The sequence below is a fragment of the Phyllostomus hastatus genome, unplaced genomic scaffold (genome assembly GCF_019186645.2).
Source record: "Phyllostomus hastatus isolate PE091 unplaced genomic scaffold, TTU_PhHast_1.1 phas_scaffold_21, whole genome shotgun sequence".
Classification (NCBI taxonomy): domain Eukaryota; kingdom Metazoa; phylum Chordata; class Mammalia; order Chiroptera; family Phyllostomidae; genus Phyllostomus; species Phyllostomus hastatus.
The window spans coordinates 20,351,040-20,411,987 of record NW_025334017.1 but is presented as its reverse complement, the minus strand read 5'-3'; the positions used below and the strand labels follow the sequence as shown (position 1 = coordinate 20,411,987).

General features: G+C 36.4%; 1 protein-coding gene across 2 annotated transcripts; it reads right to left on the bottom strand.

Moving 5' to 3' along the window:
* Positions 1 to 310: 310 nt before the first annotated feature.
* Positions 311 to 58,036, bottom strand: MTDH (metadherin). Of its 2 annotated transcripts, XM_045861032.1 has the most exons (13): positions 57,296 to 58,036; positions 44,432 to 44,533; positions 30,825 to 30,909; positions 29,874 to 30,050; positions 28,388 to 28,453; positions 26,158 to 26,394; positions 23,182 to 23,271; positions 20,432 to 20,530; positions 14,903 to 15,027; positions 8,879 to 8,983; positions 6,133 to 6,273; positions 4,057 to 4,213; positions 311 to 3,429 (listed from the first exon to the last, which is right to left on the bottom strand). In XM_045861032.1, the coding sequence occupies exons 1-13, from the start codon at positions 57,674 to 57,676 to the stop codon at positions 3,359 to 3,361; spliced, it is 1,836 nt and encodes a 611-aa protein (XP_045716988.1). In that variant the 5' UTR covers positions 57,677 to 58,036; the 3' UTR covers positions 311 to 3,358. The 2 variants fall into 2 exon arrangements, with proteins under 2 accessions (XP_045716988.1, XP_045716989.1); XM_045861033.1 differs by lacking the exon at positions 23,182 to 23,271 and having other exon boundaries at positions 57,296 to 58,035.
* Positions 58,037 to 60,948: the final 2,912 nt, after the last annotated feature.

Genomic DNA, 60,948 nt, shown 5'->3' with positions numbered 1-60,948 from the left:
GACATAGCCGAACCAATACACAAGGCCGAATCTGAGTCATTTCCGTAATCTAAAGGTTGGTACAACTGATACAATGTACCTGGTAGCAGTTACACCCACTGCTAACAAGATGTGAGACGAAGCTGTTTCCCAGTGTCACAGACGGACGTTCTAGGAGGTGTTCCACTCCAAACATTTGCCTGGTAAAGGCTGCAAGTGCTCCTTTGGTTTCAGACAGAAACATCGAGAACATTAAAAAGTAAATGACTGGACTGCCTTCAGATGCAAATGACTGAGAAGACCCTCCCCATAAGAGAACTATAATGAAAAATTTAAACAAAACAAAAATGGTTTGTTTTATTTACAATCTCAATGCATTTTACAAATAACATATTTGCATTCCCTAAGTCTTTTGGAAAGTAATTCCAGTTTGTGCAACGAGTTTACAGGAAAGACTTAAGACATCTATTAGACATCTTAAACCTAATTTCTAAGTTTTGAAAAATATTTCACACTATGTTAATAGAGGACTGTTTTTAATTAAGAAAAACTAAACTCTGTAGTTAAATATTGCCCTTTAATATTTTTAACTCAAATACAAACCAGATTAACCTATGAAATAATAACATTAGATTTGAATGAATTATTTCCACTGCCCACTCCGCACCCCAACAAAACGCATGCACAAAGTAGACATGGCAAATTACATTAATGACTTTTGATTTCAGTACTTTTGGACTCTCTCAACTCCTGTTTCACTTAGTTCAGAGTACAGATAGGTAGGATTCCTGCCTGGGGGAAATCCTAACACTACTCCCGGATCCAGAATACAGAAGAACCTTCGGTATGTGGAGACAGGAGGGTTTAGGAAGATTTTAAAGTAGTTTCTGTACGAGCCTTACTTGCTCATCAGAACAAGGTTCCCCTCCAGACCTGATAAAAGCTAAAGGAATCAATCATCTCCCTGCTAACAGTTTGGGGAGCATCTAATTCAAGCTCCCAGAGGACAATAATCCTGTCTCTCTCCCTCCTCCCTGATTCACTGTTTGATTCTAGTACCTTCTGAGTTGATGATGGGGAATAATTCCTGTGTTTAGGTTTGAGAAACTACTTTCAGATCACATCAAGACCTTAGGGACAGGTAAAGATCAATCAATAATACTGTAATTGTACAAGAGTTTGCACCTCACACATGAAAGAGAATTAACTTACTAATTTCATCACTCAGAGCCATCATATCATAAAATATAGTACCCATGTCCTAGCTTTTGAGCCAGAGAGAAAGGACAGAAGTATCTCCACAGTGGGTCCACCCCAAGTTAGCAGCGCACTTCTCATCCTGACACTTCATCTCTCCTTAAAAGACAGCCCCTCTAACATCTGGCATAAATGGTTGACTGGGAGATACTAAACTGGAGAAATGTCAAGTCCCGCCCTTGACACAGCCAACAAAATTCTAAGATAAAGAAATGGTGAGGTAGAGTTGAGAGAGTTCAATGAAAGTTTTTTGGGCACAGATCTTTTGGCACGTCCTAAAATTAGACTCCCCACCGAATTCTCCTGTGTCAGATCCTCACAAAGTGCTGGCAACTTAGGAATCCTCGGATCTGCTTAGGAATCATCTATGTAAGGTTAACAGAATAAAGTCATTTGAAGAAATCCATTCCTGGCACTGTAGCATATTTACCCCAATGTTGAAGCAAATAAAAACAATGCTATCCATTTGCTGAATTTATTTAAACAAATCAACTTAGAAATACCATAGAATTAAACAAAACTTCTGACATGTAAACATACGGCCATGTTCCTGAAACGGATGTTAACACCTGACAGAAGTTAATCATCGCTTGTTAGGAAAGCTGCACATTAATAAGGCCAGTCTTCAGCAAAACTAAAACCACTTTGTTTCTTTAGCCTTCCTGGACTGACAATGCAACACTATCAAACCACAGTCAAATGAAATGAAGACAACGGTGGGTGGATAGATCAGTACCATTGGTTACAGCTAAACAGTTTCATTCTTGGCGCCACGTAAAAACCATTAAGCCAACATCAAATAAATCATGGCTTTTTTAAAAATCACAATTCACTAAGTGATGTTAATTATGGTCCTTGTCAAACACGTTTGGTAAAGGCTATTTACAGTGTACATGGCTGAGCATGCACTATTTATAGTTACAAAGACACCTGCCAGTTTATTACAATAGAGTTACACAGTGCCTGAAAGTGGTGAAACAGCTCACACATCATTTAAATCAATACAGTTTCAAGCAGGAAACGTTCCTTATTTGACCATGATTGTAATAATTACATGAAAATTCTTATAAAAACACGAATCCCCTTCAAGAAATTGATGCATATTCTACGCACTACAGGTTAAGGCAGTAAAAAAATGTATTCCTGATAACTGGAGGTCTTGACAATGTCAATTAAAGCTGTCTGACTCTAGTTTTTCATTCTCCATCATATATTCAAAGTTCTGTCTATAGAACTAGTTTGTGAAAGATTTTACTTTTAAAGTCAAAAAAGTATTAGTAATGAAGAAGAGATGACATTGGAAAAAAGTAATTGCTAGGGAAAGAAAAAATATGAGCTGCATTTTGCCTGAAAGTTTTCAAATCATAAACAAGAGCATTATTTGTGAGTTTCATCCTTAAAGTATAAAACAAATACATATAGTTTACCTTTCTTAATTTAAAATATATTGTACTTTGAATAATTCAAGTAATGTAAGACTATCAAAAATAACTTCATAAGCCATAAGTGCCAACTGCATTTTCAATGTTTTAATTAAGAACTTTTTAAAAACTGTAAACTAAACCATGACAGTTTAGTTAAATAAATGATAAATGACTTTTTATTTGCACTTGTGATTCCTTTAATACAAACTGCTACCAACAAATATGTAAAGATATGGCAGATTATGCATCTGATCAAAGCACTTTGATTTAAGCATAAAACAGATTCAAATGGTATAAGTTCCGTGCATAAAATCCAAGAAGTCTCCTAGTTTGCAGGCAACCTCCTCTCTAATGAGAATCCTTACTCCTCAGTTGCAGATGAGACAGGGCACAATCTGTTGTAAACAGGGCACTGTTGTAAAACCAGGATGATATTCTTAAATTAAGATCGTTCTCATTAAATTGAAAAGACTTTCCCCAAGTGTCTTCCAGCACTGTAGTATATTCTGCTGACCTCTTAATTTTCATAAATTAACTTTCCTTTGATTCCATTTTTATGGTGGTTGTGTTCACAGTTTTGTTTTAAAAATTGGTTTAAATTTATATAAAACTCTGTACATGTTCACAAATTATTGCATAAACAGCATAATCTTCAAGACAGTGTTTGCAAACACATGTCCAATTCAGGAAAAGAAAATTCACGTTTCCCGCCTGGCTTTTTTCTTCTTTTTTATTTGTTTGGGAGATTCCCAGCTAGTTTCAGACTTGGCTAAAGGAGAAAAGAAGAGAAAAAAAGAGAAAAACATTAGGAGGATAGTAAGTACTGTTATGTCTCAAAAATAAAAGTAGTACCAATGAAAGCATGCTTTATAATCCACTAAGAATGCCTTAGATTTTATTTTTAAGTCTTTAAGTTCTAGTTACATGTTTTAAGTTATTTTATGTCTGCCTTCCTCTTTTTCCTTTCAATGCCAACGAATTATTTGGTTTAACCATATGGACGACCTTTTACCAGTTTTGACTTAGAGAAATGATCATTTATATAGCTCAATCTAGTAATAAAAGTGAAAATGGACACTAAAGGTAACTGAGGGAGAAAAGAAGGGGGCAAGGTACAAAACAATCTTCAGTTTCAAGAACTTGTGTACCTCAAAAGGGACGGACCAGGAGGACAAGGGCAGTTATCACGTCCTCCTCTGTGTATGTCCCTGGCCAGTATTCTCGCCTGGAGTGAGTTCAGCTCCTTGGCCCTCATAACTGAGTCTGCAAGTTTCCAAGGAATCGAGGCTTTGCAAAGGAAGGACAAGGCTGCTCTAAGATCAGACGACTTCTAAGATAGTGACACTTATAAACAGTACAGAGAGCACACAATAAGAACCAAAATGAGATTACTTACTTTGAGAAGGAGGCACACTATTTTGCTTAGTATTTGACTTAGATTTTTCTGACTCTTGCAGCATTGGTGGCACTTGGGAAGAGCTCTTGTCAGAATCACTTTTTGATAAAGTAACAGATGGCTCGGTTGAAACAGCAGGTGGAAGAGTCTTGATAGGCTATTTTGGAATGCGATTATTTTAGATTTTTTGTAAGAAATTTCAAACAAAATTAAATGTTATAGTAATACCTAGAGGCTGTTTTAGCAGCAAGTAAATACTAAGATGGTTTCCAGAAGCACAACTCATGCCTGCCCTCTAGTGACAGATCCAAGTATATCTTTACCTACAACATCCACAAATACAGGTTGAAGTAAAAATGTTTCAACTTACAAGATGTTTACTGAATCTCAAATAGAAGTAAGTAATTTTCACTAATTTTTATATCTTTCTTTTTAAGTAAATTACATGATTTTGTATTTGTTAGCAAGTCAGTGGTTCTACTTTCCACCAACTCTCAGCTTCTCAAAATGTTTTCATGTGAACGACAAAAAGAAAAAAGCCAACCCCTGGCTAGCGTAGCTCAGTGGACTGACCGCGGGGTGCAAACCAAAGCACATGCCTGGGTTGTGGGCCACGTCCCCAGTGGGGGCCACGTGAGAGGCAACCACACATTGATGTTTCTCTCTCTTTCTCCCTCCATTCCCCTCTCTAAAAATACACAAAATCTTAAAAAAAATTTGAGCTACTTAAAAAAAAAGAAAATAGCCAATTTCAGAACTGTCAGTAGGTGATACCCCCTTTTCTCCTTCTCAAGGGGTATGGGTATCTCAAACAGAAGAGGCAGTAACTTCAGTTTCCTACCCAAGGAAGAAGATGACCTCAGACAAAAGCTGACTATGGCTACTTGTACTGCCAATTAAAGCAACTTAAACTGAGGTCCAATTATTCAGTGTTCTCCAGTCTGGTGGTGAAATCATAACGCTTAGGGACTAGACTCTTGAGTCTTGCTTCTCTCTTCAATCTGGGTGCAGAAAGGAGGTAAGCAAACTGATTTGCCTCACTGAGATCTGTTAATGAACTGCCAGAACCAGGTAATAATAGAATCTTCAATATTGGGAGAACCTTGAGGCTTTAGTGGATAGGTAGGAGATCATCACACCCTTTAGCTTTACCTGTGATCACTATTTTGAATATAGAAATAAAGGTAAGTGATGCTTCTCCTGCCCTTTGTTCCTCCAGGCTCTATGGCTTCAAGAAAGCACAATGGGAAAGGAAACAGAGGAAGCCCAGGGAGTGCACCCAGGTAATTGCCGGGATTCTTCCTTCTTGCTTCAGGTATCTGGAGCAGCATTTTCATTGTTCAGTTCAGCTTCTTTGTGTTCCCTGTATTTATTTCATACCCCAAAGCTTTAGTACTTATTTTTAATCTCTTTTCCTCCTCTGTTTCTCACTTATCTATGTTAAATCACAAAAGGACTAAAATATTCTTTACAAGAGGGCCTTTGAAAATAATTTAAATAAAACATCAAAATGTCAAATGACCCTTTGTAGTCCAATTAAACCTATGAATGTAGTGAGATTGCATCCTTTTATCTATAAATATCTTTAGGGAAATAAAAGCATCAAATACAAATAGGAAGGATGGTTAAGACTTTGTTTTATACAAGACTGTTACAAATTCTTTCTCTTAGTGGTAATTCAGGCTCTTATCTAAAGTTGTTTCATTAAGTATGTAAGCTCTTCAATGAGAGAGATCTTTTTGTCTCCTTTGTTCTCTGATAATCTCCAAAATCTAAAAGTGTGTGGCACATAGTTCCCAATCAGTATTTTTTGAATGAGTACATAAACAGGCCATGCAACTCCAGTAGAATTTAATGTATTTCGATATGATGTAATTCACCTAAATAGCAACCATTGGCATAGGCCTTTTGTAAAATGGTGCCTTCAGACACGTACATGGCTCCTACCTTTCTCATAGCGGTTGTTGTGAGGAATAAATTATTTTGAGTACTTCAATGTTTCACATAATACTTCAATAAAGTATCAATGCAATTCTCAAGTCATCAAAATTTTATTCGTTAAATATAAAAAATCACCTGGCTATTTTTGACGAGTGCTTCTGCTGGATCACTAGTGCTTATGGTTTTCAAAGAAAAAGCTTTTTCCTGTTTTGGACGGACTTTAGAGGTATTCACTGGAAGCTCTTCTTTAATCTCTTTTTCTATTTCTTCTGGGTCCTACAGAGAAAAGTAGTCTATTAGATGATATAAATTACCCATTTTTACTAATTAATATCCATTTCATTTTTGTACTAATAATGTCCAGAAGGTATTCCAAAAAATAATTTTTTTTTAGTTCAGAAACTGCTCAAGCAGCCTAAAAGAGCATATAAAAGCAATTATCCAAAGATTTATAATACACAGACACATTTGGAACATATTATACATCCATAGGGATTTAAATTAATTATGAATTAAAAAACAATACTCACATCCTAAAATGGGAACCACTCTCATATACAAAACCAACTCAAACAGAATAAACTAAATCAGTATATTTTTCTTTGAAAAAAAGTACACAGTGAATTAGTTGATACTTGAACTTAAGACTCCAGAAATAGCATTTCACTTCATTAAGGAATGAAAAATTTATATACAAATGCATTTCTAGACAAATTAAGTTTACATAGCAGAAATCTGGACAGAGGAATTTCCATTTTGGCCACAACACAGTTTATTTGTATAATCTCAAGGGCAAGCCATTTCGTTTTCCTGACCCTTACTTCCCTCCACCATAAAATAAGATTTGCCATCCAGGCTGGTGTGGCTCAATAGACTGAGCACCAGACTGCGAAACAAAGGGTCACCAGTTGGATTCCCAGTCAGGGCACGTGCCTGGGTTGCTGGCTAGGTCCCCAGTATGGGGTGTGTGAGAAGCAACCACACAGTGATGTTTCTCTCCCTTTATTTCTCCCTCCTTCCCTTCTCTCTAAAAATAAATAAATAAAATCTTAAAAAAAAAATAAAATTGCCAAGATAATTTCTAAAGTCTTACCCAATTTTTAACATTTCCATTCATAGGCCTTCAGACTTTAAAAAAGTTTCAATGAAGTAATTCTAAAGCACATTACATGCTTAGGTATGTGAATTAAGTACGAACTAGAATATATTAAATAGAAGCATCAATGTGAATTGTATTGTTCTTTAGGAAGCTCATACATAAAGATGGCCATTTTAAAAAACAAATGGCTCAGATGATCTTGACAGTTTCCTTGCAACAATGATATTCTATAAAACTTGTTCAGAATGTAGTGGGTTTAGACAGTTACTCAAAATTTTGTTGTGAATTTAAGTTGAGCAAGCAGCTTTGGAATGTATGTAAGATTCTCAATCTGTATAAGTTAATGAGAAGACATCAGTTGGCTCTATGCTAAGTTGAACTCTAACGGTAAAAAATCCCCGCCAACCACATACCAAAAATTAAAGACAACTTTGCTGAAAAATGAACAAATTAAAAACTGTGGTCATTTATGGGTAGGACACTGTGTGCTACTTACTTCACACAGAACCTCAGGGACACGTCATTTAAACAATGGCGAAATTGAAATGTGAAGAAGGGCTATGATGCTAAAGCCTTTACACTTATTCCCTGTATTTTAAAAAACAGATCAAACATTTTTAAAATGAATATCAAAATACCACAGGAACTTTCACAATTTACTGACTTTTTCCGGCAAGTTGAAATTTATTAAATATGTCTATCTCTCAAATTTTCTTTTAAAAGGCACCCATCTAATCCACAAGCCAGAAAGGCCATAATTAAGTCACAGCAACACAGAAAAGGTTTGGCCAAATGGATTTCAGGTGGTACTGGCTAACACAAGAGAGCTGTCAATCACGTTTCTCATCAGTCCAGTTTTTATATGTCTGTTGATTTGAGTCACATTAGCCTCAATGCCCATCAACTCCCACTACAGGGAAAAAACAAATCATGATAACAAACTGGCATCATTTATAAAGGGTTGTGCTTCCCACAACAAAAAACCCTCTAAACACATATTTCCTTGAAAAGTCATGCATCAACGGTTTTCCAAAGTAGAACTAATAGGAAAATAATATGTAGGCTATCCTCTAGAAGTTTTGGCTATTTCCTACATTTAGAGAAATGAAAACAATTATCTAACATGGTTGTAAGAAATAAAATTTTAGTAAGTTGTAATGGAATGGTGATATAGTGCTTTCAAAGTAAATCCTATGCATATTTCCAGTAATCTAGTAAGGCAGAAATGAAAATGTTTGTTTTCACCTATATTATAATCTAAACAATGTTCCCTAAATAGGAAAGACCAAAGAAAATAAAAGGAAAATGGAGGAGCAATAAAAGGTTTCTGGTAGAAGCCAAAGAAGCAGGAAAGGATACTAAGTGGAACGGTCAACAAACTCAGCAAAGTGAAAGACTTCACTCATCATGCACATAGTTTTTCTAATTGTGCTAGAATTCTAATTTTCCACATTCCACTTACTCAAAGGGAATTTCTGCATGTGTAAAACACTGAACCTCCTTTTCCATTTCAGCACAATATAAACCAAAATGCATCTGGACTAATTTAGAATTTTATTTATTTACCCTTGGGCTTACAACTTTGATATGATATTTTTTAGAGCAACGTAGTTATTTTTATAGTATGATGTAAAAAATCTTTGAAACATTCTGTGAGTTTTCAAATACATTTGATGTCTCACACTGTCTCTCATCTCCACACAGTCTCAGCATCTGCATGTCTCCTTTGTACACACCAGCAGCAGGTGTTTAATGAGCGAATATTGTTGTTTTGATATCTACCTGTGCAGGAGAGTTATCACCTTGCTTCTTCTTTTTCTTCTTTTTCTTTTTAGATTTCCCAGTTGAAAGAGCACCCTCTCCCTTTTCTTTATCATCATCTGAAACCTAAAGTTAAAAGTAAAAGTGTTCAAGTGAACCAATTGGTTAAGTTTTCATTATTCAGAAAAGTATTATGAAATAGTTTTATTTATCAGGTTTAGCTTTTATCTCCTAAATACCAAATAAAAATTAGTAACAAGCAATAAAACTGATGTGAAATTACATACTTAAAAAAATAAAGTACATGGAACTTCATTCCCCTATTGTCTGCGATTGACTGCTTTTTCTTACGTCTTTCACCACTTCCTACCAGATCAGTTAAAGAGCTGTGCAAATCTTGGGTTTTAAAGACTTGTTGGGAAGGTAATTCTGTTTTATTTCAGAATTCAAATACAGAACTACTTGCATTAAAATTGAATTTGGGCCCTTGCTGGGTAGCTCGGTTGTTTAGAGCATTGTCCCTCTGTGGAAGGATTGTCTTCCACAAGACCAGTCCCTGGTGCCAAAAAGGTTGGGGACTGTTGTGATGCACCAAGGTTGCAGGTTCAATCCTAGGTCAGGGCACATACAAGAATCAGCCAATGAATGCATAAATAAGTGGACAACAAATTGATGTCTCTCTCTTTCTTCCTATATCTCTCTAAAATCAATAAAAATAAAACTTAAAAAAATTGAATTTGACTCTGTTAAGAGAATGAGAAGCTACAGAGAGGGAGAAAATATTTGCAAACCATATATAAATCAAGGACTTATATCTAGATTATATAAAGAACACCCCAAATTTAACAGTAAAAAATTAGAAAATGTGCAAAAGATATGAACAGACATTTCATGATAGACGATAGACAGATGGCAAAGAGGCACATGGAAAGAAGTTCAATGTTATTAGCCATTAGGGAAATGCAGACTAAAGTCATGAGTTATCACTATATACCTAACATAATAGCTACAATAAACAACAGTGACAACAGCAAGTGCTGGCAAGGATGCCCGGAAATTAGATCACTCATGCATTCCCAGTGGGCATATAAAGTGATACCAGTACTCTGGAAAACAGTCAGTTTCTTAAAATATTAAGTATACAACTACCACACAATGCAGGGACTGTACTCCTAGATATCTACCCCAAAGAAATGAAAACGTATGATCGCATAAAAATTTGTAAATAAATGTGTACAACAGCTCTATTCATAACAGCCCTAAACTGTCATTCTCCTCTTGAAGGACAACTCAAATATCCTTCAACAGAATGGGTAAATACAGGCATACCTCAGAGATACTGCAGATTCAGTTCCAGCCTACCAATATTAAGCAAGTACTGCAAAAAAGTGAGTTGCAATCTTTTTGCTGGTGAAGGGTCTTGCCTTCAATTTATAAAGAAATGAACATCTGTGGAGCACAATAAAGCAAAGTGCAATAAAACGAGGTATGCCTGTAAACTGAGGTATATCCAGACCATGGACTACTACTCAAAAGTGAAAAAGAACCAACCAATGACACATATAACCATCTGGATGACTCTAATTATGCTCAGTGAAAAAACAGTACCAAAAGGTCACATACTATATAATTCTATCCATAGAACATTCTTGAAATGACAAAGTTATAGAGACAGAGAACAGGTTACTTACTGGGTTGCTACGGGACAAAAAAGGAGGTAGGGATGGGAAGGAAAAGAAGATGACCACAACGAATGGCAACATGAGGGACCGCTGCAGTGATAGAAACGTTCTGTACCTTGACTGCACCAATGCCAATATCCTGGTGTGATACTGTAGCATAGCTTTCAAGATGTCACCCCTGAGGGATACTGGGTAAAGGGCACACGGGATCTCTCTGTATTGTTTCTTACAAGTGAATGTGACTTCCTAATCACCTCCAAATAAAAGGCTGAATTAAAAAATTGGATCTGAGAATGTCATTGAAAATAACATTCTGCGTGACAAAACCAGTGAATTAGGACTATTAAATTCGTATGATTAGTATTCATGATATCTCTTCACATATAACATGCAGCTGAATTTTTTATGGAAAAGTGCTTTTTATTTATTCTGCACAGAATAAACAAAGAATAGCCAAGATTCCTAGACTATCCTTATGGAAAGAGATGATGTGGGTAATCACGGTTTCTCTGCTCAGAACCATAGCCATTAGGATGATTTGGGAGGTTTCATGAACCACCAAATAGTTTACAAAAACTATTAACAGACAGAAAAACAAAACAAAATGCTGTACAACTTAGTTAACTATAATCCAACCATAAGAGAAATGTAGTTTTGCATGGCAAAACACTATTTTTGTTCATGGGGAAAAGGCAGAAATCAATTCCATACTACCTTTTAACTCAGATATTCTGAAAATCATAAAAATTCCTTTATATGCCTTCTCAATCCCATTCCCACTGCAGCTCCCTGGGGGTAGCCATTATCATGAACTTCTTCTGTGTCGATCTACTCAAGTTTTCTATAAATTTATGTTCCCCCCAAAATCTGCATAAATGGTATTATACCTTTCTGTAATTTGCTCTTCATCATTCATTGAGATTCTAGTCATATTGATATATTAACATAGCTTTATTTAATTCATTTAAAAAATCTATCTAGTATACATCTGTACAAACAGACCACTTAAAAAGAAAAAGAGAGAGAGAGAGGGGAAGGGAGAGAGAGAAACACTGATGTGTGAGAGAAACATCTACTGGTTGCCTACTTGTACACGCCCTGACCAGGACTGCACCTGCAACCTAGGCATGTGCCCTGATTGGGAATCAAACTGGTAACCTTTTGTTTTACGTTGTGATGCCCAAACAACTAAGCCACACCAGTCAGGGCCAAAGAGATCACAATTTATTTATCCATTCCCCAACTAAATGGCCATTTAGATGGTGTTGCGTTTTTGCTTAGAAATGTGGAAGACATCTCTGAATATACTCAGAAAAAAGAACTGCTATGATACGTGATAGTCTACTGTATTCAGTAGTTCCTCTGTTAAAATTCTGATGATCAGGCACTAGAAAGTTCCAGTTAGAGAAATAGTTTTTTAGTTGTACATTCACTAAACATTCAATAAATATCAGAATGATTTCTGTGTGCCAAGGTACTGCACTAAAAGCTTTTTTAAAAAAATAGACGTTTTTTAAAGAGCAGTTTTAAGTTCATAGCAAAACTGAGCAGAAGGTAGAGATTTCCATTCACCCCTGCCCTCACACATGCACAGACCTGCCCCCACCCCACCGTCATCAACATGCCCTTCAGAGTGGTGCGTCTGTCACTGATGAACCTACACTGATACATCCTTATCACTTGCACTCGAAGTCTGCGGTTTACCACAGGGTCCGAGCTCAGTGGTGGGCGTCCTATGGGTTTGGACAAATGCACCCATCACTACAACAACACACAGAGTAATTTCACTACCCTCTGTGCTCTGCCCATTCACCCCTCTTGCCTTCAGCTCTGGCTGACTCTAGGAAGCTTTTGTGGGGCCAACCAAAAACTCATTGTTTTTCCCCTCAGACTTTCCATTTTACCTAGTAACTGTCCTCCTCTACATTTATTTACACCCTTAGTAGTAACCCTATTAGGACCTCTCCCTTTCTTTGGTCTGTGAAGATGAGAGGTATTACTTCCAATTAAAGGTAAGTCCACAATCCACTTGTATCTTAAGTATTCCCCCACCCCGGCTGCTGGGATCTTATTCTATTAGTCAAATCTCTTTCATTTATATTTAACTTTTACTTTATTTGAGATCATTTCCCTTTTTGTCTACAGATATGTTGAAGCAGGTGCAGGCAAACTACAAATTTGGCCCAATGCCAGGTTTCGTAAACAAAGTTCACTTCTGTATTGCCTACGGTCATTTTGCACTACTGCACAGCCCTTCATTAAACAGTTTGCTGACCTCTGCCCTAAAATCTCTCCCGTCATTAAAATACAAAAGACATTCGAACAAAACCCTTCCTGATACCAGTTTGCTGTTATCTACTACCTCCCCTCCATACCTACCCACACTTACTGAAAAATCTTATACTTGTTAATACTATTTTTAACCTTCATTTATTCAACTTACTGAGTATGGCAACTATTTCAATAAACTGCTTTAAATTATCAGAAAGCAAATGTGTTAAGCTGCTGTGATCCAGAACTCTTCTTCCTCAGTCTCTTTCCTGGGCTTTTATTTCTCCTTAGAAATAGGGAAGCCCCAGACTCCTATGCTAATTCCACTTGTCTTTTCAATTTCTATTGATTTCCCCCAGATTCACCCACCCTCAAAGTTTTATTCACCATATACTAATAACTTCCAAATACAGGTCTTTTCCTGAAGCGTTAACCTGGTATGACCAACTTCTCTCAGGTGTAACTACAAAACACCGTATATATAACATCCGAAACTGAACCAACCATCTTCCCTCCATTAATTAGCTCTGCTATGTTCTCTGTTGGAAGTATCACTTCCACCCTCCCAGTTGTCCAAGCTACAATCCTGGAAGCATAGTTGATGACTTTCCATTCAGTTCTAATCACATGCCCTGCTGATTGTACTTCACATTATTTTCAAATGTGTCCTCTACTCCATACACCATTCTTACCGCTACTGTCCAAGACCACTAAACCGCCTCTACCTGCCTTTATTCACATTTGCCTCCACTCATTTTTTTCTATGTGGATTGTCACAGTAGCCAGACAAACCAAAAAAACCAACCAACAAAAACCACTTTAGCTTAAAATTCTTCCATCATTTATAGGATAAAATCCAAGGTTTAAAACATGGCATTCAAGGACTTCTAGAATCCAGCCCTGCCTCCCTCTCCTGTCTCATTTCTGCCCATGCTTTTCATCACATTCTGCTTTTATCTCCAGGACGCCTTTGCTAAAACTCCCAAATGCTTCCATAATACCCAACAAATACCATACATTACTTTTATCTATTGATGTGCCTGCCTCCTCCCCCTCCTCCCTAACTAGACTGCAGGCTCCTTGAAGGCAGTAATTGTGTCTTATTTATCTTTGTTTCTCCACTAGTACAGTACCTGACCCATGCCAGATGCTCAGTTAATGTTTGTTCAATATTGATGGTCCTTTTATCTCCACAGCCTCTTTGACTTTTCATCCTTATTCCTATAACCAACTAGTAGTAAAGTTTGATCAGTACCTTTATATCTCTTGTACGTACCACTTCCATTTATTTTTCAAAGCTATTGACTTAGTTCCTTATCTTTGGCCCCAATTCATGTAATGGTTTCTTTACTGCTTACCGTAAAAAGCACAAATAGCCTCTCAAACTGGTCTTGTCTCTCCACAACATCCAGCCTAATTTTTCCTTACCCTAGTGGTAATTACTTCTACTTTAAAAGCTGTCAAAAGGTTCTGATTACTTACAGAATTGCATAAAAATGTTGCAAGGTATATATATTTCCTTTCATTTTTTAATTCATTTACTGAATGCATGTTGCTAGAGCTACAAAAATAAAAACTTCATGGCCGCTTTCTTTAAGGAACGCAGTCTAGACAGGGAAGACAGACATGTAAATAATAGATCCTATCACCAGTTGATTCCATACATGTGTACTATTTACCCCCAAACATGTTACCTATCTCCCTGCCTGGGTGCCATTTTCATGATGTTCTCAGTCTTGTCTGTTGCTACAAAGCCTTCCTTAATCTTTACTGGAAACCAATTTACTCTTTCCTAAAACACAATTAAGAGCGGGTAGGCTATTATAATAATTCTGATAAGAGGACAGGAACTGTTGTTTGCTTTCTTATCCATGTCTAGTAGTAATTTCCACACAGAGTCCTCAACAATTTGTAGGGGGAAAGGTAATCTAGAGAAGGCATGCAGGCAAATGATGATGGAGTAAATATGATCAGAATGCCTCTCAAGCAATTCTAGCACTGGATATACCTAGAATACAGATTTATACCCACTAATAGTTTTAATATAGTTGGGTGTAAAGAAATAAACATACCCGCCAATCCCTTTACTCACTTTTTGATCATCAGGAATTGGCTCCTGGGACTTTAGAAGTGAAGCTCTTTCTTCATCTACCCAATTCCCCCACTCTTCTGCTGGTGCATTCCAATCAGAGCTGGGATCAGCAGAAGACAGACCATCTAAAATTTAACAGTGTGAATTAGGTATCTATCATTTCTGCCAAAAACTAAAATGCAAAAACTAAAATTCCTTATGATGAACTAAGCTGTAATCTTAACTACGGTTCTTTCTCCCAAGCACATTTTATAAGCTAAGAAAAAACCCAGTAACATGATAGTAAGAAAAACCCCCCAAAACCCTCCAAAACCCAAAATAAAACCTTTGCCCAACGCCTGGGCACATCATATGGTTAACTAAATAGAATTTCTAAGAAACTCCAGAAAACTAATGAGTTAATTATTTAATTCCATACCCTCTACTTCCTTTGTTATCATTCTCCTGAATTTGCTCTCTTTTCACTGTTTAGGTCTAACTTCATCTAAAACCTGGTCATTTCTTTGCTCTGATTATTACACTTTTGTAACTGATGGTTTTTCTAGGGCACAGAATGAACTAATCTTTAACAGCAGTACCAAAATTATGCTCACTACCTGTCATTTTCCCCCTATATTCCTCCCCTCCTTATGAGCTTTTCAAGATTAGGTTCTTCTTCAAATTCACTGTCACAACAGAATACTTAACCTCTTCTTTCCCCTCCTCCTTCAATACTTGTACCTTCATTCCAAAATAGCAGAGTCACTTTCAGGGCTTCTACCACCCTAATCTCAAGAATGAATTTTTATTCTAGACTTCTGAATTCCCTTCTTTCACTCTAGTAGGCACTGAATTTTACCTTCTTTGGGTGGGGGGCTATCACTGGCATATTCTAAAGGGGAAAAACCTTCTCTGGTTTTACACTGATTAAATAAGCAGCTCTCAAAGGTGATTCTTCCCTCCTCTTCCAGGACATCCCACACACTTGCTGCACATGCCTGCAATGACGACTCACGGTCAGGCTGCATTTACACTGGTTTAAGATGACAAATGTTAGGCTTCATTTCTAAATAGTTCACAAGTCTAGACACTAATACTGCTTTATTGAAAAATCTAACCTTTTCCCACTAATGCCAAATTCTACTTAAATCAAATACTAAATTCTTTTATATATGTTTCAGTATGCTTCTGGAATTTCTATTCTATTCCACTGATCTATTCCTGGGATAGTGCCATACATAATATAACTCTGTAATACATTTTATTACCTAGGAAAACAAATCTGCCAGCGTTACTCTTGTTTTCTTTACTATTCTTATTTTCCATGTGAACTGTATTATTTTTTTTTAAAGGGAGGTATTATGAGAACCTCAAGAAGGCTTTAAAACCTGTTTCGAAACAATATATAAAGATCTGGGAAAATTTTCACAGAAAAAAAATCAGACATAACTGTCCGTATAGTACAATCCCAAATTTATAGGAGGAAGAGATACAAGAAAATAACACATTAATAAGAGATGTATCTTTACAGTGGAATTACAGAAATTTCATTTTATTAAGCACTTACTATGTATAAGAACTTGAACTAGGTAGATACCAGAGATACAAAGATCAGTGTGACATAACTCTCCCCACCTCCATGGAGCTCATAGTCTGTCTGCCCAGGAATGGAAATAGGTAAGTACAACAGACAGAGTGACAGATTCTGTCACAGGGGCTATGGAAAGGGAGAAGAGGGCTAAATCAGTAGAGATGGCATGGAGAAACATGGAACAAATGATTACAAGTGTGAAATGTGTTTACAAAACAGAAAGTCCCTTCCTGTATTTGTGAATTCACTAATATAAGCAGGTATCCTGAGCCAGGATTGAAAAGCATTAACAGAGAGGTGAAGAACATGGACCTTAGAGTCAAATAGTTCCACATCTAAATATTGCTCTACCACTTAATAACTATGTGATTTTTGTTAAATTTCTTAACCGTAATGGGCTATGTATCTACATCACAGGACTGCTGAGAGGATGAGATGAGAATGCATGTAAAGAAGGTCACAGCAGTGCAGTAAGTGCTAAATTAATGGTAGCTATTGTTTTTATAATAGAAAACCTGTTTCTAAGCTATCAGGCATACACAATTAAGATTTTATTTTTCATAATCTTACTAAATTTCTCAATAAGTTACATTTGGTGTACCTTAATGTAGAAATCATTTTCAGAAGTATAAAGGAATCTAGTAAATGTCTAAAATCAATTGCTCATATTATACCAAGCATTCATTAACAACACTGTTAGATCTGAATGCCAAAGCTATCATTGGTTTTGCTTAAGCCTCACAGACGAAAAGCCTAGATTTGGAAAATTGCTATCCATAAGCCAGATCTCTAAGTCCTCTTGCCAGAAAAACAATTTTATTTTCTTTTATTAAGCAAACAAGTTTTGGCAAGTGGATGAGCAATATACTAACATATAAACTATTCTCTTAATAAATATGGGGAAGGGAATAAAAGGCTAGCGAAGTACTTAGTAAAATTATTTTTTTAAAGGTTTAGATGGCCATAAAGTTTGGAGATTAACTGTACTATGGTTTCACTTCTGTAAGAACATTAATTGAGAAGTATAATCTCAATTGGTTGTATAAAACTTTATTGGTAATTTTTCTATGTTTATTGATCTTGGGTTTTTTATATTAACGGTGATCAAATGAAACTATTTTAAAACAACAGATCAATCACCTAAACCTAAAAACTGTCACCAGGAGACTTCTCAACATACAATTTTTAACATTCATGGGCCTAATGTGCTAATAAACTTCTTAGACATAGTTTCCTTAAAACTGTATAGTGTAGTTTCATTCATAGCATAGGTCTCTCCATTTACAAATAACTTCTTATTTCTCAAAATTCCTCCATTAGTTTGCCAATGTCTTTTCAAAGAACCATATTAGCTGTCTTCAAAATGGTAATCAATTTGTCTCTCCATTTAATTTGCTCAAGGAATAATGTTTTAGATTTATGCACCTCATAGCTAATCTCTATTTTATCTCAGTAAGAAAATGGTTATCACCTGTTTCTTGTCAGAACTTAATTCAGTATTAACTTTAATAAAACAAAACAATTATGTTAGAAAGACTTTCTCCAGTGTAGCACGAACTAAACGTTTACTAAAATGTTACAACATTGGGCAGTGTTCTAAGTGCTTTATATCATTTAATCCTCTCAACAACTCTGTGAGGGCTTGAGAGCTGTGAAGAAAAGAACTACGAATTTTCCAGATGATGAAACTGAGGCACAGAACCATCATGTACCTGCCTAAAAGCAAAGGCAAAGAAGTAAGATTTAAGCCCAGGTAGTCCTCACACCTCATGCTCTTAACTCCTTCACTACGCAGTGCCAACAAAAACAAAGTTCTATTCAAAATCTAACTTTTAATAGGGGTGATGATGATGATGATGATGATGTTCTTTTATGGTCAAAATAATTGATAGATTAATATCTGTCCTTAAAAAAATAATATGCTCCACTTTAGCACGTTAACCTTTTGTTCAAGTGCCTGGGTAGAAGCAATGTTTTTCTGTAAGACATTGATGTCTCAGTATCTGTAAGATACTATGCCTCAAACCAGGGGGTCAATATATTAATCATATTACACTGTTAAATGAAAACCCTAGAGTGTGTGTGTTTTGGGATTACTAATGTCAAATACTAAATCATGCCCTCTACAAATTTAGGAGGAATAAATATTCCCTGAGTACCCAAATTAACCACATTAAAGACGTAACACAAAAAATGAAATTCACAGAGGAAATGAGGTTAAGGAGAAATTTTGGACTCAAAAGACTGCCAATTATAGCATAACAAACTTGAGAAATGTGGTGTTCCAGATACTTATTACTTTAAGTAGAGAATCATGAGGATACAGGTTTTTTCAGCCTTTCATTTTAGCAGCCAGTCACGTTTTTCATATTACAAGAATTCTTAGATGAAAATGGAGTTGTTCTCCCCAAGTTAAGAAGCCTAGAGACCTGTTTGCCCTGTTTTCCCTGGCCTCCGCCCACAGTTGCCTGAGATACCTCACTGCTATTTTCTTACAATAACTTTTCAGTTCTCTTTGGCATGTCCCTAATCATTCTTCCCAAAGTACAGATAGACTGGCTTTTCCAAAAAGAGTGCTTCCACGTCTTTGTAATACCTTGGATTTGTATGATATTTTATAATTTTCATTCAATAACTCATTAAAACCTTTCAATAATCTAGGGAAGTACAATAGGTAAGACAAATTATTTGTTCCATTTTTCAGCTCAGTTAATCTAGATTCTAAGATAAGCGACAAAAGTCCAAGCCACATGAGGTACTATATTTTAAAGTACTCGCTTTAGCCAGTAAATCAAGGCTTTTCACAATATGGTCCTACCTAATCTACCTTTCCAACTTCATCTCCCTTAGCCTGTAAGAACTGCACTTGGACTGATCCCTACAGAGACTCACCAGTGTACAGACGAACCCATGTGCTGTGCTTCGAGGTTACCCTCACGATTACCATCAGCACCCAGGCTATGCCGTGTAGTGGTTAAGAGCATGGACTCGGGAGCAAGACTACCGAAGTCTGACATCAGCTCCCCCACTTAACTAGCTGTGTGGCCTGGGGAAAGTTAGATAACTTTTCTCTGCCTCAGTTTATTAATATGGTAAATATGGAAAACACCTAACTCACAGAATTGGTGAGCATTAAATTAACAACATGTATTTGTAAGGCACAGACCAGCACCTGGCACAGAACCACGTGTTTACTCTTATCGCGGTCACTGCTGCGCAGCTGTGTGGGAAGTGCCGCAGGGGCACTGAGGACGTGAAAGTGTGAGCATTCCTATCTGCTGAGAGTTTCAACTCTACTTGAAGAAACAAAACATATTATGTAAAACATTTTTTATAAAAACCAAAATGGTGGAAAATTCCAAAAGGTAAATGCTAAATAAATAACAAAATAATGTGCCATGATAATTCTGAGGTTTAGAGTTGGACAGGAAAAAATCCATTAAAAAAAAAGATAGTATGAACTTTATGAACATAAAAAACCACAGTATTTTTCTCTTCTTTAAAAACAACAACAACAACAAAACTCTTGCCTTTAATCTTTGTATGCTTCCACTGGAAATTAGGCTGAACAAATGGTTTTCTACCAATAGAAAAACCTGCACACCCCACAAATTCAAAGCCACTCCTTTATATTCTCTTTACTCCTTATACTAAAACTAAGAAGAGAAACACAACGTTCATTTAAAACAAAATGTTAAAAACTAGAAAAACCATAAGAAAATTTCATGTTTAAATACCTCAATCATGAAAAATAAATTTAGTTTTAATTCTATAGGTATTCAATAATCAGTTTATAAGTAGTACACTTGGTATTAAATTATATTACTATGACCTAAAAGGTGAGAAAGTAGGATTGAAATTAAAATATAAAGCATGAACTCAGGATGCTAGAAAAAAAATTCTGAAAAAGAACCAAAAGCAAACAAAAAAGCAAAAACTGATAATTTAAAAGGACATACTTAACCCAGACCATTCATCATCGATATAGGGCTGATTACGGCTAACATCCCACTGATAATCAGAAGTGGCAGACTGAGAAACTGGCTCAGCAGTAGACCCTTAAATGAAAACGAATGCAATAAAATTAAAAATGGAATTTTCTAATGATGTTTCATAACAATAGTTCTATACTTTGCACATGGAAACTTAATTTTTTTTGGCTTTCTCCTAAAAGGAAAAATTCAGACATTGTAAGAGTTAAGATAAAGGAAAAGTAGAATTAAGGGTAGTTTTAGATTAAGCATGATAATCACTTGATCTAATTCACTGATCAGAAATATATTTTTCCGTAGTACCAATACATTAGATTGTCTTTTAAAATATATTCTTCAAACTAGTTGTCTACAGCTTTCAAAAGGTTAAAAGTTGTTTTGTTTTTCTTCTTAATTGAAAATAACAAAGCACAAAAGAAATCCTGGATGTTTCAGGGTAGCCTACACCCTTGGAGGGATAGAACTAGAAAATGAATTTGCTAGAAATTTCTGCCTAAGAAAAAGTTAAAAGAAGATATAGATGATTATTCCAGAGAATTGAGGCAGTGAGAAGCCAGAGGTAAGCGAGTTATGCTGGTAGTTTAGAGACCAAGTTAAACTCAGGTGCATTTACCATAATAGGAGAATACAGTTACTCCCAAGAAAAACAGGGGTCTGAATGGCGTGGGTCCAATTATTCATGAATTTTTTTCCAATAAATATTTTGTAAATATTTTCTTGACCTTATGATATTCTTAACTTATTTTACCGAAGAATACAGTATATAATGCATAGAACATACAATGTATTAAAAGACTGTTTACATTACCAGTAAGGCTTCCAGTCAAAAGTAGGCTAATTAGTAGGCAAGTTTTGGGGGAGTCAAAAGTTACATGCAATTTTCAACTGTGTCAGGATCAGTGTCCCTTACTCCTGCATTTTTCAAGGGTCAACTGTATTATCTTCTAACTTGTTTCTGTTTTTACTTTCTTTTTTTGGCTGGGGTAATAGAGTAGGTGAGAGGGAGCACACAGTCCTTTAGGAATATGATAAAAGCTGTGGCAGGCAACTGTCCAGAACTTACACACAAATTTGCATATAGTTTTGGGGACATATAAATTCATGGGTGCCAGGTCAAAAATCCTTGTTCTATAGCCATAAATTCATTTCAGAATGCAAATGTTCTCCATCAAGGATATATAGGGTCCGGCACAAATAACACCCCTTTTTTATTACAAAATCATAAGTATGTAATTCTGTAACATAACAATATGAGACTCAAACACACCATATGGCATTTTAGGTGATTTGTTCAAATTAAAACTATAAATTATTACACCCATATTAATACTCTACCAATCACACTCAAGCAGGTATTACTCCTGCCAGACCCTGTATATACCCCAGTCCTTCTGAATAAGAATTTTCATATGTACGAGAATCTTTAGGAGACTTTGATATTCACTTTGGATTCAGATACATTGATATAAAAATGGTTAAAAAACTACCTGTTAGTATAAAAGGCACAACCACTTCCTCTGAGCAGAGTTCTTACCTAACAAACTGTCACACTGTTACAGCTGATTTTGCTAGCATTCCACTAAATAGTTATATACATATTTTTAGGTACATTTTAACAGAGTAACACTATAAAATTCATATGTAATTAGCACATTAACTGCTTAGAGGCACTATGGCAACACTGTTGCTATTTCTTTAGCAGCATTCATGTTTTACAAAATCACCACATGAAGAAAGCAATTAACTTCAACCTTTGGAAGTGAAATGTGGCCTATGAGACCAAGGACTGGCAAATTATGACTCATAGACCAAATTCAGCCCTTCCTTCTTTGTATACCATATGAGCTAAAAATAGTATCACATTTTTAAATGGTTGCAAAAATCATAATAATAATATTTCAGAGCCAGATACACTCCTCTGTTTAGGTATCATTTCTGGCTGCTTTCATGTTACAATGGCAGAAAAAAGTAGTTGGAACAGAGGTAGTATGGCTCACAAAGCTTCAAATACCTATTATCGGGCCCTTTACAGAAAAAGTTTGCTGACCCCTGTTCTAGAGTAGTGACTTCACGCACTGTGGAACTACATGATTAGTACAATGGGGCCACACATTCCATCATCAACTAAGCGTTACAAACTAAACATCTCCTGTGTTTAAGTAGTATCTGTTAAGTACATATAGCTTCTGTATAATTATTAAAGGCATATCCATTTAGGTTATGCCAAATTTATAGAAGTTTATTAGTAATAAAGTAATAATGTACTTTCTAATCAACATATACTCAAAGTAGAGTTATTATGTGAGGATCTATATAACCTGAAAGGCTTCTCAATAAACTTACAATGAATAAGGGCAAATAAAAACAAAATGCCAAATTGTAAGTTGGGAGTATGGTAGGAGCACACTAGTAAAAACAGTAGAGAATCTTGACCCTGAAAAGCAGGCCTTCCATTTGCACTTGTCTGCGTGCCAAAGCACTTCATTATGTTAGGTCACGGAATCTTATCTCTAATACAGAAAGGAACTAAGTCACTTGTGGATTAAGAATTTAGGTCTTCCTTCCCCTTTTATTAAGGCCTCTGACATTTTATATTATATATCTATTATTTATGTGATAGCAGTACTTCACACTGATTATTTTTTCAAATAGCAAGAGCTAAAATTAATTTAAACAGAAATTTTTTGTTAACTAAATGAAAGACTGTTTTCACATACCAGGAACAGCAGAGTTAAGTGTGAGAGATGCAAAAGAAGCAGAATTCTGTTCAGAGGTATTCATTCCCCTATCCACACTAGACCAAGCAGCTGTTAAAATAAAGAACGTCACTTGGAACCTTTAATTTGCAATGAAACTTGAAAGATATGTACAGATTTAAAACTATGATAACAGTATTATATATATAACCTTAGAAATTAGAACCACTTAATATAGCAATAGTTACTATTTATTGAATGTCTACTATGTACTGGGCTCTTTACACCAACCACTTTTAATCCTTAGGGCAACCCTGCTAGACAAAGTTTCAGAGTAGTTAAGTAACTTGCTGACAGCTAGAAAACAGCTGAGACAAGACTGGAACTTAGGCTGTTTTCCAAAGCCTATTATGCTCTTTCTACCATCACAAGCTACCTTATTATCTGCCATAATTAAGCTACAACTTTGGGCCAGACACTGAACTTGGTACTTGACATTCTTTTAGCCAATCCTCATAAGTACTTAAATATGAGGTTTATACAGGAGGTTAAATAACTAGCCTAATTTCCATAAAAGCTAGTATGCGGAAGAATAGGGATTCATACCAAACTGATCCATTTGAATTGGTCCATGTTCACTCCACTACACCATGCTATCTCTGCAATATTTCCGAGAGATTTCTTACTCATATATGAATATTTTAAGCAAAGTATATATCTACGATGCCAGTCACACCTGACTCTTCTCAGTGACTCACAGGAAATCCAATTTTATAGTTCCTTTTGAATTTCAACAAAGGCCCTAGTCCATCTAGGCAGGAACTCTAATCTGTTGCTTAATTTTATCTGTAGCTACATTAAGCAAGTACCATCTACTTTATGTCCTAATTATGAAAATGCTACATAGCTTTTATAAGTTAAGTTGCAAATATCTCAAAAGGTCGCAGTTCTTAACCTGCTTTTACTGGATAAAAGTGGAGTATTTATTTTATTAAATGTGAAAGGATACTTTTCAGCACAGAAGTTTATGCTTTCTTCACTGTTGAAATGAGGCTGGGAACTTAGGGATTGTCTCTTCTTCCGAATTTTGGTATTTTTACACAATTTTTGGACATTGCAAGGGAAGGAGGGAAGAACAAGCTTAAGAAGAGTATTAGTAAATGATCTAAAGTTTGCTTCTTCGTGATATTAGTTAGCATGAGTCATTCTAAGCTTAAAGTGATGGGAAAAGCAAATAACATAGGAGGAAACAGTATTTTCTACTTAAACTAAAACAAATATATGAACAAAAATTATCTGCAGCAAGCGTGACAGAAAAAATTGTATCTTGATGTACAGGAATTACAACTTAATAAAAAAAAACACTAAGAAGCCATTAAATAAATGGGCAAAGAACACAAATAGATAATTCATAAAATATATAGACATGATCAAGAAAGTTGTGAAAGATATTCAATCTCATTAGTAATTTTAAAAACTTAACCAAAACCATTTATGCAGTTTTTTGCTTATCAATTAAGAAAGATTTTTTGCCTTGGCTGGTGTGGCTCAGTGGATTGAGTGCTGGCCTGCAAACCAAAGGGTTGAGGGTTCAAGTCCAAGTCAGGGCACATGCCTGGGTTGTGCGCCAGATCCCCAGTAGGGGGTGCAGGAAAGACAACCACACACTGATGTTTCTCTCCTCTTTCTCTCCATTCAATCAATCAATTAATCAATCAATCAATAAAAGATTTTTAAAAATGGGAGTACTCAACCCTGGTCAGCATGTGACAAAGGCACTCATAATGATGCTGATATATAAATTAAAACTCTTAGAAAATACATTGACAACTCTATTTTCTAAGTCATGTAGCACTGTAAACATTCATATTCCCTTTAACCCAATATCACTCATAGGAATCTATCCTGAAGAAACATGCCCCCCCAATATACTCAATGCAATGTTATTTATAATGGCTAAAAAAAAAGAAGACAAATTATTTCTCTGATAACATGGAAATAGTAACATGGAAATGCTATGCTTTTATTACAGGGACATTAAATAATAACACTTACAAAAAAGTAAGGAAAATGAGGCCCTGACCGGGTAGCTCAGTTGGTTAGAGCAATGTCCCCATACGCCAAGGTTGTAGGTCTGGTCCCAGTCAGGGCACGTACAACAATCGACCAATGAATGCATAAATCAGTGGAGCAAGAAATCAATGTTTCTCTCTTTCTCTCTAAAATAATAAATAAGAAGTAAGGAGAATGTTTATGTTACAATATTAGTGGGAAGTGGGAACATAAACATACATATCTGATTTGGATTATTAAAAAAAAAAACAACTGTGCACAGGGGAGGAAAAAGACCATAAAGAAATTAAAAAAACAACAACAACCCCCCAAAATAGAAAAACAACAAAAACTAGTCATTAGCACCGGATGGTACAGTAACAGTGCATTTTTCCTTCTTTTTCTGCCTTTTCCCACATTAAACATGGATTTCTTTTGTATAAAATACATACACACACCTGAAATTAAGGTGCTTTTGACTTGATAGCTCTCAACAGAAAAAAACTCCTCAAACTCATCTTTATCTTTAAGACCCAGGGGAGAAATTAATTACAAATAGGCATTTTACAAACAGTAAAACAGTATATAAATGGATACTATAAACTGTACTCCCATTTACTATTTTTATTTAAACTGCATAACCTATTGAAATTAATCACAAAGACTGCTCACATATTACAGTTATTACATCACTAAAAATATACCTGCTAGTTACATAGGTAATCAAATGGGATAAAGTATGTGAAAGCACCAAGATAAGAGCAAATAATAAATGCTATTGTTTATTTTGCTCCATATGAGGGACCTGAAATGAGTTAATTATTACTATTTCTGTATGACATTACTAATTTTTTACTGGTGGATCTTTTTTTTCATTCCTGAAACATTCACAATGTACCAGATAATCAATTTTAAATGAATTAAAAAATTTCTAACATTTCTTACCAATGCCAGAAAATATCGAACGGTCACTCCAACTCCTTCCCCAGTCTTTTCCATTCGCATTAGCATCTGCAGTGTCTTGACCCCAAGCAGACGGCTCAGTTTTCCTCTTGCCTGCAGAAGCGGGTGAGATAGAGTTCCACTGGTCCTCACCTGCACTGATCTGTGAGGAGGGTTTTATAGACTTTTCATTCCAGCCTCCTCCATTTACAGTGAGGTTTTCATTCAATCCTGAAGAAACTTAAAGAAAAGAAAAAAAGATTAAAAACTGGTACAGGATTCCTTGTCAAAACTGGGATATTTTCAAATTTCTAGGATTGCTCATTTTATACTTAATTATCAATCATTATTTCCCCATACTGTCCTCTAAATAACTTGAGCTTGAAAGATAAAAATGAAGAATTTTAAAAGTGACATGATCACCAGGGATGACTTTTTTTTAAAGATTTTATTCATTTATTTTTAGACAAGGGGGAAAGGAGGGAGAGAAGGAGAGAAACATCAATGTGTGGTTGTCTCTTGCCCACCCCAGGCATGAGCCCTGACTGGGAATCGAACCAGTGACCCTTTGGTTCGCAGGCTGGCGCTCAATCCACTGAGCCACACCAGCCAGGGCACCATGGATGACTTATAAATTAAAAACTAAATGGAGGTTTTATCTTAATTTATATTCCCTAATGTTTTCAAACCACAAAATGGCTTGTTCAAAGGAAGTGCAACAGAGCAAACAGGAAAACAACACACTCTGGGATATTCAGAATACTTACCCCCTAGAAATATAAAGACTTCTCCTTACATCAGGGGTGTCAAACTCATTTTCACCGGGGGCCACATCAGCCCTGTCGTTGCCTTCAAAGGGCTGAAATAATTTTAAGACTGTATAAATGTAACTACTCCTTAACTATTAAGGAGTTGAAATTACATTAGGCTCTTTGAAGGCAAATGCAAGGCTGATGTGGCCTCCAGTGAAAATGAGTTTGACACCCCTGCAACATGTTTACATATATATACATAAGACAGTTATTCTAAAACCTGGATCCACATTAAAATCAACTGAAAATTTTCTTTTTCCTTCATGCACGCAAGATGTTTACTGCAACGTTCCTTATTAGAAATGAAAAGTAACTTCATATTATATCCAGCCTGTTCCTAGTTTTTTTTTGTTATGCAAAAATTTTTCTTAAAAGTAGGCATTGGAGCCTCAGCCCAGACAAATTAAAATGAGAATCTCTAGGGAGCCCAGACATAGTGTGTGTGTGTGTGCATATATAAGTACACATTCTTTTTTATATAAGTATGCTGTTTTTCTATGCCTCCTAGATGACTGTAATTTGCAGCCAGAATTCAGAACCATGGAAATAAAGAAAGCTGACAGTGTTAACAACAAGCCTAAAATGAGAAGGTGCCTTTTCATTTCTGAATTTATGTTTTACTAAAACACTTTAGTTTTTAGGTAACATATATCATTCTATTTAATTCAATCTGTATCATAAACAAGTAAATAAAGTGTATCTTCTATATGTGAAGCACTATTTAATTTTAGACTATACTCCACCTATTGTGAAATACTTACTAGTATTAAATAAGCAGTTTAAAAGGTTATAGGTATAAAGGCTTTTTTTTTCTTAATAGTGGAAATGTATTATATCCCACATACACCTATATTACACCAAGTTTAAATGCCCAATCCCCTACCCAGTCCTTACCTCCATTGGCTAAAATGAGGCAAGCAACAATTAAAATTATGTATAAACTATTACTAAAAGAATGTTTTTACATATGGAGGAGAGGGGGAAACATCTAGAACATACCAAAGACTGTTAGAATTGGGGGTGATTTTGCCCTGGCTGGTGTGGCTCAGTGGACTGAGTGCTGGCCTGCAAACCAAAGGTTGCTGGTTCGATTTCCAGTCAGGGCACATGCCTGGGTTGCAGGCCAGGTCCCAGTAGAGGGGCATGCAAGAGGCAACCACACATTGGTATTTTTCTCCCTCTCTTCCCCTCTCTAATAAACAGAATAAATAAAATCTAAAAAAATAATAATTAAAAAAAATTGGGAGTAATTTTACTTTTTATCTATTTTCCAAAATTTCTAGACTGTGATTATGTTACTTTAGTAATTAAAAATCATTAAGCCTCCCCCCTGCCCGTGTCATTCATGTGAGGAAAGAGACATGTATATAAGTTCCTATTTTGATGGGCCTTCAATTTAGGTTACATGTAATTTCTCTCACCCTGAAGTGTAGAATCTCCTTTTCCAGACTTAAAGTTGCTAACTTGCACATTTAGATGAGAATCACCTGGTTGAAATAGAAATAAAATTTATTTAATACTAAACAGGTCACTATTCACCTTAAATTAGTAGTAACATACAAATTAATTTTCTTAGTAGTAACATACAAATTAATTTTCTTACTACAATACTTACAATAAATTGCTCCTTTATGCCGCTAAATTCTTATGCTGGAAAAGAGCCATTTTTACTCACAACATATTTCACATGGACTTGAGGAATTGAGTTCTTTAGGTTACCATATTCTTAGTCAACTAAAATGCAAACAAAGGACCTGGATATTGCCCAAGTAAATAAAGTCTGCTGTTCTATAATGGTTATCAAGATTCTTCTAAGTAGGAACTGGAGAAGTGGGCTCTGTAATTGGATTCAACTTTGCCACCTCATTTTGCCACCACAATACCAGCTGATGTTTCAACAATCCTGGGCGCAAACACATCATCTAAATAACTTTGCCAGTATTTGGGACCAGGACTTACGAAATACGGCAAGAGGTGAGAATATATGTATAAAAAAGATACTATTTTTCCGACACTAAAAGGCATAATGGTCACAATGTTTCAAAAAACCAGCACGACACTAGCAAGGAAGGCATGCACAAGACAACAGAAAAAAGTTACTAACAGAAACACTAAAGTATGGCCAGTATGTCACAGTGAAAATGGAGTCATTGCTGTACCAAAGCAATAAATTCCACCAAGTCAGTAAGCAAAAAAGTAAAAGGTAACAAAACAAGGCTAAGAAAGTGGTCTGGAGATAAGTGTAGGGTGGGGAGGTAACTAATAAAAAGGTAAAGGAAGATAATTTGTATCACTCTGCAGACTGAACAGTATCACTGCAGACTGATGTCCCCAGGGTAAAAACGATGGCAATGTAAAGAGCTACCAAGAAGCCATCAGTATCAGGTTATTTGAGCCTTGAAGGTACTTGGGAAGAATATTAGATCAATAACCTCTAAGTTTATTAATCACCTATGCCATTCTAAAAAAGTTAGAGTGGTAGGAAATCCAGATAGAATCTGTACTACCAGAACATGCTTGTTTCATCTTGGAGTGAAAGCACCCACGTGCAGAATGGCGACAAATAATTGCATTTAATGCATTGTCCACTATAAGAAATGGAGATGCAGGAGATGTGGGGCAAAGCAATACACATGAGAAAAAAGAGGCAACATCATTTTCTCATGTGACTCAAGGCACAAGGCAATTTTAATTTAATAAACCATCCACATTAGGCAGTATGTAAAAAGTAATCACTGCTGGTATCAGGTAAGCCAGTGTGTGGTCCACAATGCTCTCATGAAGAAGGGTATATCAGTACAATGATGTAGGCAGTTCAAAATATCAGATTTTAATGCAATGATATTTTGTATATCAGATTAAAAGGAGTTGGATTTGATGTATCATTCTTATGTCCCACTAATATACCTTTATTCTTCTTGGAACCAACAGGAAATGATGCAGTTGTAAGTTGCTCGGTGGTAACTGTGATGGTATTTTCTATCCCAGGGATAGTTGAATCCAATGAACCACAATCAGTCTGCACCTTATCACGTTTACGTTGTTGTCGTTTCTCTCTGTGACTAATTTTAGTTTCCCAGGCTCCTGACACAGCCCCAGAAAAAAAAAGTTATTCATTAAGGGGAACAAAGAAGTTGTAGTTTTTTGGGGGGTGGGGTGGGGATGGAATGGAGCAGTGCACACAAAATACCATGATAAATTTAGATATTAAACTAAAAACCAAGAGTACTGATTATATTAATTTATACTAAGATTTATTCTAATATCATTATATTGTTTTAGGCAGCTAACTGCTATTATTTATCCTCATAATTTTCTACCAAATCTGTCTTCTCTGGTTTAGGAAAAATGATATAGAAGTCACCCTGAATATATTTATTTTGCTCAACAAAATCAATAGGAGAATAGGAGAGTGTTATATATAACTACTAATAAATGTGTTTATTAGATGCTAACAATAAATGGCTTACTCAAAAATTTTGTACACAGCTTTCTAGGGATAGCATATTTAAGAACGCTGGGGAAAAACCCAAACCATATTTCTGGGGAACAAAGACAAAACAAATGACTTTGTTTCTCAGAAATATGGCTTGGGTTTTTCAGTTGCTCTATATACTGAGCTAGACCTTAAATTTCAAGGTGGTTCCTTTTCAGAAAAGCATTGTCATCAGATCCTTAAATAACTTAGATAAAAAAGCATTTCCTAAAAATTCCACAGATCTGTACATTAAGACTGATAGTTATTAAAAAGAAGACCTTGATAAAGATTAAAGAAAACAAATGCAGTTTTGATATAATAAACCTTGGTAAAAAAAGGATTAAATTTTTTTTCTATAGGCCTTTCACTTGCTCAAGTACCTTCATCAACTTCCTTTCCATCATGGCGTGAACTGTTTTGCATTGCTTTAGCATCTGACTTTGATTTCTTCTTGTTTTTCTTTGACTGAAAGTAAAATAAAATGTTACTTAATATTTCATGTGTTTGAAAAGGTAGGAGTCAGTGCAACACATAATGAAATGTATGACACTGACAACCAAAAAAAATTATGTTTGATTAGAAAACTTAACATACTAAAATGGCAGTAATACAAGGTTAGCATTTATTGAGTGGTTACTACATGTTAAGGACTTTATACTTGTTTTACTTATTCCTTAAAAACTCAATGGAGAAGGTATTACTCCTATTTCAGAAATAAGAAAATGAAGTCTTAGAGATGTGAATGTTAAGTGGGTTGTTCTGGGTCCCATTAAGTTAGTAAACGGTAGAGTCAAATCAGGAAATAGGTCTCTCTGGCTGTGAAGTCTGTGCCCTCAAACACCATGCTGTCCTAACTTAAATTGTAAATAAAGTCCTATAATACGGTGTTTTTAAAGCACTAAAATAAAAACCTACTGCCAATGTTCAGAAGAAAAATGATACATTGATTACTGATTTGGGATTTCATGAAGCAGATTTTTGGCATACCTTACATATAATGAATTAATGAGTCAACTGTAGAAAGTAGGTAATATTTTGTCAGTTTCAAAGCAATGTGAAAATATCTAGGATTTGTATATACTGGATGTTTAACAATTCGCTTAAGAAAAAATATACACACAAGATATGGACATTTTGGAACAGCCTGCCAATTCCCTTGTGCTAATATTATTTTCTCCTTTCAAAACCATGCTAACAAACTTCAGAAAGCCATGATTTCTATATTTAGATAAGTATTTACAGGAGATAATATTGATAAAATAGTGATTTTATTTATACTTTGTATTCATTCATTTAACTATTTATTGAGATTAGCTATGTAAATATTGTACACTATCTTAAAGTTAAGTTTACAACTAAAAATAAATTGTACCTTTGTAGTCTTATTAAGGGTAAGCAGTAAACAGTCCGAGTAAGCAATAAATGACAGCTAACTGCTTTTCCTGTCAATCAATTACTTGCAAATATTCTCAAGTGGCATGACTTCCCTAAAGGTGATTAAAAATTGTCTTTGACAATGGGAGTATATAAAAAAAATTAAATTTCTTTTTAAAAATTTCCCACAGCTGATTTGCATGTTTGTTTCATTGCATGTTCTTATGACCATTAACATGTATCATGTTTAATGTCCTGCTTTATTACATCTACCAAACCAGGCTCATAAAAATTAAGGCTCATATTTTAATTTTTAAGCTATCACCCACATACCATAATGTTTACCCTTTTAAAGTGTACAATTCTGTGGTTTTTAGTATACTTGAAGCTGCACAACTACTATCATTATCTTTTCAGCATCCCCAAAAAGAAACATAGTACCCATTAGTACCCCCTCCTTGCTACCTTTTTCTCACTGCCACCCACCATGCATCTCCTGTCTGTCTGTCTCTGACATCCATTCTTAACTGAAGATAACACATTGAGCATCTGTCAACACCCTGTCTACAGCACATGGCAAACTTTTTCTATAAAGGACCAAATAGTAAATATTTTAGACTTTGCAGGCCATGTGGTTCTACATGTGGCAACCACACAACTCCGCCACTATAGCATGAAAGTAGCCATATGCAGTATATAACTGAATAGGTATGACTGTGTGCCAGTAAGATTTTATTAACAAAAATAGACATGTGGCTGGATTTGGGCAGTTGGAGTTTATCAACACCTGATATGGAGCAGCACTGTCCAATGGAAATGTAATGCAAGCTACATATATAATTTAAAATTTTCTAGCAGACACACATGAAAAAGTTAAACAAAATAGGTAACATTAATTTTAATAATATATTTATATCAACACATCCAAAATACTATCATTTTTAAATATAATCAATAAAAAATGAGATAGCATGAAAAAGAGTTCTTTTAAGATTTTATTTATTTATTTTTAGAGAGGGAAGAGAGAGAGAGAGAGAGAGAGAGAGAAACATCAATGTGCAGTTGCTGGGGGCCATGGCCTGCAACCCAGGCATATGCCCTGACTAGGAATAGAACATGTGATGCCTGGTTCACAGCCCGTGCTCAATCCACTGAGCTACGCCAGCCAGGGCAAGTTCTTAAATAGCACTATATGGCAAGTAGTTACCATACTGGACAGTATAGACCTACAGGAACTAACTAAAAGTGGCAGTCCGTTTTGCAGATAAGGAAAGATCTGAGGCCATAATAAGATCACATACATTGCCTAAGATCATAGGGTTTATTAAGTGGCAAAACCAGAACTAAAATCCAGTTCTGACTCCAGAGCTTGCTCTCACAAATACTCTGCTATTGTCTTTCTACATTTATCTCCAAATACAAATTTAATCATGAATTAGCTAAGTTACCTGGGTCTAAATCACTCTAAACCCTTTTCCCAACTGTTATTTGGAACAAAAATTCCTACTAACCTCACATAATAAGCTTCTTTTAAGGAATAAATAAGTTGTGAAAGCAGATTGTTAACTACAAAGCAGTATACATAAGATTTTTAAAAGGAGGGAAACTATAAAAAAAGGATAGAAATTAGCCACATTAAAATATTCTGTGATTTGTCACTAAAATCTGCGGCAAAACAAGAACGATTATCTTGGTTTAGGCTTCAATCTTGTTTGATTTTACTATTACTTTTAAAAGCAGCTAACTAAAAATATTGCTCACTTAGATGGGACTTAATAACATACAATACTATTAAAAGCTTTAAATAAATATGTATATGTACTACTGATTTGTCTCAGCCATCCGACTGAGGTGAATGTCTTACTTCTGAGCAGCTCCACAACACCTAACAACTTTGAAGGAAAACTGGGAGAAAACTGGGAACACAGACATAGTTTTGGCCCTCTTGTTACCATAGTTCTCTCCTCTCCCCTCTGGCCCTCAATTTGCTGTCAGTTCCACTATGGATCCAGGTGGATTACCAAACTAACCTTCCTTGAATGGTCTTCAGGCAATCAAGATACATTAAATACCTACTATGTGCCAGACATTGTTCTAGAACCTTAGCATATAGAGCTAAATAAAAGCTTCTACTTATAGAAACTACTACAATCTAATAGGAGAAATAGCCATGTAAATGAGACGTTAGGAGAAATTCTTATCCTCAGGGCTTCCCTCACAATGCTCATCTCCCAACATATCTATACCAGTCCAATTAACTTACATTCCCATCAAAAAAATTAAAGATGTTTCCTACCATCCATATATGACAAATAAGGTGTTCCACAAATGAATCTCAACCTTGTATTCTTCTATTCACATATATAATCATTTGGTCCCAACAAGACCGTCACCTCAAAATATCCTGTCTTTGCCCAAGTTACACTCACGGCGGAATTTCTCTTTATAAAATAAACTGCTGCAGCCAGGGTATGCAGAGGGATTTTCTTTGTCCCCTGAACCACTACTGAGGTTCAGTACATGAGCTCATTGTTCTCTCTTTTCCTTTTTTTATTGTATTTTTTCCATCATTACTTTTTCTCAATCCAGCTCAAGTTCACCCCATTTGCTTTATCCCTGCCACATTCCCCCATTTCTCTTCCCCAAGTACACACTCTTGAATCACTAAACATTTAAAACTGCCATCAATTTCACCATTTGTCACAAACTTCCTTGTGACATTTCCAACACTGTGCAATATGCAAGTGTTCCGAGTTTTTCTAATGATAATATGAACTTCCTGAAGACAAGAGAATAAGACATTTCATTATATTTCCAACAGAAATCTTCAGTTCGCTTTATTTGAATGACTCATGACAGGTTCTGATGTACAAAGATAAAGAAGAAATCTGTTCTTGAGGAAGTCTGTACAGCATCAGTTATTAGCAGGGACACAAATGTAGCATGAAGCAGACTACCCTTAACCCCAAACCTCCAACAGTATCTGAAACAGGTATCACTTAAAACATTAGAAGTGTTCTAAGAAATCTGTTCCTACTGTACAAAATCCTGTAAATCTTTTCCTACTGGCTTCCATTATAATTTCACATTTGTCTCTTCTCCTCATACATACAATATTGATATTACAAAAAATTGAACCATAAGTCTCATTAGAAGAAATCTGTCAGCATTGCATGTTACATATATGTGTATATGTATGTATGCATAATATAAAATACTCCCGAGAAGAATGAGTATCCAAATGTAGATGTGAACAAAACCAACTCCCTATTTGTGTCTCCCAGATCTCACTTAATTTTTAAGTTTCATGCTGCGACCTTTGACCAACTTCATCATCCTCAGCAAGCATGTCAAAGCTTTCTAGTTGATGATTATCTGTGTTCCTTAAAATGTGGCCATAAATATTTTTGTTAGCAACAGCCAGAATGGCATGACAATTGAGATAAATATCAAACTGGTGATAGTATTGATTATAATCAACCATCTATCACAAGACCACCAGGAGGTATGGCCCCTTGTCCCTTTGTGTTTTCAACATGAGTATCCAAATTATACTATAAAAATAGTACCTCACAAGGGTTTGGTAGTGAAGATTATTTGTGCAAAACTCTGGCCCAATCTTCCAGTAAGTAAATTACCATTATAGTCTATGGAGTTACCGGATTGGTCTTTTGGTCTGAAGATATCTTCTTGTTTTGGTGGCCATAACACCTGTGCCCCACCATCAGACAAGTGAGTCAAATGGACAATGAATACATGACACAGTAGGTATTCAGTGAATTGGGGCTTAAAATAATATTTGCACCTTGAACAGCAAATGACTCCATTTTCAAAAATTTAGACAATGAAAAAGCTTTGACAAATAAGTCATCAGATCCACTATCACTAATTTTTAAATTGCCAAAGAATATATATCAAATAGGATGGACTGATAATTAATTCCTTAGGGAATTGTGATGTCTAGGAAATTAGTTTAAAAATTCTAAAATCTCATTAGAAAGAGTAATCCAAAGATGCAAATAAGCAGTGTCGATACCCAGAAGGCAATCCGCATGTGGAATATATGGTAACCACTTGGATAGAATACATCTGAGTAAGTACACCAAGCAGAGAGGTTTGCTGTTCACTTTTACAGCAGTGGGTTAAATAAGCCTGTTCTTATACTTCTATGAGAAAAAATTGAGCACACACTCCAAAATATTGACTTGTAAATTTTATATAGATCCTATATCTAACAGTGTACAGATTTGTAAAACAACTATTTTTTAGCAAAGGCAATATGATTGACTATGCTTTATCATTTTTGAATAATCTAATTTTTCAACCTTGTCCTCTAAGTATGTAAAAGTTTTCGTGGAAATTTAGTAAAATTTACTCTTCCTCAATATCAATCAGTTGTTCCTGCAATTTAATTGGAAGGTTCTACTTTTGGGGGGTATTGTTAACAAATAGATTCATTAAAAAGATTTAGAAAGTTAATAAACTGGTTGTATTGCTGCCACTTACACAGCTCTAATTATCCAACTGAGTCAAAATAATTCTGTGAGGCAGATGCTATTTTTCCACTTTATAGATGAGAAAAGGGCAGCACAGGGTGATTAGCCAACTCCAAGGTCATATAATAAGGAAAGTGCTGAAGCTGGAATGTGGTCTCATACAAGAGTGCTCCATACTATTTTGTTTTGTCAGAAAACAGCTCCCAAGCTGTTAAATTGTACAGTTATGAGAATTTTCACAAGTAACTGACAAATCTTTTTAAATAACAAAATCATATAATGATCCAAACTTTTCAGAATATACTCCTCATAGCATGAGTTTCTTTTTTAAAAAAGCTACTTTATGACACCTAGTAAAGCTTCACTGACACTGAAGGGACAGATTAAGTATAAATTTTCCCCCAAAGTATCTGCTAAGTAGACAACCATTTATCATTACAAAAAGACCAGCATACTTGAAACACTTGATTTTTTTTTAGTAAAAAAAAAATGCAAGGTTCACTTTTAAAGTTGTACCCTAAACTATCTTATAACCAAATAATCATCTTATAACCAAATATATAAATGTATTTTGCCATAATATAATTAAAAAATTTTCTTTATAATACAAAAGACGATGATCACCACCTTGTCCTTACTGTAATTTAAAAGTTTGGTCTTCCAACTTACAGTCTGGTTTTAACCTCTTTGGCCATAGTTTTCTAGAAATAATGTCATAAGTGAATTTCATACATGGTGCCATCTCTAGAACCTTATCTCCCTACCCTTCAAATTTTATTTTCCTGGTTTAATTCCAGTCCAGTGGCCCCTCTATCTGTGGTTTTTATACAGTTTTCCACACAAAAACTTTAAAGTAAGTGATCTACTGTTGAGAATGTATCTTTGTGGGTATCTCCTATCTATACTTGCTCACAAAAGTAGTTATTCATGCATTTCATTATTGAGATGAAATCTAGCAAATTCCCTAAGACTGTAATGTTAGAAACATCTGTACTTTCTCTCAATTTGCAATTTGCTCTGCTACTAATTTACTTAAATGTTTTGCGAAAAATTAAAAACATTACTTAGTCAGTGATGCTTTTATGCTGCACCCAACAGTATATGCTAAGGAAGGAATGTGTTCTGGTTGATTGTCATAATGTTTTGCTAATTTTACCACAGCAGAAAGAATGAGTGTTGCCTGTGGTATGTCTTTCTCTTTAAACAAGAAACCTCAAAAGAGGCTTCTAAACATTTATAATATAGTAAAATTCTGCCTTATTGAGTACTACATAAATAAACATCTCTAAAAAAATATAGAGGTTTGTCTTCACATTCTAAATGCTTTGATATCCTGCTAATTGGGTTAGTTTTAAAATATCTTCAGTTAAAGTCGCAAGACATAGTATATACATGAGTACAGTTTCTTACCAAAAGTAGAAATTATAGTTTCTTACCAAAAGTAGTTTCAATTTTTGGTGATCAATGTTTAAAATCAGTCTAACCTCATGATGATATGGCAGAATTTTTTGTAGGAACACTCTTTTTCTAGTTGTTCACTTACATGATTATCAGGTGCAATCTGTAGCTTTTTGGCAGTCTGTTTACTAAAAGTTAGTTTAGTTTAAACTCAGTAACACAATAAATTAACCCACAGAATTGAGCACACATGTTGCAATCTGTCAGGATTTGGTATAAGCCAGGGGTGTCAAACTCATTTTCACCAGGGGCCACATTAGCCTTGCAGTTGCCTTCAAAGGGCCGAATGTAATTTTAGGATTGTATAAGTGTAACTACTCCTTAACTAGGGGCAAGGAGCTTGGCACTGCTGCCAGGTAGAAACAAGGTGCCCGGCCAGATAAAACAAGGCGGAGGGCCGGATTTGGCCTGCAGGCCTTGTGTTTGCCACCTGTGGTATAAGCAAAGAACCACTGGAACTTTTTTCAATTGCAACTCCCCAATCTTCTCAAGATCCCTCCTATAAAGTTATCTTACTAAACCCTGTAACATCCCAAATGAGGGTGCCAATGACTAGCCATATATAAAATGAGGAAAGCTTAATTTGTTTTTTTAATAAAAAAAACTAAGTATTCAGAGACAGTCTAATATTTTCTTCCAACACCCCCATGGATCTTCTTGTATACTCCACCTTGGAGACTATGGTCCTAAAAGCACATGCTAAAGTATTTTCTAAGACTAAGAGTAATTTGTTCTCAAATTCATAGAAATTAAAATATCAAAAAATTATAAGCTGGTTATCAAATAAAACACACAAAAATGACTTTCAGAATTAAACTCATCCTTTACCTTTAACTTCTTAACATGAACAACTATTCCTAAGACTAGACAGTACTCAAAAAGAAAGAAAGTGTAACACTTCTTTAGAGTGCCAAAAAGGTAGAGTTGGCAGCAAAAGTAGATCTACTCAAATGGCTAACTGCTCTCTTAGCAAATTTTGCTCTTTTAAAGAATTGCAAAGTATAAAGAAAGGCAGGGCAGTACCCAATTCAGGCTAAACAGGTCAACTTAGGGAGTATGATCTAATATTTGTATAGCATCAAAACTATCACAAAAGGGATACTGTAACAAATTTTAAGCTAAGTGATACTTTATTTTGCAATTAGTTACTTAAACATGGTAAATAGTCAGTTACTTACATGGAATGTAACCATTATTCAATTTATTAATTCTTGATTCTGTAAAGTAGTGGTCCTTAAAATTTTGGTGAACAGACATTTGTAATATTTATAGCCCTATAATCATCTCCAGTCTCTGCTGGTAATGTCAGGAGTGATAAAGGAAATGGAGCATAAGAAACAGGAATGCTGAGTATTTTCTAAAGCTTAGAAGTAGATACGATGTTTTGGTCTGCAGACTAGTGGCAGCTGTATTAGGTTTTTCATTAACTCATGACAAAAACTGTTTTCTGAGATTTTTGTCCTATTTCAATTGTGTCAAAATCCTTTTTTTCCAAAACATTTTAGTGAGAAGTGTGGCATGTTTTACATTTGCAATTATCTTTAATATCTGGCTTCATAAAAGACAGCTGGATTTGCATATCTACTGTGCATTCAATTTAATGATATGTTATTTGATTGAAGTACATGAAGAAAATCTGACTACATAAGGTATGGAAGCAACCCAAATGCCCATCAATAGACAAGTAAATAAAAAGTTGTGATACATACACACAATGGAATATTGCTTGGCCATTAAAAAAATTTTACCATTTACAACAGCATGGGTGGACCTAGAGGGTATTATGCTAAGTGAACAAGTCAGAGAAAGACAAGTACCATATGATTTCACTTATCTGTGCAATCTAAAGAACAAAATACACAAACAAACAAAGTTAAAACAGACTCATAGATACAGAGAACAGACTGATGACTGCCAAAAGGAAGGGGGATGGGGACTTGGATGAAAAACATGAAAGGGTTAAGAAGTACAAATTGGTAGTTACAAAACAGTTACAAACTGGTAGTAACATCATGGGGATGTAAAGCACAGCATAGGGAATGTAGTCAATAACTATAATAACTATGTATGGTGCCAGGTGGACACTGGAAATATCAAGGGGAACACTTTGTAAAATATATGATTGTCTAACACTGGGCTGTACACCTGAAACTAATACAAAATAATACTGAATATAAACTGTAATTGATAAAACTTTAAAAAAAATCTGGCTATATATACACAGATATGTAATTTGAAAAGGAAAGAGTATTTTAAGGGTATTTTTTTTTAGATTTGTGATATTATTCAATATTACACCAAAGATTAGTGGTTGCCAGGAACTAGGGTTAAGGGGAGAAAAGGAGAAAATGGGGAGCAACAGCTAATGGACACAAGATTTCTTTCTGGCAAGAGGAAAATGTTCAAAAATTAGATTGTAGTGCTAGCTGTAAATACACTAAAATTATACACTTAAAAGTAAATTTTACACAAAATATCTCAAAGCTGCTTAACAAAAAAATTAAAAAAAAAACAAAAACCCAAAACAAAACACCAACAATGTATCTGTATCTGAGAGAGGATAAGATCTAAATAAAGAGATTTGAACCATGGGCAGGGTCTTTAGGTTATGGTCAAGATTGTGGAGTAAAAGGAATAGGAAGTCAATAAGGCTTTTAGGTTGAGAAAGAAAATAATATTACACCAAAACTTGTCAGTTGGTAGTTTCATAAAAATTGTTGCAATGTGGAAATTGCACCGGTGAACTTTTCATATTCCATTACATTAAAGACCATTGGTCTCTCTTGCACTTTGAATGACTTTTTTAGACTTGCCTGATTTTATAACATGCAAGCATTTGTCATTTGGAAAACACTGATTCACTGAGTTACATACATCTCCCAAAACATTAAAACATTCCATTATACACAAGGTTTCTAAAAAAACACATTTGTTCATATGACAACAGATCTCATCAGAAATTCCTGAGATACTGGGATGCTGTTGTTAAGCACATGGTGGCAGATATAAATTTTCCAAATTTCTAATGTTCACTTGGCAACATATCATTTTATCATTCGTAACAAATACTACCAGATGTTTTCCTTGAAGTAACAGGACTGTCTTATTTTTGAGAAAAATGTCTGCAAATAACTAAGTCCAAATATAACCCTTGCCTGTCCATCAGTTGTCCTTTCAAGTAAAACTGAAGTAACATAAAATAAGTGACTAGTCCAGCTTGCAACTTAATTGAACATGTGTTTTTTCTCAAGAATATCTTTAGCACATGACATACTTTATGCATACTCTCCATTTCATCATACAGAATAATTAAAAAGCATGTATTCAAAGGTCAAGATTTAACAAAATTAGTATTTTTTTTACTGCTTCATCTAGGACACTCAAGTAAAACTAGCACTTATTTTATGATTATTATTTTTTTTACTACGAGTGGAGTGTGGTAAAGGATACCACTGCTAGTAGTTTGGCATCACTGCCCTGATTTGTGCTAAGCAGTCAGCAATTTCACCCACTATTGCTTTTTCACCATTAGTGCAAATATCATGAAAAAGGCAAATAATGCCTTGGTTATTATAAATATAGTTTTATCTTCTGTGACCCCTTCTCAGGAGTCCACAGACCACACCTTTAGAACTGCTGCCTTGGGAAAATTGAGGGAGTATTGTTTACTAGCTTTGTGATCTTGGACAATTCACTAAATTTTTAATGAGCCGTATAAAAAAAAATAATAGCCCATCTTCCAAGTTGTTAATCAGGGTTAAGATAGATGAAAGCATTTTGTATACCATACATGGTGTATGATGCTAGACCATCATAAAAATGTAAGAGCTTATTAATATATATAATGAATGGTATCAGTATTTCAGTAGACATCACTAACATCATCCTGAACAACCTTATGGTGACCAAATTTTATACATTTTTGCTTCTGTTGTTTCTGTTACTAACAATCTTTACACTTTTATCTTAATTCAGACCCTTACAATCATAAATGCAAGAATGATTTGTTAATCACAAATGTTGCACCAGGTTTCACAACCTGATACATGCAATCTGTATCTAAGTTCGCATCTGTCCCCACACCACCCAAAGCAGTCAGACTTGCCTGGGGTTTCCCTTGAGTGTATCTGCACGTGTTCTCCTGCTTCAGCTGAACAATGTCTACTTGTGTTCATTTGTTTCTCTCCTGTCAAAACCAGTCTTCCCCTCTCTACTTCTTCTACTTAAGAGTACAATTAAGTCAACCTTCTGGCTACCTACATGGGGTAATCTATCTCTTCTGAATACTGGACACTCAGTGCCTTGCTACCTGATCTCTCCCTTGTGTCTGCCTTTCCTTAACTAGACCGTCATCTCTCTGAGGGTAAGCATATTTTACATTTCTCTTTATTCCCTCCAGCATCTAATAACACAATACATTCAGCCTGGATCATGGTCCTGTGTGTACTCTACTAGAGGCTAGCATCAAATAAAGACCTTCACAGACCCAAGATCTATATAACTCTTGTCATATATACTTACATATAGTTTTCAGACAACGTTTTATCTATTAGGTTTACTCAACTGACAGACGAAGGTATTCACTACCACAGCTCAGTGTGCCACAGGCAAACTGTACTTCTCAAAGTGCCCAATGTGTGGCTCAGAGAGAAAAACAAATGTATAATAATGTATATTAAAGTGAATAAGTAGATCTAAGACACTGTTTGTTTACAAAGAAAGATAATAAGTCTAGAAACATCACACATAAAAACACAATGCAATAGCATAAAAAACTACCTGAAATAAGAGTCACTTGGACCAAACCAAGTTAAAAAGCATAAATTCAAGATGTGGGATGGCAAACAGAAACACTAGCCATGTGTTGCAGGATTTATTATTAGGCAAAAAGTGAAATCAAATAGGTAGCAAACCAAAAATAGAAGCTTTGTACTGAAAAAGCAACAGTGATTGAGAGAAGGAGGTACTGTCAAGTGATTAACAATATGCATGGGCTTTAGTGTCACAGAGTGCGGAGTTCAGATCCTAGTTCAGAAGCTATGAAATTGGTGAAACCACAAAATCTTTCTATGCCTTAGAGCCCTTATCCATATAATGGGCTATCACTATCTGCCTGACAGGTTTTGAAAGGATCAGAAATAATATAGAGCAGTAAAAAGCACAGACTTTGAAGTCAGATGGGTCTGGGTTAGAACAAACTGTACTTTTAATAACTCAGATAACTTAGGTTTCAGGTTTCTTTGTAAGATATGTATAACACCACCTCCTCGGTGTTCTTGCGATGATAAAATATGTGTATAAATATTCTATAAAGTCTTAAAATACACCCAGTAAGTGCTCCCTACCGGATACATGTAAATACATTCATACATATACACATACTTTGCCTTACACAATGCCTGCCATATTATAGATACTTAACAATTGTCAACTATTATAATTATTTCCTACCATAAGAAATTTCAGAATTATAAACTTCAAACTGTGGTTCTACATCCTGATACACCTAAACTATATGTGATTAATCAATCAATCAGAGATATATGGTAGTTCATTCATTATTCCAACTACAAATTTTTCAGAATAATTCAGGGAGTGGAAGCAGGGTATAAAATGTTCACTCGTGGGGAGAGAAAGCCCAGAAAGAAGGAAATACTACATGGGAGAAGTAGAAGTCCATATTAAGCATATAAACTACTCATAGTATAAATTCATAATCCCTAAACTATATGCTTATTTGTTAACACTGTCATTTACTATTTATTTTTCTCCCGAAGCAAAGTCAGACATAAATTTAATTCTTTCCCACAACTATCTTTCATATTAAGTCATCCTACCTGCAGCTGTCTTAGCCCTAGACCAATTTCACTAGTTTACAAGGGGAGAATTGATTTCACCAGTTCTTTAGACATTTTGAAAATGTAAGCATTAAGAAACTGTAGCAACCATTTCATACCATTTATCCTACAGAGCTGGACCTGCTGCACCCTAGTTCCTAGAAGCCATTGACCTATTTGTGGTTGGATTTTGGTTGTTTTTCCTGTAAAAGAGTTTCCTGTATGCGCCCACAGGGTTAAAGAAAGAAAAAAGGAGGGAGTACCAAATGGAATTAAATGGAACTTCTCTCTTCTACAACAGAAACACTGTTAACAGTTTCTTGTATATTTTATTATTTACAAACCAGATTAAGTCAAATAAAATGGGTCAATTCTAACACTGGCAACTGGAAAATAAATAAATCCTAGGAATGTATCATTTATGGAATATGTTAGATTGTCTTACTTGAAAACTTATGAGTGCACATCCAAACCTTTTAATAATGACCTGAATACTAGAGGATTTTCTTTTGGGGGAAAAAAAAAAAAAAAGGAACTAAAAGTCAAACTATGTCACAACAGAATACTATATGACAATTTTACTAAGCTTTTTACACCAGAAATGCACTATTAACAAAGGTAATACAACTGTTTTCAAATAAGAGGTATATCACATGTCTGGAAACTTCACCACTCATCCATCTGCTACAATTAATTCAGATCTTCAGTTTTTCTTTAAGGGAGGTGGGAGTATATGTATAATTTTGTGAAAGAGAAAAGCATCATTTTTTATGTCACTCTATTAAGAGCCTTGCATCTAATTTTATATAATGCCAAACTTACCTTTTCATTTTTCTTATCCGTCTCTAATGGCTGCTTTGCTGTTACATTTCGAGGAGTTAGGGCAACTTCCTCCTCAGCCACTTCAATAGTCCGTCCATTTGGCTGTACAGGCAACAAAAAAGACTCTTGTTATCAGACTGCTTGGCAGATCAAACCGAAGATTCGTACTCAGGAAATAGTATATACTACAATCAAATTCTCCCCCCGGCCCAAATTAAAAAGGGCTTTGTTCAGACATGCTATCCAATATGTGATGGCATAACTTATTAACTGTGTTTTATAATGCAATAATGAAATTACAAACAAAATTCTGTACCAGAAATATATTTTCTGATCTCACCCAGGTATCAGTCCCATGAACAAAAAATAATGGCATGAAAGCAGGACAAGGAACTAAATTGTGTTTGTACTCTGACCACTAATTAACTGTGTAGTCTCAGAATATTTCACTCATTATCTTTTTTCTACATCTTATTTCTACATCTATAAAATGATGTAGAAATCATTTTATCTTATTTCTACATCTATTGAAAAATCAGCAAACTTTTTTCAGTAAAGGGCCAGATAGAGACATAGATGACACATAAATGAATGAGTGTGACTGTGTCCCAATAAAACACAGGTGGAGGGCCAAATCTGGTCCACGGGCCACAGTTTACTGGTGTCTGTATTAGGTAACCTCCAGTGATCCTTATAATTCTATAATCTAATGGCCCTACTGTTCTGAGATTAAGAAGCTTTACAAACCCACTGCCACAGCTTACAAAGGCTACCTCAGCTTTCCTAACATTCCTAAAATAAAATAACACTTCAAGGTGTTAATGAGTAGAATTAAGTCTGTGAATCCAAAATTTGGCTTTTAATCACAATCTCTAGTTTTTGTTTTGTTTTGAAAGAAGCATCTATGAGCCCCATCACTATTTAGATTCAGGAGTTTGAAGAATGGTGCCCAGGTATCTGTATTCTAACCTCTTCTTTCTGGATCCACTACTTCTTTCACTTATCCATAATTAACACAGTAAATTAGTAAATCAATATACTAGTTTCAATTGCTTTATTTCCAGCTGGCAGAATAGACTTCTATCAGACAACTCATTATAGCAGAGCTATACTCAAGAAAACAACATGACTGTTCAAAAGTTTCTATAATGTGACATTATCTGCATTTGTACAAAATTATCAGGGATGTGCAGTTGGAAAAAGAGACCATTATTACTCTAAAGCACAATTTGTAGGCTTCCAAAGATTTATGGCAGAAAAATCAAAACAAAAGCTGTTTTGTAGCTGATTAAATTCCTTATTAATCCAAATTTAATCTGCTGGGTCTTAGGCAACATTTAAAAAAAAAGAAAACTCATATTGTAGAGTCTTCTTTGGAGTAAAGCTGGCTCTTCAATTGTTTACAAAGTAATCTGAGTTGTAAAAAACCCCATGATTTTTTGTTTGTTTGTGTTTGCTTGTATTTCCCGTTCCTTGTTGGCTGCCACAATCAGACAGACAGAAAGCGTGAGAGAGGATTCTTTTCCCTGCATCTGTACTGGAACCTAAGCAGCAGGCAGTAAGTGATCCATGTATGTCAAACAAATGCATTTTAAATAACTTTTTAAAGTCAGACAGCTAATGTCAAAACCAGGTCTCCTCACTCTTTCTTCTGTACTGTTTTGCCATTTTAATGCTGCCTCTTCTAATAAGTATATGAAGGATGTCCGGAAAAAGTCCAGTCATTGTTAATATAACCAGAACAGTTTGCAGACATCATGTAACCTGGCAGCCAAGCAGAGTAGACTGGAATGTGCATATGTGAATAATGATGACTTTATTGTACTAGTCAGTGGGGGTGGTAGATACTGTTGAGTAAGCATATGTACTATGTGGCTGTTGCATTCAAATGGAGTGAGTGAGTAGAACAAATCTGAATCAAATTTTGCATTAAGCTTGGACATTCCTCTGCAAAAACTATTCGGATGATGCAGAAGGCTGCAGCTATGGGCAACTGGTGATTGGCAGCTTTGTCATGACAAAGCACCTGCTCATGCATCATGTTTCATGCAGAGCTTTTTGGTGAAACATCAAATCACCCAGGTAACTCAGCCCCTCTACAACCCATATTTGGTACCCTGTGACTTCTGGCTTCTCCCAAAACTAAAATCGCCTTTGAAAGGGAAGAAATTTCAGACCACTAATGAGATTCAGGAAAAAATACAATGGGGCAGCTGATGGTAGTTGGGAGAACTGTGTGAGGTCCCAAGGTGCGTCTAGTGAAGGGGACTTATGCATCATTGTCTTATGTACAATGTTTCTTGTACCTTTTTCAATAAATGCCTCTATTTTTCATAATAAAAGGCTGGATACTTTCTGGATAGGCCACACACACACGTATATGTATATGTATATGTGTATGTGTGTGGGGGTATATAGATATGGGAGATATATACATACATACATATACACACATACATACATATACATACATATATACATATATATACATGTGCGCGCACGCACACACACACACACACACACACACACATATGGGATACATATACATGGAAGGCATTTGTGGTGGGGCAGAGGGGTGCAGTGCAAAAAGAAAGATACTCCAAAAAGGATTTTGGACTTAGAGCCATATCTACACCAGGAATATAAAACTTTAAGTCTAGTTTCCAATATTACCATCTTGTCAATTCTCATGCAATTTCTTAGATCATACTATACTCTCTAGCCAAACTTGCCATTTCTAATTTCCTGCGGTCAGCCTCACTTTTCTAAGTAAGCCTTACCAACTGAATGATCTTGCAACTCCAATTCAAGTTTTCCATCTCTTTAACTGGCAGCTCAAAGCTTACATCGCAAAAACTTCATTTAAGTAATCCCTTCAGGAAACTCTTCATCATAGTTACTGATATAGCACCTACATTTTACTCACATAAATGACTACAATGAGTCATTTAAATTACTTACTAACTGCTGAAAGATGAGAAATTAAGTAGTTAAAAACTGTATCTTAACTTACTAAAATACTAAATGCGATTCCTTTGAGAAAAACTGCAAATGGTGTTTTTACAGCCTCCCAAGTGAAAGATGAAACAATCTTTCCTTTTACACAAAGTCCAGAGTCCTCAATCAGTGAGTGATCAGCAGTGGAAACAATCAGTTTCCATTTCATAGGCTCTGAACTGATCTTAGCAAGCAAGCCAGAAGCACTCCAACCTCTGCCAATTTTACTTCCTTTGCAAAACGAACTCATGTAAAGGCTCATGTAAAGTTTCTCTCTGGCTTATACACATTTCCCAATTTTTCACTAACCCTTGGGCTTTACATAGCTCTCATAATTACTGGGATTCCATAAGTCATCAACAACTCCCCACAAATGCCCGATACCATGAAACAATAGCCTCCTATCCTCAAAGTAAAGCCAACAGTATCCTTGTGTGCTAAGAAAAGAGGACACACCATGGCAGCTGAGCCTCTCCTACCCACCAGCAACACTAGTCTGTCCTCTTATTCTGCCACTAGCTGGTTAAGAGGGCCCTGTCCTGGAAATGTATTAACCATATTTAAGTTAGCAAATCCCTAAATAAAAGCATATTATGTAGACCTGCTCACATGAAAAGCAACTAAATTGCAAACCACTACTTCAAATCCAATGTGACTGCCAATCTGGGTTTTATACGAAAGTGTTATTTTCTCTAATCACAGAGCCATAAAATACACGGTGTTTGTACAGATTAATAATTACATGGGCCTCTAATTGTACCTAGTTTTAAATTTTCGGGAAAACTTTGAGGTGCTCCCTTACATAACAAAAGTTAATTTCATATACAGCATATAATCCATATTTTAAAATAGACCACTGAAGAATGTCCTTCAAATTTGGTAAAAATCAAACAGTAACAGAAAAATGTCATTCTCATGTGGATAAACTCCTTGTAGGCAATACCATGTCTGTCTTATTATATTTTTCCCCAAATCCTATGGCAGATCCTTTTAAAAAATACATTCACAAAAGAATACTGTGTGTGCATGTGCACGTTGAGAGGGGCAGTGATAAACCACAACAAAGACACCTGGCTGACAACAGGGAATATAAAATGGAGAAGGGGGGCCCATAGCAGGGGAGCATGGTCTTATTTAAATAACCCTTGACTTCAAGGAGAAAAGTTCATGTGAATCAGTCTTCAATTTATTAATTCCATAAACACTTATTAAGTATGTAAGTACCAGGCACTGAGGTAGGAACCTCAGGAACAAGGACATATGAAAGAAATTTGCCCTCCAGGAATTTGAAAGTTTAGAATAAGAAGATATTCTTAATAGACTTCTACTCCATTTGAGCAGCCTTTACATACTTGTTCAATTGGTTCTAAATTGCAAAAGACTCTATATCTGAGGTAAGCATACACAAGGTTTAACATTTGATGTCTAAAATTAAACCATTTAAATCCCATTTTCACTTAGTTGTGTAAATTTTATTTCTAGCTACAAAATGTAAAAACCACTGACTTCAAATTACTTAGAAACTTCTATGGTGGCCCATATCCTCACATTCCAGCATTCAGGTCATTTTTCATGCTAACAAGCTCAAAATAAATGTTAAGTCCTGATGGTCAAGAGGGCCAAAACCAGCACATGTATCCTTCAAGCCCAATCCTCCGGGCAAATTTATTTGGGAAATTAACGGAATACAAATGATAAGTAAATATAGCCTCTTAGAGGCTAGAAATAGTCCAGGCTTGCTTTAGAGGCATCTATAATGTCATCTTTCTTTTTAAAAGACTTTGTAGTTTCATCATTTTCTAAGAAAATTACACAATATTCACTTGTGTTCATTCAATTAATATCCAGTACGTGAACACAATAGAGTAATATGTAGAACCCTTGAAATAAAGACAAGTGAGGCACAATCCCTGCCCTCAAGAAGCTTAGAACCCAGCAAAGGAAAACATGTACAGAAAAGCACTTAGCACATACAAGACAAAATGTATACTCTGCTCCCTGCCCCCTTCTCACAAGAAATTCAAGAGGCATCATCTTTAGCTGATAGATCAGACTATCAAATAATGTGACAATAACTAATAATTTCCAAGTATTTGCCATGTGCCAAGAGCTTTACTAGATGCTTTATATGCATTATCTCTTTTAATGGACAAGACCTAGTCTTGGTCAGTTTCTTAGTTTTAATTGTAAAGAGTTCTGATACAAATTGTCACTTATCTGAAAGCACAAACTGTGTTTTTTGTCTGCCAAATGTTGTGTACATATCAATTACATAAGCTAAACATACACATAAACGGCGGATTTGGTCACAGTAATTTACTAACATTTTACAATTCAACCCCAAATTCCAAATTAAACTCTTAATAACTCAGAGCACCACCTTACAAATATGGTCTATAATTCAAATTTGCAAAATCTTGCTACATATCCTGAGGTATTTCCTTTAGTGGTAAAAAAAGATCCTTGAGCCTTCTACATAGCTAGCCAAAAACTCCACTCTTCAGGGATCCAAATAACTGCATCAGGGATGCTCAGGGCTACTTGTATAAGATAGAGAGATAATATTCTCTCCCTGTCACATGGCCAAATCATGCCACAGGGAACCTTTGAAAAACTAAATACGGCATTGGTTTTCAAGGTTTTCTATCTGCTGGGCACTGATATAAGGACTACAAGTCATAGAGCAGACATATATCCACATACTTCTTTCTTGGGCCCTAATGGATGCTGTCTGGGATACTGGCACTCTGTGAAACAATTTGAAAACTAGCATAATTGGAGAGAAAAGAGTAAACTTTAAAACTGGTCAAATAACACCAATCCCTCATTTAGGTCTCTTGATTGTGTTTGAATAATAATAGTAATTTGAAAATTCTTTCAAGGCTTTCACAACCTTGAGAAATAGTATGTGAAAATCAATAATGTGAAATCACAAAAGAAATAAGTATTCAGAGGGTTTATTGCTGCTCTTGGTATCTAAGATGAGTGCAACTAGTAAAGGTCTTTTCTCTCAGAACTATTAAAGGTGTTCCCTGCCAGGCCTCTGGCAGAATAAATGACAGATAAAAAATGTCATAAAACCAAATACATGGAGTCAAATTCTAGAGCTTTTGTAAAAGTCACTGTAATTTTTAACAGAAACTTCTGATTTTAAAAGTAAAATTTAAAAACAATAAAGAAAGTTGTAACTCACTAGGAAAACTGAATTTGTTCCCTGAATACAATGTATTATCCTGGAACAGGATACTGGAAACAGAGAAGTATAGTGGAAATAACAGAGAGTTTTTAAACTAGTACTTGGGCTATTGTTTTATCTTTGAAACTTTCTTACTCTATGACCTTGGATAAGTCACTTTAATCTCTCAGAACCTCAAGATTTTCTGTAAAATCAGGAGTATTTGTTTTACTCAGGATTTCTTAATCAAATGATATTCTTTTAAGACTTAAAACTAAGGGAAGTAATGACTTAAAGGTAAAAAGGAAACCCTGTACATGGCAAATGATATAATTTACCTTTTACTAATACCTGAGATAATACGGCAAGACCACAGTCTAAGAATAAAAGATATAATTCTACTGGAAATACATAAGAGACAAATTTATTAGCCCAATAACAGAGTATCCAATTAAACTAGATGTCATTTCAAGTACCCTGTTCAACAATTATCAAAGGCCTTTATATGCCAGGCACTGTTTGCCATTATATATCAAGGCTCACAAGCTAGTAGAGGAAAAGACCACTAAAAACTAAATGGATATATAAATAAATAACTTACAAACTGTAAATAACTATAATAAAGAAAACATACAAGGGACTGAGACCAAAAATAGAAGGGGATGCCTATTTCAATAGGGTGATCAGGGAAAGATTTTTCTAGGAAGGGGAGCTCTAAAGGCTGATTAAAACATGGGGATGAGTGTTAATAATAGCTCATGTAAAGGCACTGGTTTGTGAGAGTGTTTGAAGAACTGAAAACAGATCACTATAGTTGGGAGTAGCAAATGAGAGGAAACTAACTCAAAATCAGCTTAGAAAGAAAAGCAGGTGCTGTGCCATATAGGAAAATCTAGATTCAAAATGCAAAAGCTACTGAAAGGCTGGTTTTAGACAAGATCAGGTGATTCGTTTTTATTTAAAGACTCCTTACTAGGGTGTTGAGAAAGGACTGAAGGCAGTCAACAGAGGCTACTTGCTGTACAAGTGAGCTACAGTGACAGCAAAATAAGCAGTCAGATTGAATATATATTTTGGAGATAAAACTAATGGTACTTCCTGATTATAAGGTAAGGAGGACATAAGGATGTGAGAAAAAAGGAAGAATCAAGAATGATTCTTAGAGTTTTGGCATGAAAAACTGAAGGGATGGTAGATTCATTTACCACCTAGAAAAATAGGGAAGACCAGGAGAGGGCAGGAAATTATGAATTGTTTTGGAGATGTCAAAATTTGAGACAAATGGTGTAGTTCAATCCTGGCTGGATTGAACACAGGCCTGAGAACCAAAGGGTCGCTGGTCTGATTCCCAGTCAGGGCATATGCCTATGTTGTGGGCCAGATTTCCAGTAGGGGGCACTCAAGAGGCAACTGCACATTGCTGTTTCCCTCTCTCCCTCCCTTTCCCTCTCTCTAAAAAAATAAATAAAATCTTTAAAAAAGATTTTGAGACAAATGTCAGGTTTCCAATTGGCGATATCAAGTATATACCTGGACATGAGGTTTGAAAAGGAGAGGGATGGTCTAGTTACAAATACAGACCAATATACAGTCAATCCCCAGCATTTGGGATTTCCATGTTGGCCAGTTCACCTACTCACTAAAATTTATTTCTAACTTCCAAATCAATACTAGAGGTGCTTTCCCGATCATTTGTGGACAAGCACAGAGCTTCAAAAAAAAGTCTGAGTCACCCTACAGGCATGCTGCCAGCCAGGCAACGCTCTGCCTTCTGTTTTAGTTCTCATAAAACATATAAAATAAACATATAAAAAGAGTAACTCTGGGGAGGTAGGGAAGGCTTTATAGCAGAGGCCGCACTGTAGTTGTGCCTCACTGAAGGATAGGTAGAAATCTGTAGAGAGATAAAGAGAAGGACTTTTTAATAAAAGAAAATACTATGAATAAAGAAATACACAGTCTAGCTAACAGTAATGCCTCAGGGGTATAGTTAGAGATACACCTAAGATGAGGTCAGACCACGAATAAGTATGAATGCCATGTCATAGGCAAGGTTTTATTCAAAAGGTGATGGGGAAACTGATGATAAGATGTGAACACATGAAAGTCACCTGATTACAGTTAGGCTTCAAAAAATTTAACTGACATGAGTGGGTACAAAGGATTGGCAACAAAAAGAGGAAGCAGGAAAAACCAGTTAGGATGTCGTTAGGATAACCTAAGCAAAATGTACTAGAGCCCAAATGTAGGGCAGCAACAGTGCAACTGGAACAGAAGTACTGACTACAGAAAACACTGAATATTATTAGAATGACCTATTGGCTGTAGAAAAATGAACCTTACAAAATTTTAGCCAGAAGAAGCAAACACAGCCATCTTTCAATGTAAAAATAAAAAGGTGGCTCATAAGGCACGAAGAATAGACACAAGTTGTAGAACTATTTGGGTGGGACATCTTACTATGCATATATATAATGTATTCAATAATTATTTATTGAGTGCTAAGCACTGTGAAAAGTTATACAGCAGCAAATAAGACAAAAATACTACTCTTTCATTCATTGAGTTTAGAGACACTGCCAACTGTATTATGCCAAATCTTTACTAAAATTCCTACATTAATAGAAAAATAACTTGTTTACTAAACTGAAAATTTTTTGAAGTTGATCCTGGCTATATGCTTCCAAGTTGAAATCCAAAGTAATGATAGTTAAAGACCAGTTATCTGAGATCTCACGTCCATCTAAATCATTGCTCAGATTAAGTCAAGTGAAAATTTTTTACTGAATGCCTGTTTAATACTCATATTCAAGTGTCCATCAGTAGATGAGTGGATAAAACAATGATGAGACATTTATACAATGGAATACTACTCAGCTATAAAAAAGAAAATTTTAGCTCTCACTGGTGTGGCTCAGTGGACTGAGTACCAGCCTGTGAACCGAAGGGTTGCCAGTTCGATTCCCAGTCAGGGCACATGCCTGGGTTGTGGGCAAGGTCCCTGGTTGGGAGTGTGGAAGAGGCAACCAACCAATTGCTATATCTCTCACACATATAGGTTTTTCTCCCTCTATTTCTCCCTCCCTCCCCCTTCTCTATTAACAAACAAAACAAACAAATAAAATCTTTAAAAAAAAAGTAGAAAACTATACCCTTTGCGACAGCATGGGTGGACCTAGAGAACATTATGCTAAATGAAATAAACCAGTCTAAGAAAGACAAATACCATATGATCTCACTTATATGTGCAATCTAATGAACAAATTGAATTAACAAGCAAAACAGAGACAGACTCATAGATAGAGAGCAGGCTGACAGCTACTGGGTGAAGGTGGGAGTATGGGTGGGAGGCTAGGGGGAGGGATTGAGCCAAAAGGAAAAAGGACTCATGGACATGGACAACAAACAGTGTGATGATTGCAGGGAAGAGGGGGTATAAGGGGGTTAAATGGTAATGGAAAAACTATAACCAAAAAAAGAATTTCATAGTTCAAAAGATAATAATACACTGAACTAGCTGTCATGGAAAATGCCTGTAAGATAACAATGACTTTCAAATGTGCCAAGAACTAAGCACAGTGAAAAGTGCCACCCCCTTCACTTTTAATAGGGGAACACACTACAATTCATGCCCTAAAAAAAGACCTATGGCAAGATATTATTAGAAGATAAAAACCAATTGAATATAAAAATAGCAAAAAACACTTATGAATAGATTTGAAAAGCTAAATACCACCAACTCTAAAAATAAAAACAAACTACTAGAAGCAAATTTTGAAAATCTATGTTGCAAAATTTGGAATGATTTAACAGAAAACTAAAAATAATGGAATAAAAGAAAATAAAACTGTAGTTTACATTACTGAATCCACTTGAATAAGTGTATCCTAAAATGCATACAGAATGATGTAGTAATGAAGAGATGGGTAAGATTTAACTTAACTGCACTTTGAACTCTCTCCTATACTATAGTTCTTGTGGCCCTATTCCAGTGAGTGATTTTCAAACTAACAGGCAAGAATTTACCAATGAAGCTGGTTAAAAATGTAGATTCCTAGGACCCAGTTTAGAGGTTCTGAATTTATAAGATCTGTGGAGGGGTTCAGGAATCTACACATTTTAACAAGCATTCAAAGCAACTCTACTGCAAGAAGTCAGGGGTGACACTTTGAGGAATCCTGCAGTGTTTTAACTCAACTAAGATCTTCAATTTATAAACAAGATAAGCTAAATAGAGCAAGGTTAAATGCCTTACTCAAGTTTAGAGTTCCCCATCTCTGCCAGGCTAACGGAGTTAGGCCTTTGCTGTCTCTTCAGCCTCGCCCACCATCCTGCTTCTACAAACTTTCAAAGTCAAATTCTGGGATTGTGTCTTTCACTGTCACCTGGGCCCACAATGGGGTTGCACTGCTAATTTTGTGAGTATATCTTTTTCCACAAGTGGAGTAAAAAGCTCCCTGGGGAGAAACTGAGCTTTTATTTTTGTATTCCCTTCTCAGTGAAACATGAATACTGTATTCATTTTTACAAGAATTTGCAAGCAGTATCCTGCTTTTTTCCAAGTAAATACTTGGCTCGGTGCAAAGTGTATGAGTACTAAAAAACGGGGGGGGGGGCAGTTTATACTTTTTGGCCCCATAAAGCAGGGTTTTCTTAACTGTGGGTCATGCCTCATAATCACAGGGGAAACCAATTTCGTGGGTCACACATATCATTAAAGAAAAGTGATATGTGTATGGGAGGGTAGTGTAATGTAAATGCATTTCTTATTGTAGGCTGCAGTCAAAAAAGTTTGAAGGCCAAAATTTTGTAAACGTTAACAAACTGCAACACATTTTTACTATTAGGTACGCAAAGATTTTCTCACCCAATTAACATTCAACCATTTGGTTTTTCTTCCCAAAGCTAAGAGAAGATCTGTTTATTCATTCAGATGAGTCATCTCAGTTATCATGCACTTGGGATGGGCTCTTGGGGCACCTGTCTCTCAACTGGAGTCTAGCCTATCTGAAATTTTAGACATCTCAAGGAGGGCTTTGAAAATGTCACAACCCGCTTCATCCATACAGGGATTAGGCTTACTAATACAGGTGGTCTTTTCAAGATCACCTTTCCTCATCTTGGGGCCAGGTTCTCCATTTTCACCATAATATAACTGGTAATCCTTGATGCTCTCTACACATTTAAATATAGTTACATATGCTCCAAATCAATACTATTTTCCTTCTATTAACTAAAGGTAGTATTCATATTGACAAAGTTGTACCCCTTTCTAGGTTTTGTATGTAGCTTGCATCCTCTTAATCCACACTCAAAATGTAAATACTTATCCAGGCCTAATAATGCACTAACTGTGACCTGTCAAGTCTCTAACATAGCCTTTTTCTTTGTACTGTTAGCAACAATACTCTCACTACTTCAGTTTGAATTCAAATCCCACCTCCTCTATCAACTTTCCCAAATTCTTCTGATGGAATTAGTCTCACACCCTCCAAACCTCATTAACACTGCTCACACTTACACAGCAACTATCAGTTCATGCAATATTAGACCTATCTATGAGTCTGTCTCCTACACTAGTCTCCACGGTTGCCTCTAAAACCTCGATGTATACCTCCCACATCCTGCCAAACACCAGAGTAAATTTCGCATAGTAAAGGCATTGATTACATTTGCTCTATTGCATTGAAAAGGTGAAGAGCTTAATTCAGTGGATGTATTGTAAAAACAGGTTAGGAACTGATTCTAGCTCTGCACACCCTTCATACTCTATTGCTCAACTGTAAAGTACTTTTTAAATAAATAAAACTATGAAAGATATAGCAGAAGAACCACGGAGAAATGGCAATAAAGAAAGCAGAAATAAAACATGAGGCATAATTGTGATGCCCTCTGCATTCCCACACGTGGTCCGGTAAACCGGTCCTGAAAACCTGTCAGCCTGCACCATTCTGCCCTGTCATCCCCTTCCACTTTATTTCTAAACCTCCCACACCACTTCGCTGAACTGCCTTAGCTGTCTCCTAGAGCCATGCACCTGAAAGTCTACCAGAAAACCGACTCACTCCCTCTTGCCTTGCTCCTGTTGTGGCCTCCATTGGCCGGCCACCTTCACAGGAATAAGAGTGGGGAACCATTTCCCTTTAACAGTTCCTACTAAAATGGAAGCGTGTCTAGACCTTGGTACCTTTAATCCTCTGTAAGCCCCAGGGTTTTTAGGTCACGACATTTCCTTCAGTGGCTACGGTCTCAATGTGACTTGAACTAGACATCTGTCTTCCAAGCGCAGTCTTTCCAGAACTTCCCAACGCAACCCTAAGGTCCCATTGCACATGCAGCCTACCCGGCAGGCCTCAAGGAGAGTTGGTATGTTATTCTGGCGGTTAACGTTCTCGAAAATGGTTTGACCTCTGGGCTCTTTTATTTAAACATACCCTAGACAGTCTAACTTCCTTCCTCGAAACTGTCTTACCCACCCGTCCGACACTTCCCGAGTTTCCACCATTCCCCCAAGTAACGTGTCCACCCATCGCCTCTTCCGTCGGGGAGCCCTGCGTCCCGGCTCTGGACTAATTTCAATCTTTTCCTTTTCTAACTCGGCTGGAGCGGCTGGGGCTCGGCCTCCCCCTCTCTGGACGGGGCCCCTCACCCCTACACTACCGGCACTCCACGGTCGCTCCTCCCCTACTTACTTTGGGCTTCTCGGGCAATTTCTTGCGGTTCTTCTTCTTCTGGTCCTCGCTCCGGAGATTCTTCAGCAAGGCTAGGTCCTCAGCAGCGGAGGCCGGGGAGGTAGCCACCTCCTCCCGCTTGCGGGGTGGGCTCCTCCGCTTCTTGCGGGCGCCCGCGCAAGCTGCGGCCCAGCCATACCCGACCAAAAATAGCAGCAGCAGCCCGAGCGCGACCGTGCCCACCAGGATCACCCAGCCTGGGTACCGCTTCGGCTCCAGCCCCAGGTCGAGGCCCAGCTCGGTGCGCAGGAAGCCTAGGCCGACCGAAAGCATTTCTCGAAGTCGGGCCGAGCCCTCCTCGGCCTGCTGGGCCAGCTCGTCCTGCCAGCTCCGTGCAGCCATCTTCCCTCCCGTCAGAGGGACTCCGAGGATGACGCTGGGGCGCAGAGACGCCGTGGAAGAGTCAGGGGCAGCCAGGAAGGGCCGGGCCGACTGCCTCAGGCCGAGCGCATCCCGGCCGCCCCTCGCGCTGAAGCCAGGGATCGGCCGCTGCTGCCGCCAGGAGGAGCGGGGGCTCCCAATTCCCCCTCTCAATCTCACTCCTCCACCGCCAGGAGGAAGGGGGGCGGTGGGACGGAGTGTCTCCAGTGGCGGCCGCTAAGCGGCGTCTCGGCGCCAGTGCCAGGCCCAGCTGTCCTCCCTCGGCGGAACAATGGCGGCTCCGGCCGCGATCCGCGCCGCCGAGCCAGGGGGACAGGCTCGGGCCGTGGGTCACGTGGGAGCCGGGGGCGGGGCAGGCGGGGTGTGACGTGAGAGCGGGCCAGCCGGGCGGGTTGACAGCCGTTGGGATAAGGGCGCGGCTGGTGGGGTTGCCCGTGACTCTTTCGGGGTTGGTGGAGAAGCCAAGTCTGGGGACCGTTGACTCTGAACCAGAGACTGTGAAGGGTTAACTAGGGGACGCCTCCGTGGGAGGGCTGGTGGCTGGGAGCTAGGAGACGTGGCGCTTTGACTGAGTCCTGGGGAGGGGCTCCCTTGGAAGCAGGGGAGCGGGCAGGGGAGGGGGGGGGATGAGGGGGAGGAGTGAGGAACGGGGTCACAGGGTCTAGGTCAAAGTCTCGGTAGTAGGGATAGGTTTTCTTCATTCTAATTCTGGGAGCGGTGAAGCGAAAGTGGCTATTTTCCCTGAGTCACTGGTCGACTAGATGCTTCCGAAGTGAGCTTAGCTGTGTGTGAGGCTGGCAGGCACTCTTCTACCGCCCATGGTTAATTCACAAAATAGGTATTTCTCGTCAGGGCCAACAAACACAAACTGCGTGCCTATCATTTGCCCGCCTGGCTAGGGCGCGTTCGCGTCGTTTTGCTCATTCAATATTGCTCTTGCTGTTGTTACTCTCCAGAATTCAAAAGTTCGTGGGCGGCACTATTTTCCTATTAATTTGTAGCTTAAATAAGAAATAAGAGGATCCCATTAGATTGTGTTTATATGTAGTGGTAGCTTCCTCGTTGCACTTTAAGCTTTTATATAAGACCAGAAATGCATTTGTAACAACTTTTTTTACATGTTGTGTTGACTGTTAGGAGATGAATAACCTTTTCAGGTTTTAATTACAAAGATGATGTTTGGGACTACCTTAGGGTTTTAAAATTCCATTAAGTGATAATTAGCATGTAAAAAGTGAGCTAATTAAAATACAGGCTTTCTCATAGAAAGGGGATAAGACTAGTAAGACCAAATGCCAAAAGTGTATAAAAGAATATTTTGACCCACATTACAACAGTGTTATAATGCATGTTGTGATTAATGGGTGGAAGAGAGGTTTGTGAATAGTAAAAATAAAGCTCTGTTAAGGTTTGTACAGACTTAAAGACAGTAAAAATTATAAGGCCCAAAACTTAGAAGATGTCATTGGGATCTGCTTTAACTCTAAAAGGTTCCAAATTTCATGTATGTTTATATTAGATTTATAATCCTACTTTTATGTTTTGTTTCCATGAGGGTAGATTTGTGAATTAAGCTATTGTACAATAATACCAGGGTTTCCCTTTGGCAGCCTAGCCAATTATTGATTATGTATGATCATTATCACTTTTTTCCATGACTGTCCTTTAGTCTTAAAAATAAAATGCATGTTCATTGTATTTGGTGATAAATATGATTAAAATGATTAATCATTTGTATGTATAACTTTATAGTCATCTTTCCACATAATTGTATTTTAGAAACAAAAATATGGTCATTCACTATTTACTGTTTTGCACTTAACATGGTCATGAACATTCATGTCAGTTGATAAAGTCCATCTGATAAAGCTCATAGGAACATATCTGTAAGTTCCACAAAGTTGGATTTATTAACTTGCAGCAGAATGAAATTTAGGTAAAATTTAAATGAAGCGATGTTTTGAAAGATGCAAAGCAAAGCAGACCATGTGTAAAGGAGTTAACATCAGGCCTGGGCCTGAATAGACACAGAATCCTAATTCTGTGGAAATGGCAAAGTTAAGTGTGTCAACCAATATTAATTTAAGGCCATTCTAAAGAATAAAAAGTATTTATTTGATCAAAAGGGGCTGCAGCCCAGAAAACATGGGTTCAGGAAGCAACCTAAATTGTGTTCCAGGAACAGAAAGCTGAGGCCACCTTTTTATAATGAAAGTTCCAGCCCAGGTTCCCAATTAGGTCCATTTGACATAAATGAGATATCCAGTTTGTATACTTTCTATAGGTCTGAGTCAAGTAGTTCTTGGATGGGGTTAGGCAGGTCTTATTCCATTGAGGGAAAGATAAAACCAGGAATTCACTACAATAGTTGACTCAGTTGGGTAATCAGGCAGGGCACACATAGTGTAGGAAGCCAGGAGTTCAGTCTGAGATTCTTCCTGGTATGTAGAGAACATGAGAAGCCACTGTCCAAAAATGGCTGCCAGGCTGTTATTTATAAAATATAGGCCCTCGGGTGATCATGGAGAGTCCATCTCAGCAGATTAAATTCCTTCTTAGGGCTCACATCAAAGGAATCTCAAAGTCTACAAATGTGAAATGTTTCTGGAACGTCTTACCTGAAGCACCAGGACTGTAATTAAAGACTGGTTTTTCTAAGAGTCAAAGTGACTCAGACTGGAATGCCACTCTGAAATAAAAAGGAATGAAGTTTGAACACGTGCAACAGCATAGATGAATCTCACCATAATTATGCTGGGTGAAAGAAACCAGGCAAAAAAGAGTACATACCATACGATTCCACTTGTATAAAACTAGAAAATGCAAATTAGTGACAGAAAGCAGATCAGTGGTTACTTAGTGGGGACAGGTAGGAGAAGGAGAAGTGGGAGGGAGGGCTTACTAAGGGGTACCAGCAAACTTGGAGGGGTCACAGATTGTTCATTATTATCATGGTTTTATGGGTATGTACCACATGTGTCAAAACTATCAAATTGTATACTTTAAATATTGTAGTTTAATTTTTGTCAACTCCACCCCAATAAAGCAGTTCAGATAAAGTTTTTAAAGAGTGACCCACATGGCTCAGATCCTTACAAGACTGTGATGTTCTATTCTCACTGATGGAATTATCTAAGAGTTTTTGCCAATGTATGATTGTATAAAACAAGGTTTCTCAACATGATATCCTTGATGTTAATGATAACAAAAACAGTGTTTTACATTCCCTTGTT

What these genes read in the sequence shown, in the direction of transcription:
- MTDH (XM_045861032.1), bottom strand. Translation starts at nt 57,676, where the DNA reads ATGGCTGCACGGAGCTGGCAGGACGAGCTGGCCCAGCAGGCCGAGGAG. An exon ending in AATTGCCCGAGAAGCCCAAA is followed by an intron (nt 44,534 to 57,295) that starts GTAAGTAGGGGA and finishes TTGCCTGTACAG; the next exon opens with CCAAATGGACGGACTATTGA. An exon ending in TGGTTCCAAGAAGAATAAAG is followed by an intron (nt 28,454 to 29,873) that starts GTATATTAGTGG and finishes TATTTCAACCAG; the next exon opens with GTGATTCTCATCTAAATGTG.